The following is a 72,089-nucleotide window of genomic DNA, read 5'->3' as shown; positions in this document are numbered from 1 at the left end:
TGCTACTGCACATGTGCGAGCGCTGGAGACTTAGTCCAGATTTCTTGCTACTGCACATGTGCGAGCGCTGGAGACTAAGTCCAGATTTCTTGCTACTGCACATGTGCGAGCGCTGGAGACTAAGTCCAGATTTCTTGCTACTGCACATGTGCGAGCGCCGGATAATAAGTCCTATCTTGGAGCCATTGCACATGTGCGGGTGACATCATCGCTGACACGAGGTCACATGTCTCTGACACCTTCTATGCCGATTGGTCGCTGGTCATGTGCTTGTGACGCCTTGCTCGGTGATAGGCCAGCATGACGTCACTCCTGTCGTTCTGGCAGCGGATTGGCTCTGGTGTCCTCCATCTTGGATGAGGCACAGAGTCTATAGAAGACCCTGACACACGCCGCATGGTGCTCAGTCCTCTTGGTTCATGCATGAGAGTAGACGCTCTGTGCACGTTCCTCTAGGCATCTCTCTGTCTATGCTAGGTGAGCGCTACCGGCAGGGTAGCGTTCTTATACCTTACAGCTTCGGCTGCTGTCCGTATCCTTACCTCTTAGGGGAGCGGACATAGGCAGGTGCCTGAGGCACATGGTCTGGCTGGGCCTTGTGATTCGACACGTAGGTGGACGTTGCCGATAGGGTAACGTTCCTTATACTGCGTCTGGCAGTTGTTCGTATCCTCGCACACTAGGGGAGCGAACAGAGGTAGGAGCTTTGTGCGGCTTACGCTGCTGTTCGTCTCTTTTGCACCACTAGAAGAGCGGACCTAGGCAGGTGCCATATCTAGTGGTTCGTGTCCTCGCACACTAGTGGAGCGAACGCAGGTAGGAGCTTTGTGCGGCTTACGCTGCTGTTCGTCTCTTTTGCACCACTAGAAGAGCGGACCTAGGTAGGTGCCATTTCGCACACATTGCCTTTGTCTCTGTGATTATTAACAGAGATCATTCCACACACCCTCCAAGTAAGGGGGGAATTGCTTTACTTACTTATTATATCCTTCTGTGAGTTAACAGAGGTATTGCACTCTGCCATAGTCTGCAGCAGAGTCTCTGCACGGTGGACCCTGACTGTCTGATATCCCTTTGGTTTTTATAATCAGACAGCCCCCGTAACAAACTCTGTCCATCTTGACTGACCTGACCTGACCTCCGTTTCCCCGATCTGTCCTTATCTCCATTTCTCCTACCCTCCGTCCCTCTTGCTCGACCTATCCTCCCCACCTCCCTGTCCTCTGGACTCTGGTCCTGTTTCGTGCCCTGCACTCCCCTACGCTTACTTGCTCTCCCGATATCTGACCTTGGCTGTGTTCTTTGACTTTGGCTTGTTTTCCCCTTGGTACAGACGTGACATCCCGGCATTGACCCTCACTGATCCTTATCCCTGCTCTTGTGTTAGTGACCTCTAGTGGGCTTCTGTCTAATGGTACTCAGGAGTTCTTTTCGTACCTGAGTCCCTGCTTACCCTGGTGGTAGGTTGATATTATATTTGTTTTTGTGATACATAGCAGAAGTAAAACATATGAACTTCATAGTTTTAGCAATCATGGAGCACATATTTCAATAAGAAAGTTCACACAACGCACAAAGTGCCCTTTTTCTTTCAAGTCTCCTTGTCCCTTTTGGCTGCAGCATTTATGGGCTCAATGTAAGAAGCAGACTGATTCATTGTGTTTGACGAAGATCCTTGCCCAAAACCAAGTAAAATTTAGACTAATGACTGACAGGACATGTCATGGCTGTATTTTGCTTTGTCTATGATGTAGAAGAAGTGGCTTTGATGATGTCATGAACAAAACATTCAAGTTAGCAAATTACTAAACTAAACATAGAAGAAAATTACCCAAACTAGCTATCAATGGGAATAGTCAATTGTCCTCTAACCAAAACCTTTCCAGGAGTAGGGAAGTTCGAGCATGTTGGACTTCATTATTGTCACGTCGTCTCTCTGCTACATGAGATGAGTGATAGGTTGTGGGTTTGAGTCTCACTTTATCACGTGAGATTCTGCTGATTTGAATGTAGTTTATTTTCTTTCAGAAGTCAAAGGGTTAATGTCTGTGTTCTTTGACAGAAAGCAGTCCCTTACTTTTCCTAAGTGTTTCCGGTTTGGGACTACACTTAGTCTCTTTGCTTCCAGAAGAGGGTGCCGGTTATTCTCATTGCCATTGGGGTGCTGATCTTGGAGCTGGAAGGAGCTGTTTGAAACCCTCTGCTAAAGTTGCTGAGGTGGCTGCAGTTTTGGTGCTGACTGCAGCAGTCTGTTGTTGTTTTCCCCCCTAGCTGTCTTCCTTTCCCGGTGTGTTGCTTCAGAACAGCGGTGGGGCTAGCATCTTTCACCTGCCCACTCCCTAGCCAGGGACTACTGTAGGGACTTTTCAGGACTTCAGGATCCTGCTCGGCGACAGGTGAGGAACCTGTATAAGGACTAGCTAGGAGTGCAGGGTTCAACGGCAGGTAAGTGGAAGAGGTGTCTTTCCTCCCACTAGCACTAGGGCACTCTATTTTTTAAGCATCCTGGTGTACCCCTTGTTTATTGTGGTGATACCCCTGTTGTTCTGTGTTTTTGGCTCACGTCGGACCTCCTCTAGTTTGAGTCGTGACAATCGTGTCCAATCCATTGTTCTATTAGGAAATTGACTAAGCGTACATCATTTTTTATGGGGAGAAGTGAATAGTTTAATGCGTTAAGTGTGTATTGTTGAGTTGATTCACATTGAGATGAAAACACTGGTCCAGTTCCGAAACGTGTAACACTAAAAGATTCTCATTTATGTCACCCATCACATCATTCAGTTGTTATTGTATGCATTCGGATCCTCGATGAGTAATTTTTAATGTTCAGAGGCCTTGACCAATTTGGACAATTGGAAATCTTTATCATAGAAGTTTATTGCAGTGAGAATTGTTCCAGCTCAATCCATTGGGTGAACAGTATTGTAATGCCGGCTATCCTGCTTCTCCCCTGCAGCAGGGACCTGATATACTCACCGCCACAGCTGGCCTGCACACTCACCCAACCCTCCACTCCTGTCCACGTGTGCTTCTGCTGCCTCATGCTCTCGGAGCCTGCGCATGCTGCACAGGTCTTCCTGGGGTGCGCTTATGGATGTGTGCACGTTCCTTCACTGCTGCTAAAGGGCCAGAAAACTTTAACCCGGAAGTACCTTTTAGCCTATAGCTGAGAGGCACTAGATACTCAAGGCATCTTCCAATTAGGGGAGGTGCCTGGTCAACAGTTTCATTTGGTTAATGTTTGTCTTGCTACCTAATTGTCAGGTACCGAGTTATCCAGTTCCTGCTACCCATATCTGTATCTGTGCCTGCCTTCCAACACCTGAAAGTATCTGCCGTGCTCTCCATACGTGTCTGCATCAGTTATCCCGCCTGTACTAGAAATTGTATCTGTCTGTCTCTGAGCCCATCCCTGAGAGTGGCACCTGATGTCTACCGGCAGCCAAGCCTATCTACACCATCTGGACCTCTGGCATATACCTGGTGGGTGCTTAGTTAAGCCCCTTCCATTTCAGGGTAAGCTTGGTTACCCCCTGTGGTCCAGTGGGTCTACTCCTACGCACTGTCTCAACACCGGAGAGCATTATAAGTAATATTTATGTTGGTTTTTGCATCTATTGTTTCCAAAGAGTATCCCTACAGTCCTTCAGATACTCTAGAAAACGCTCTTGACTTTGACTAAGTCAGGAGAGTCATCACTTTGTAAGCTAGACATCCCCTCGAAGGGCAAATCAAGATGGCTTGAAAGGAGCAGCCACTTACAGTCAACGCTGTTGTCAATTCATTTATTTTCCATGTCTGTGATATAACACAAATACAAAAGATGCTATTTTCATAAAACCCACTTGGACAAGATGCATTTGTCTGCAAGGCAATGCAAAGTCGTTTTTTCCCCATACAACTCGCCTACTGCCACCAGCTATTTAAAAGCCATTATGTTTTCTCACTTACTGTTCAGTCTACAGCAGTAATTCCTTGCAAACATCACCCCTCCCGCACCCGCACATACTTTGTACTGCTGATATTAATTACATATTTTCATTACCATCAGGTTTTGTTGTTGATGTGGTTTTTTTCCTACAGGCTGGGGTATTATTACCACAAAATGCAATGAAACAGAAAAGAGGAAAAGAATAGGCTTCTGGGAAATTTTCCAATTTCTAAAATGCAATGTTAATTACAAGGTATTTTTAATATTGTGGACAAACAACCTTTTTAATCATTTAAAGGTTTTTGAAGCAAACTGATAATTCAGCAGCAGATGTGTATGTATATTATGGAAGGCTTCCCAACTATAGTGAGTGCTCGAGACTCCATTCCTGTTGCTGATCTAACAAAACAGATCATGAATATATGATGAAACCAAGTTTAATGTACAAATAATAGTTTTATGCTCATTTAACCCATTATGTTTTGCATTAATTACTGTCGTATGTACCATTGGAAGCAGAACATCATCTGCAAATTGCTAGGAAAAGTGAAAATTATTATCATTTATATCCACAGTGTAGTCCCAATCAGACAAAACTAAAGTGCAATGTATTACCATATGGTCGGAGCAGTGTATTGCGCTATATTAGACACCTACACATGTAATGTACCATATGGATAATTGAACCTGAACAGTAATCTAAGCCGTGTCCCCCAGGTACAAAAAATGAAGTCATGTTTACTCCTGGGACAAGTATGATGAGGTACAGAGAAGTTTTTTTTATTTGATTTTTTTTATGTGGCTCTACTCAAGTACTAAGTATAAAGACAAGTTTACAGCACTCACCAAGTATTAAAAATTCTTGCTTTATTATTTCCAGCAAAACAAGAGTATAAACAGCAGTTTTGATCAGGTGAACCTTGAGAAAGTCTCCATAAGGTCTCCTTCACACATCCATACAAAACACTAACATTTTGCACGGTCCATGGTGTAGGTATATATGTGAGTGTGTGGCGCCCTTGAGGCTTCAGTCGCCACAGGGTACTGCACCTCACTTAAGGTGCGGTACTCATCCTGGGTCCAGAGGAGGTCGGTAAGGGTTCCACAACTCACAAACTTATACATACAGTCAGGTTGCCCTTCCCATCGAGGACAGGGCTAGGGTCGGGTTTTAAGGTAGTCACCAAACATGGGGGGTTGCCACCCACTAGTGACAGGGAACCGGGGGAGGAGCGGCCACCAGGGGTAGTGAGGAGCTAACACAACTGCGAAGAGTTCTCCAGCAGGAGAGGAAAGGTGCAGACAGGTTTATTGGTAGCTCCGGTGGGACAGAGGAGACAATACGGTCACTGCCTGGAGAGCTTAATTGCTCCCTCGAGACCGGCGCAGTGCAGGGTGCAGAGCCCTATGGTGGAATAGACTTTACGTTGTATCACCAGAATCTGCAGAACAGGGGAATTGTATGTCCCTCTGGCCGTCACAGTTCCTGGAGCACAGTGGCACATAGGGTCCGGAGTCGTGATCAAAAGTCAGACCCCACCACGGACCCACGTCACCTGCACACGGAATGGGAGCTAAAATTACAAGAACCGGGGTTCCCAAGTAGCTTCAGGCTGTGGGGATCCATCTTTAAAAGCACAAGAAGGAAGGGCACACGACTAGCGGACTGGTTCTGACCTCCAAAGGATCCGGGATCAGCTGGGGCCCATCACAGCAGACATCACCCACAGCGGCGGCTATTCCCTGGCCGCGTACCACAGGTGGCGTCATGAGACAAACTACCATTCCATCATCACTCCCTTTTATTGTACACCTCGGGTCAAGGCAGGGCCACCCGTGACATCCCCCGACGTCACTGGCCCGGCGACAAGGATATTTAACCCCTTGCCCCGTGGGTGCTACATGTGCATGTGTGTTTTGAGTGTGCTGTCCCTGTGCTATCCGTGTGACATCCGGATAGCACAGGCACAGCATGAGCTGGTATACTTATCTGTCCCCAGCGCTGCTGTCTCTGGCGCTGCTATTACTTCCAGGTCCACGATGAGTGCAGTGAATATGCAATGAGCTTAATTAGTGATCTCAGAAGAAACAGCAGAGGCAGAGACTGCAGCGTTGGAGACAGGTAAGTATAAAAATTTGTGTTTTCTCTGGTACATGTCACACAGATCACATCAGGCTTACATCAACGAGGTTATCAACCTTGATGATAGATATTCTTCGGAAGATGTTCAGGCTCTACTCTATAAATAAACTTTTTTATTATATATCTCCCCTTAAAGGGAACCTGTCAGGTCCAATATGCACCCAGAACCACAAGCAGTTCTGGGTGCATATTGCTATTACCTGCCTAACTATCCCTATATACACTAGCATAGATAAAAAGATCTTTAATAAAAGTGTTTCTAAAGATCTTTTACCGTATGCTAATGAGCGCACATGTCAACCAAAGAATGCACGTTTCTAGACCTTTGAGAATGTTTTTTTTTTCTGCAATCAAAACATTCAATCTGGAACTAAAGGTATGATTATATTCACCATGCTAGCACAAGTATGGAACTCCTTTTTTTTAGTTTATATGGGAAAATGCTGCTGGATGGTTCTCTTTAAGGAGGTCAGTCAAGGGTGGAGCTGTCATGTTGAAGTTCAGGATGAAGCATCGATAGTATTCCACAATGCTGAGGAATGCCCCCACTTGCTTTTTGAGAGTGTTTTTGGCTCATTCTGACTTGCATTTACTTTGTTTATTTCATCCTTGATTTCACCCCTATCCACCACGTAGCCTAGATACTTAACCTCCTCTTTTCCTATGACACACTTCTTTGAGTTTACAGAAACCCTGCTTTTCTTATAGCATCGAGCATGGCCTTGACCTTGCTTAGAGGACTTTCCCAATCTGGGCTAAAGATCCCACTATCATCTAGCTATGCCACTGCGTAGTTTTTGTAGAGAACTAGAATCTGGTCCATGGCCTTCTGCAAGGTGGCCGGAGCTCCTTGCAATCCAAACAGCATCCTTTTGTAATGAAAGTACTGTCTAGTGTGTTGAAGGCCATCTTCTCCTTAGCATGTTTGGACGTGGGGATTTGGCAGTAGCCTTTCATTAGGTCAAGGGTGATAATATAATGTGCCGGTCCTTGACTTTCACTTAGTTTATCAACACAGGGCATGAGCTATGCATTGAGCTTGGAGACCTCATTCAATTTCTTATACTCATTTCAGAACCGCCATTCTCCAAATGGTTTCGGCACTAGGCCAATAGAGCTGGATCAGCCATTCTTAGACTCTTCAATGATTCCCAGGCCGCTTAATCACCTCACGGCAGACTTCAGGTATCCAGTATGGCTTCAAGCTCACCCATACATGGGGTTCCATAAGGATCTCATGTGCTATGATCAGCGTACATTCCTGGCAATTCAGAGAATAATCCCTGTTTCAATTGAGCAATTCTTGCCACTGCTGCTTCTTGACCCATTACAGCTTCTCTGCCACCATCAATGTGATGAGGACTGAAAAGACAAAAGGCGCTAATATAGTACTAACGTTACAGATGTTTGTATATTAAAACCAGATATGCTCACCTGATACAGTTGGGAAAATAGTCACAACTGCTATTGAAAGCGTTTAGGTTACGGCTGTAGCAGGCACTACAAGGAGATAGCATCAAAAATTCAAATAGAAGGTGACTCCCGCTCTGTTGTAAGTAGAGATGAGCGAACCGGTCGCGGTTCGGCTCGAGGTCGGTTCGCCGAACGGAGCTCCCGTTTGAGTTCGGTTCGTCGAACGTTCGACGAACCGAACTCGAACCAATAGGCTATAATGGGAGGCAATCACAAACACATAAAAATGCATTATAAATGTACACATACAGTTAATAAACATTGCCATAACACTTACCGGTCCCCGCGATCTCTCCTGCACTCTGTCTCCTGCCGCTATTCCATCCGATGATCGCTGAATCCTCCCGGTGATCGGCACTGCCAGCAGAGATGCAGGACCTATCGTGACATCAAAATAGCCATGTGACCAGTCACGTGGCTATTATCTCATTGATTACAGACTGGTCATATGACTATGACGCGTCATGTAGGACCTGCGAGTGCATCTCTCTGGTACACGGTGCACATTTGTGTATCGCCGTGTACCGGCGACATGCTCTAGCACACGGTCGACTCCCCGTTCCGTTAGGGACCGGCTGACACAGCCGGTCATTAACGGAGATCATCGTTTCCATAGCAACGCAGTTAGCGGTGATGTCACCGCTAACCGCGGCTCCGGGGGCACCGTTGCTATGGTAACGCGTCTGTCAGCGTTACCGCTGTTACCGCTAGCAGCACTGATCACTCACAGAGTGAATGCTCCACGGGAAGCAGCGTCTTTCCCCATGCAGCAGTGATGTAGCAGAGCTGCATTTGTTGAACGAGAAAGACAGAAGAGCAGGATCGTGGAGGGCTGACAGGGGGTAATAAAGATGGAGTCTCTAATGTGTCTGTGTATTTATTTCTATTAAAGTATTTTTTCTCTGTGTGGTGTCTTTTTTTTAACCCTTTATTGGAGATTCTTAATGGCCGGGTCAACCGTGCCTGACATTAAGAATCTCTGGCTTAATACTGGCTAGTAAAACAAGGCCAGTATTAACTCATGATTACCCAACAAGCCACCCGGCTCCAGGGCTGTTGGAAGAGTTGGATACAGCGCCAGATGATGCCGCTTCTATGAGAGCGCCATTTTCTGGGACGGCTGCGGACTGAAATTCGCAGCAGAGGCGCCCAGAAACCTCGGGCTAACCTGTGCTGCGGATTCCAATCCCCAGCTGCCTAGTTGTACCCGGCTGGACACAAAAATGGGGCGAAGCCCAAGTCATTTGTTTTTTAATTATTTCATGAAATAAGTGAAATAATTAAAAAAAACGGGCTTCCCTATATTTTTGGTTCCCAGCCGGGTACAAATAGGCAACTGGGGGTTGGAGGCAGCCCGTGGCTGCCTGCTGTACCTGGCTAGCATACAAAAATATGGCGAAGCCCACGTCATTTTTTTGGTGGGCAAAAAACTTCTGCATACAGTCCTGGATGGAGTATGCTGAGCCTTGTAGTTCTGCAGCTGCTGTCTGCTCTTCTCCATACAGACAGACAGCAGCTGCAGAACTACAAGGCTCAGCATACTCCATCCAGGACTGTATGCAGAAGTTTTTTGCCCCCTGAAAAAATTATGTGGTCTTCGCCATATTTTTGTATGCTAGCCAGGTACAGCAGGCAGGTACGGCTGCCCCCAACCCCCAGTTGCCTATTTGTACCCGGCTGGGAACCAAAAATAAAGGGAAGCCCTTTTTTTATTATTTCATGAATTTCATGAAATAATTAGAAAACAAATGACGTAGGCTTCGCCCCATTTTTGTGTCCAGCCAGGTACAACTAGGCAGCTGGGGATTGGAATCCGCAGCACAGGTTGGCCTGAGCTTTCTGGGCCCCACTGCTGCGAATTGCAGTCTGGAGCCGCCTCAGAAAATGGCATTTTCATAGAAGCGCCATCTTCTGGCGCTGTATCCAACTCTTCCAGCACCTGCGTGCTATACCTGGCTAGCATACAAAAATATGGTGAAGCTCACGTCCTTTTTTTGTAGTTTTTTGGCAAAAAAAATAAAAAATGCTTCCCTGGATTTTCCATTGCCAGTGAAGGTAACACCAAGCAGTGGGGGTTAGCAGCCAGTAGCTGCTTGGATTACCCTTAGCTAGCAATACAAAAAATGCAGCGGGAGCCCATATATATTTTTTTTAATTATTTATTTAAATAACTAAAAACAAAATGGGCTTCCCTGTATTTTGATTGCTGGACATCACAGTGCTGTAAAAATAAATCTTTAAAAAAATGACGTAGCGCTCCGTGGTATTTTTGATTCTCAGCGCAGATAAAGCAGACAGCTATGGGTTGCCACCCCCATCTGCCTGCCGTTACCTTGGTTGGCAATCAAAATACATGGAAGCCCATTAATTTTTTCTATTTAAAAAATAGTTAAAAAAAAAAATGACGTTGGGTCCCCCCATTTTTGATAGCCAGCTAGGGTAAAGCAGACGGCTGTAGCCTGAAAACCACAGCTGGCAGCTTTACTGTGGTTGGGGATCCAATGTGAAGGTCCCCTCAGGCTCTTTTTTATAATTATTTTATAAATATTAATAATTACACAATAAAAGTAGGGTCCCCCCCAAATTGGATCACCAGCCAAGGTAAAGCGGACAGCTGTCGTCTGGTATTCTCTGGGTGGGAAGGTCCATAGTTATTGGGCCTTCACAGCCTAAAAATAGCAGGCCGCAGGCACCCCAGATGTGGCACATCCACTAGATGCGCCAACCCTGGCGCTTCACCCCAGCTTATCCCGTGCCCTGGTGCAGTGGCAAACAGGGTAATAAATCGGGTTGATACTAGCTGTAAAGTCACCTGAGATCAAGCCCAGCAGTTTGTGATGTCATGGCGTCTATTAGATACCCAACATCATAAACTGTCAGTACTAACAAAAAAAAAAAATCGACAAAAGAAATTTATTTGAAAAAACAGTCCCCAAAACATTTCCTCTTTCACCAATTTATTGTAAGAAAAAAATAAAGGGATCCCACGACGACTCTGGACCGTCTAGAATATGGGGGGAAGACACTCAGGGAACGTATCCCCCATTTTCTAGGAGTGCGGACCCTTCATGTGAGGAGTGTGGGTGCAATGAATCTGCACTCACTCTCCCCGGGTCCACAGCAGCAGAGTCCATGTCGTAATGGTTGCTACCAAAGCTGCAATGCCCTGCTCATGAGGTAAGGGCATGCCTAATCAGGATCAGAACTACTGTAGAGGAAGCTCTGCTCACTGGTATATAGGTGCTCAGAGGTAATAATAGATAAAATTAGTGAGTAACCTCAGCACTCTAAATCTCCCAGACTAAGTCAGTAAGTCACAACGGATAGTAATGCAAATTCACTTTTTATTGGTCCGTATTAAGAAAAAAACTTTTTTCATAAGCATATATGTTTTTGTCCAAAACAAGTTACAAATGACGTTTCGGCCTGAGCCTTCGTCAGATTGGACTTATCTGCATGTAATCAGGAAAAATGACAATAATCAGTATCACATAAGAGTGAGAGAACAATAACATAAACTCGAACAATGTAGAGGTACAATTGGGATGCAGCAAAAGAAATTGCAACACAGCAAGAAATGAAACACATGATACAAATGTCATAATACAGTACAAGGACAATATAGTAATGACAAATATGGGGTCAGAGTAGGCTTAGACAGCTCTGGTACGAAAGAGATGTCAATCATAAAGTAACATGTGCAGTAGGTGTAGAGCTACACTATGCATGGCAGAGCTAATGGGTAGACTGACCATAGAAAAAGAATGGAGAAAAAGTGGAGAAAAAGTGGAGAAAAAGTGGAGAAAAAATGTAGAAAAAATGGAGAAAAAAATGGAGAAAAAAATGGAGAAAAAGTGGAGAAAAGGTGGAGAAAAAGTGGAGAAAAAATGTAGAAAAAGTAGAGAAAAAGTGGAGAAAAAGTGGAGAAAAAGTGGAGAAAAAATGTAGAAAAAGTGGAGAAACAGTGGAGAAAAAGTGGAGAAAAAATGGAGAAAAAGTGGAGAAAAAGTGGAGAAAAAGTGGAGAAAAAGTGGAGAAAAGGTGGAGAAAAGGTGGAGAAAAAGTGGAGAAAAAATGTAGAAAAAGTGGAGAAAAAGTGGAGAAAAAGTGGAGAAAAAATGGAGAAAAAGTGGAGAAAAAGTGGAGAAAAAGTGGAGAAAAAGTGGAGAAAAAATGTAGAAAAAGTGGAGAAAAAGTGGAGAAAAAATGTAGAAAAAGTGGAGAAAAAGTGGAGAAAAAGTGGAGAAAAGGTGGAGAAAAAGTGGAGAAAAAATGTAGAAAAAGTGGAGGAAAAAATGGAGAAAAAGTGGAGAAAAAGTGGAGAAAAAGTGGAGAAAAAGTGGAGAAAAAGTGGAGAAAAAATGGAGAAAAAATGGAGAAAAAGTGGAGAAAAAATGGAGAAAAAGTGGAGAAAAAGTGGAGAAAAAGTGGAGAAAAAAATCGAGAAAAAAATCGAGAAAAAGTGGAGAAAAAGTGGAGAAAAAGTGGAGAAAAAATGTAGAAAAAGTGGAGAAAAAATGTAGAAAAAGTGGAGAAAAAGTGGAGAAAAAAATTGAGAAAAAGTGGAGAAAAAGTGGAGAAAAAGTGGAGAAAAAGTGGAGAAAAAGTGGAGAAAAAGTGGAGAAAAAATGGAGAAAAAGTGGAGAAACAGTGGAGAAAAAATGGAGAAAAAGTGGGGAAAATGTGGAGAAAAAGTGGAGAAGTGGAGAAGTGGAGAAGAAGTGGAGAGGAAGTGTTTATTCATGCCAGATGGGAGATAATTAGTGATGAGCGAGAACTAAAAAGCTCGGGTGCTCGAGGCTCGGGCCGAGCATCCCAAGATACTCGTGTACTCGGCCCGAGCACCGAGCCCAATGTTATCCTATGGGTGACCCGAGTATTTTTATGAAATGACCCCCGGCAGCATGTAGAAACCCTAAAAATGTCACAAAAGTCTCAGAAGAGTGCTGAAATGACATGGCAACAGCATGGGGAAGACCCCTTGAAGCATTTATCACTCAAAAGTCACAGCTGTGAACAATTTTGTTCGCGTTTTACGCCATTTTTACGGACTCACCAGAATACCTTCAAAATGACACCAAAATGAATTTTCATGGTGGAAATGTTAAGGGCACATACCCAATAGTGAGATACAGCTGGTGTATGTTACTTTTTGAGATTAATACATGAAAGATTTTACGTAAAACATTGTGTGGCACTCCGATGTCCCTGAGAAGAGACGTACATGAAGGCCTCTTGAGTCTAATGTGCCCATTTTGAGGAAGTGAGTCTTTGTAGTATTTTCCTTTGCCAGGGCAGTCCAAAATTGTGAGGTTCACCAATGCCCCTGCATACAGACGTGCATGAGGGCCTGTAAACCTGAAGTGCCTATTGTAAGGAAGTGGGTCTATTGTAGTATAGCCCTTTGGCAGGGCAGCCAAAAATTTGGAGACTCCACGTTGTCCCTGGATAGAGATGTGCATGTGGGCCTGTAAACCTGAAGTGCCCATTGTAAGGAAGTGGGTCTATTGTAGTATAGCCCTTTGGCAGGGCAGCCAAAAATTGGGAGGCTCCACGTTGTCCCTGGATAGAGACGTGCATGAGGGCCTGTAAACCTGAAGTGCCCATTGTAAGGAAGTGGGTCTATTGTAGTATAGCCCTTTGGCAGGGCAGCCAAAAATTTGGAGGCTCCACGTTGTCCCTGGATAGAGATGTGCATGTGGGCCTGTAAACCTGAAGTGCCCATTGTAAGGAAGTGGGTCTATTGTAGTATAGCCCTTTGGCAGGGCAGCCAAAAATTGGGAGGCTCCACGTTGTCCCTGGATAGAGACGTGCATGTGGGCCTGTAAACCTGAAGTGCCCATTGTAAGGAAGTGGGTCTATGTAGTATAGCCCTTAGGCAGGGCAGCCAAAAATTGGGAGGCTCCACATTGTCCCTGGATAGAGACGTGCATGAGGGCCTGTAAACCTGAAGTGTCCATTGTCAGGAAGTGGGTCTATTGTAGTATAGCCCTTAGGCAGGGCAGCCAAAAATTGGGAGGCTCCACATTGTCCCTGGATAGAGACGTGCATGAGGGCCTGTAAACCTGAAGTGCCCATTGTCAGGAAGTGGGTCTATTGTAGTATAGCCCTTAGGCAGGGCAGCCAAAAATTGGGAGGCTCCACATTGTCCCTGGATAGAGACGTGCATGATGGCATGTAAACCCATTGTAAGGAAGTGGGTCTATTGTAGTATAGCCCTTTGGCAGGGCAGCCAAATATTGGGAGGCTCCACATTGTCCCTGGATAGAGACCTGTTAGGTTCTTAGTGCGTCCGTGCTTGCATTTAAAAACCACACGTGTGTGCCTGTTGGTGGCAGCGTTCAGGTGCACTTGTGTGCATTTTGCAAAAACTTGGATATAACGCACAAGGAAGTGGACGTGATGGTGGTGCAGGCAGAGACCGAGGTCGTGTGCAAGCTCTAATTTCGCCACAACAAAGGGCCACATCTACTCGCTCGCACGTCCTGTCCCAAATTCTTGGGGACCGCAGCAGTACACCGCTCTTGAACCAAGACCAGTGTCAACAGGTTGTTAGTTGGATAGCAGATAATGCTTCCAGTCAGATTGGCACCACCACAAACACTCTGTCTTCCACACGGTCAAGTGTCAGTAGCCGTGATACTGCACCGCACATTTCAGAACCTGATCCCCCTTCCTACCACCAGGCCGAGTACACGTCCACGGACATTACTGATCCCACACTTGGACACTCGGAAGAGCTGTTCACGTTTCCATTCACACATTCTGGCCTCTCGCCAGCTCCTGTTGAAGTGGGCCATGACGAGATTGTATGTACAGATGCTCAAATATTTGAGCAGCCACGTTCTCTTGAAGTTGGCAACGTGTCTCAACAAGGGATGGACAATGATGAAACACAATTGTCAGGAAATCAGGAGGAGGAGCAGGGTGCGGAAGAGGAAGACGACGTGGTGGATGATCCAGTAACTGACCCAAGCTGGCAGGAGGATATGCAAAGCGAGGACAGCAGTGCACAGGGGGAGGGAGGCGTAGCATCCCAACAGGCAGTAAGAAGCAGGGTGGTGGCCCCAGGCAGACGTCAGGCAACTGTTCCCCGGAACAACAACACAACACAAGGTGCCTGTACAAATGTTAGGTCTTCCCGAGTCTGGCAGTTTTTTAAGTTGGCTCCAGATGATTCTAAAAAGGCCATTTGCAACACCTGCCATGCCAGCATCAGCAGGGCTACCAAAACTAGCAGCCTGACCACCACCAGCATGATCAGGCACATGTCAGCCAAGCATCCGACTTTGTGGGATGTACAACAGAGTCGAGGAGCAGTGCTTGCTGATGTCACTGCTACGTCTTCGCTTGTTGTGCATGCGAGCCAATCCCCTGTCCATGCTGCCCGCGAACAAGCCTCCTCCGGCCCTGCACCTGCAGTTGCCCACCCAGAAATAACACCATCATCAAGCACGTCCTTGTCCCAGCGCAGCGTTCAGTTATCCATTCAGCAAACCTTTGAACGAAGGCACAAATACACTGCCAACGCTCCACATGCCACACTTCTAAATGCTAACATTTCGCGACGGCTTGCGCTGGAAATGTTGCCTTTTAGGCTGGTGGAGACAGAAGCATTCCGCGACCTGATGGTGGCAGCTGTCCCACGTTACTCGGTCCCCAGCCGCCACTATTTCTCCCGGTGTGCCGTCCCCGCATTGCATAACCACGTGTCCCAAAACATCACACGTGCCCTGAACAACGCTGTTTCACCCAAAGTCCACCTAACCACAGACACGTGGACAAGTGCTTGTGGGCAAGGCCGCTACATCTCGTTGACGGCACACTGGGTTAATATTGTGGAAGCTGGGACCCAGTTTGAGCGAGGGACGGAACACGTCCTTCCCACACCAAGTTTTGCAGGCCCTACCTCAGTCAGGGTTTCACCCACACTCTACAGCTCCGGAATGTCATGCTCCTCAGCCTCCTCCTCCTCCTGCGCATCCTCATCCACTTTACCCTCCACACCAGTCCCAAGCTGGAAGTGTCGCGGGCGGAGGAGGGGACGCTGCGCTCTCCCACTCCTCGGGTCCGGCTGCCGCTGCTCTACGGCTGCTGCTGCTCGGTGGCTCGAGCGATGGCCGGATCCCGGGGACTCGAGCGGCGCTCCTCGCCCGTGAGTTAAAAGGGGTGGTTTGGGTTTTGGGGATATTGTCCGTGACGCCAACCACGGTTGTGGTGATTGTGTGGACACCACCGCTGCTCTGGACGGGGATCCCGGGAGCCTGTGACAGGGAGCAGCTTTGTTGTTATTTCTCCCCTCCGTGGGTAGGGGGGTTGGTTGTCCCGGGGCCCGGTGATGGGGTAGAGATGGATGACAGGCGGGTTGCGGGGCCTGATGAGGTGCAGGGTCGCAGGGGCAGCTCTGTGCCGCACGGCACAGAGGTACTCACTCAGCCCAATGATGATGACACAGTTCACGGTAAAACAAGCGGCTGGATGGACGGGTCTCTCGGACGGCTGTGGTTGTTCCTCCCTGCAGGTTAGTGATGACTGTCTCTCCCTGCACCTAAGTTCAGTGTTGGTAGTGGTGGTTTCCCACCGGTAACCCACTCCCCGACCTGGATATGGGCCGGAGGAGCCCCTTTTGCCCACAGGCGCTGGCCCTGGGAGACGGTTGCCCTTGGCGGTGGCGGTGTCTCCCCTTCACGGTTGGACGGTTGCCTTCTATCGGGACTTGGCTGTTTGGAAACCCGGAGGTCCCCTTCACTAACGGATTTGGCAAATTCACGGCGACACCAAGCCTTGCCGGGATCCGAAAGGCCCCTGCCAATGGTGCTGGCTTCTCTTTGTATACCGGTCTGGTACCGCCGGGTCACCACCCGTCCACGGTCCTTACGGCAGACTCCAATCGGCCTCCACTGCAGACGGTCACCACATCCTGCCAACCTTGCTGTCCTGTCCGGCCACACACCCGGACCAACTTCAGGCTCTTTGCTGTCACTTTTCTCCTCTCTACTACTTTCCTCCTTCCACTTCCTTAGCTTAACTCTCACTGCCTGTGTTTTCCCTCCTCCAGGACTGTGAACTCCTTGGTGGGTGGAGACCAACCGCCTGGCTCCACCCCCTGGTGTGAACAACAGCCCCTGGGGAAGGCAACAAGGATTTTGTGTTTTGACTATGATGTGCCTGCAGGGAGTGTGGGGTGTGTAAGTGTTGTGCTCTGTGGCCCCTGGCTTGTCCAGGGCGACACAGAAGCACTGCAGCACTGCCTCGGCGAAGCGGCAACAGGCTGTGCTGAAGCTAATCTGCATAGGTGACAAAACCCACAATGCAGAAGAGGTGTGGACAGCTCTGAAACAGCATGCCGATCACTGGCTCACACCTCTGAACTTAAAGCCAGGAAAGGTTGTGTGTGACAATGGCCGGAACCTGGTGGCGGCTTTGAGGCGAGGCCAGCTGACACATGGTCCATGCGTGGCCCATGTGCTCAACCTCGTGGTTCAGCGGTTTCTAAAGTCATACACAGAGCTGTCTGATCTGCTGGTAAAAGTTCGCCGCCTGTCTGCACATTTTCGAAAGTCACCTACTGCTTCAGCCGGCCTTGCCGGCTTTCAGCGCCATTTGCATCTTCCGGCTCACAGACTGGTGTGTGATGTCCCCACGCGTTGGAATTCAACTCTGCACATGTTGGTCAGGATATGTGAGCAGAAGAGGGCAGTTGTTGAGTACCTGCATCACCTAAGCCGTAGGGAAATGGGTCAAACTCCACACATAACACCTGAGGAGTGGAGATGGATGTCCGACCTATGTACCATCCGCCAAAACTTTGAGGACTCCACCAAGATGGTGAGCGGCGATGACGACATTATTAGCATCACCATACCGCTTCTTTGCATTCTAAAATGGTCTCTGCTCAAAAACAAACATGATGCATTGCAGGCGGAGCGCGATGAGTTGGAGCAAGAAACAGTAGTGGGTGTGGGTGATAACACACAGCCCAGCCTCGTCTCATCACAACGTGCAGTGGAGGACTATGACGAGGAGGAGGATGAAGACATGGAGCAACTCTCCGGCCAAATTGAGGATATGACATGCAGTCATATCCTCGGTTCAGCGTGGCTGGCCAGAGGACAGGGTAGATGATGAGGAGGAGGAGGAGGAGGACAGCATGTTCAGTCATCGTGTTGGTCAGGATACTGAACTGATGGCTGTTAAGAGTCTGGCACACATGGCTGACTTTATGGTAAGCTGCCTGTCTCGTGACTCTCGCGTTAAGAACATCTTGGCCGACAATCATTACTGGTTGGTAACACTGTTAGACCCACGCTAAAAGGAGAACTTTATGTCTCTTATTCCCGAGGCGGAGAGGTCAGGCAAAATGCAGCAGTTCCAGAAGGCCATAGTCACGGAAGTAGGCAAAGCATTCCCCTCACAAAACGCTAGCGGCATAGGTCAGGAATCAGTGGACAACCAAGGCGTACAGCCGAGAGGGGCACAAGTCCAATCCGCCAGAGGTAGGGGAACAGTCTTTAAGATGTGGGACAGTTTTCTCAGCCCCTCACATACCACAGCCCCTGAGGTGCAGGGTAGTGCCACAAGAAATCCTAAGTTTGCCCAGATGCTCAAGGAGTACCTTGCAGATCAAACAACTGTACTCCGACATTCCTCTGTGCCTTACAATTAATGGGTATCCAAGCTGGACACGTGGCATGAATTGGCTCTCTACGCCTTGGAAGTCCTGGCCTGCCCTGCCGCTAGCGTTTTGTCAGAGCGAGTTTTTAGTGCCGCAGGTGGAATCATTACAGATAAACGCACCCGCCTGTCAACTGAAAATGCTGACAGGCTGACTCTGATCAAGATGAACAAGGGTTGGATTGGGAATTTAAAGTTTGTAACGGGAATTTGCCGTGTACCTCCACTCACCCATGGCAACACACTTCTGGACTTTGGCTAATCGCTGGACTGCTCCTCCTTCTCCTCATGCGCCATCATGATGACCGTTACAATAGTTAGGCCGTTGTTTCAGGTATACCCCCAGTGGTAAATTTTTTTGCCCATTCTTTCAGAATGGGCATTACAACGACAGGAGACCCGCTCCTTTGCAATGGGAACAATGTTTTGAGGCGCTCATGCACATCTCTATCCAGGGACAATGTGGAGCCTCCAAATTTTTGGCTGCCCTGCCTAAGGGCTATACTACAATAGACTCACTTCCTTACAGTGGGCACTTCAGGTTTACAGGTCATCATGCACGTCTCTATCCAGGGACAATATGGAGCCTGACGCTGCCACCGACTGCCACACACGTGCGGTTTTTAAATGCAAGCACGGACGCACTAAGAACCTAACATGTTTTTAGGAGCGACAATTACTGAGAAGTCTGACACTATCAGACACTGCTGACTGACGTGTATTATTCACTAGACTTGTGCGTTATATAATAGTTTGTGCAAAACGTGCACCTGTACGCTGCCACCGACAGGCACACACGTGCGGTTTTTAAATGCAAGCACGGACGCACTAAGAACCTAACAGGTTTTTAGGAGCGACAATTACTGAGAAGTCTGACACTATCAGGACTGTTTTAGACTGTGTACACCAGCCCCAGATATGATGAAGGCTGGTATACGGTCACCACTAGGAATGGCTATATACCCTGCCTGCCTGCCTGCCTGCCTGTATACTGCTACAATAGTCCTGACAAGGACTCTTCTGGTCACTAGCCTGTATTCCGACCTGGCTATACCCTGCCTGTATACAGCAACAATAGTCCTGAGAAGGACTCTGCTACTGTACTCCGACCTGGCTATACCCTGCCTGCCTGTATACAACTATAATAGTCCTGAGAAGGACTTCCGGTCACACTGTTTGCAGCCCTGCTACGGAAATAGCTATAAAGGGCCACAAACCTTTCCCTGAAGCAGCAACACTCTCCCTGCACTGAGTGTCTGGATGGCTGTGTGCAGAGCACAGCGCGCCCGCCAGTATAAAGGCTCGGTCACGCTGTGCGGGCCGGCCAATCACTGCAATTCCACAACTAACAGGGCTGTGGCATTGCAGTGGTCTGCCAGCCAATCCCTGCATGAGGGCTGGCTCTCAAAAGAGCGCCAACATGCAGGGATGAAGACCACGAGTACAGCACGAGTATCGCGAGATTACTCGGTCCCCGCCGAGTAGCCCGAGTACAGTGATACTCGTGCGAGTACTGAGTAGTAACAAGCATACTCGCTCATCACTAGAGATAAATAATTTTTTACCGGCGCTGTCATTTACTGTAACGTGATCATCGGTGTACGGTGTATACCTGTGATCACGTGAGCGGGGACCGGAAAAACCGTCCTGAATCATGATCTCCAGGGTCTCAGCTAGCCCTGAAACCCCGGAGATTTTCTGACGCTGGGGGGCGTTATTCACTTACAGTGCCTTCAAGTAGTATTTAACCCCCTGCAGATGTAGCTGGTTTACACATTCGGAATTAACTTGGCATTGTGACATTTGGACTGTAGATCAGCCTGGAAGCGTGAAATGCACTGCAGCAAAAAAGAATGTTATTTCTTTTTTTTTTTTTTTAAATTGTGAAAAGTTTATTCAGAGGGTCATTTATTATTCAACCCCTCAAACCACAAGAATTCTGTTTGGTTCCCCTAAAGTATTAAGAAGTATTTCAGGCACAAAGAACAATGAGCTTCACATGTTTGGATTAATTATCTCTTTTTCCAGCCTTTTCTGACTAATTAAGACCCTCCCCAAACTTGTGAACAGCACTCATACTTGGTCAACATGGGAAAGACAAAGGAGCATTCCAAGGCCATCAGAGACAAGATTGTGGAGTGTCACAAGGCTGGCAAAGGGTACAAAACCCTTTCCAAGGAGTTGGGCCTACCTGTCTCCACTGTTGGGAGCATCATCCGGACGTGGAAGGCTTATGGAACTACTGTTAGCCTTCCACGGCCTGGACAGCCTTTGAAAGTTTCCACCCGTGCCGAGGCCAGGCTTGTCTGAAGAGTCAAGGCTAACCCAAGGACAAGAAGGAAGGAGCTCCGGGAAGATCTCATGGCAGTGGGGACATTGGTTTCAGTCAATACCATAAGTAACGTACTCCACCGCAATGGTCTCCGTTCCAGACGAGCCCGTAAGGTACCTTTACTTTCAAAGCGTCATGTCAAGGCTTGTCTACAGTTTGCTCATGATCACTTGGAGGACTCTGAGACAGACTGGTTCAAAGTTCTCTGGTCTGATGAGACCAAGATTGAGCTCTTTGGTGCCAACCACACACGTGACGTTTGGAGACTGGATGGCACTGCATACGACCCCAAGAATACCATCCCTACAGTCAAGCATGGTGGTGGCAGCATCATGCTGTGGGGCTGTTTCTCAGCCAAGGGGCCTGGCCATCTGGTCCGCATCCATGGGAAGATGGATAGCACGGCCTACCTGGAGATTTTGGCCAAGAACCTGCGCTCCTCCATCAAGGATCTTAAGATGGGTCGTCATTTCATCTTCCAACAAGACAACGACCCAAAGCACACAGCCAAGAAAACCAAGGCCTGGTTCAAGAGTGAAAAAATCAAGGTGTTGCAGTGGCCTAGTCAGTTTCTTGACCTTAATCCAATTGAAAACTTGTGGAAGGAGCTCAAGATTAAAGTCCACATGAGACACCCAAAGAACCTAGATAACTTGGAGAAGATCTGCATGGAGGAGTGGGCCAAGATAACTCCAGAGACCTGTGCCGGCCTGATCAGGTCTTATAAAACACGATTATTAGCTGTAATTGCAAACAAGGGTTATTCCACAAAATATTAAACCTAGGGGTTGAATAATAATTGACCCACACTTTTATGTTGAAAATTTATTAAAATTTAACTGAGCAACATAACTTGTTGGTTTGTAAGATTTATGCATCTGTTAATAAATCCAGCTCTTGTTTGAAGTTTGCAGGCTCTAACTTATTTGCATCATATCAAACCAGCTAAATCTGCAGGGGGTTGAATGCTACGTGTAGGCACTGTATTTCTGCCTGCTGTTTATAAACGGCAGATCAGAATAAGGCTCCATTAACACGACTGATCCATTTTTGCGGTCTGCAAAAAACAGTCTGTTTTTTTTCACGGGTGCATCCGTTTCCGTTCCGTAGACGGTCCGTATGTCATCTGTTTGTCATCCGTGTGCCTTCCGTTTTTTTTGTGTACTGCAAAAAAACTGAAGGAAGGTAAATGCATAAATTTACCCAGGATCCATAGCTTCATCTTACATGAGGCGGTCACATGTTCACTCCAGTGCCATTTTCTACTGCTTTTCACAGCATAGAGCGCTCTGGTGATTTTCTTTTGCTTGTGCACTTCATATCAGTCTTTTATGTCATTATAATGGCAGAAAGACACATAATGTCCCACTCTCCTGCATTTTGTAATTTTGCACCCTTTGGTGCCTTTCATGTGGCACTAGGGGGTGCTTAGCTTTGTATTTAGCCAAAAATATAAAAAAAAAAAAAAGACGTAGGATTCCCCCTATTTTTGTAGCCAGCTAGGGTAAAGCAGACGGCTGCAGCCTGCAGACCACAGCTGGCAACCTCACCTTGGCTGGTAATCCAAAACTGAGGGCACCCCACGCTGTTATTTTAAATTAAATAAATAATTAAAAAAAAAAACGTAGGGGTCCCCCCAAAATTGGATCACCAGCCAAGGTAAAGCAGACAGCTGGGGTCTGATATTCTCAGACTAGGGAGGTCCATGGTTATTGGACTCTCCCCAGCCTAAAAATAGCAGGCCGCAGCCGCCCCAGAAGTGGCGCATCCATTAGATGCGCCAATCCTGGTGCTTCGCCCCAGCTCATCCCGCGCCCTGGTGCGGTGGCAAACGGGGTAATATATGGGGTTAATACCAGATGTGTAATGTCACCTGGCATCAAGCCCTGGGGTTGGTGAGGTCAGGCGTCTATCAGATACCCGACATCACCAACCCAGTCAGTAATAAAAAAAACTAGACGACAAACACATTTTTATTTGAAAAAACACTCCCCAATACATTCCCTCTTTAACCAATTTATTAGAAAGAAAAACAAATCCAGGTCTGGTGTAATCCAAGGGGTTGCCATGACGATCCACACTGTCCCAGTCAATGAAGAGCAGGATGTTCCCCATTGGCTGGGAGAGCAGTGCAGTGACCTGAGCTAACATCAATGGGTCAGCCCAGGTCACTGCAGGGCATGACAAGTGCTGCTGTCAGCGAGGTACATTACCTGCGCTGATCTCCAGCACACTGACAGCCCCTGTCACTGAGTTCAATGACCGCCGCCATCACAGCCAAGTATCGCGAGAGGCCCGTGACGTCACCGCTAGTCAGTCTCGGGTCGGAAGCGAGAGAAGGTGATGTGACAAGCGGCGGCCATGGAGGACAGTGACAGCGCTGAGGTCGGGATGGCGGGTCTTCATCACCGCAGGTAAGCCGAGCGGGGCTATGTGTGCAGAGTGTGTGTGTGTGTGTGTGTACGTGTGTACATGCCGCGGGCAGGAGGGGGCGGAGCGAGCTGAGCGGGGAAGTGTGGGCTTCCTGCACGTAACTAGGATAAACATCGGGTTACTAACCAAAGCGCTTTGCTTGGATACCCGATGTTTATCTTGGTTACCAGCTTCTGGCAGGCTGCCAGCGATGGCTCCTGCACACTGTAGCTATAAAAAGCCCTGCTTTTTGCTGCTAGAACCATTCTCGAACGTATCTAGAACGATCGAATTTTAGCAAAAGAGCTCGAGTTCTAGTTCGATCTAGAACAGCCCCAAAATCACTCGAACCGCGAACTGGAGAACCTCGAACCGCGAACCGCGCTCAACTCTAATTGTAAGATGATCAGCAGTATTGGTTAAACGTGATTTTATTATGCGTTTCTTACGACAGCGCGGGAGTCCACTTCTATTTTTTATACTCTCTGCCACTATGACATCTTCAAGCTGGGCCACCTGGCACGGAGTTTCTCCCTATCTCGCCATGGCTTGATCAGGTTGATTTGGAATACTTGGTAGGGCTTTCTTCTCCCTGGCTGATGTATTTTATAGTTAACCTCATCCAGTTTCTCCACAACTACATATGACCCCCTACCACCTGGCTAGGAATTTACTTTTGACAGTGGGTACTAATATCCTCAGTTCAGTTCTGAGGCAGTTTCTTCCATTTTGCGACCCATTCAAACACCATCAAAAATATCTCAATATTGTTCCCGAGAGTGACTTGGGGGTGTGGTGGTCACTCAGCTATGGACTGCCTCTGCTAGGAGTTCCATCTGCTGCTCAAGTGCCTTCTGGAGCTTCTGCTGCAACTGCAGATGGGCTTGCTGTTGCTTTTGCTGGGCTTGCTGTTGCTGGATGTTAGCCTGGATCAGCTGCTTGATTGGCTCCTCCATTTTGTCTGACCGCACTTCCATACTTATGGCTGCCTTCACCCAGGATATGCAGATTGTGCACCACAATGACATGTGCTAACTGTCAATCTTGCCTGCACTTCTAGCACCAACTTTAAGATTCTGACCTATTAAGGCTGCATGTTGAGCTAGACACAAGAACCATTTACGTTTAAATGTCTAGCTAGTTTATTCGGTACCGCTCAATAGGACAAACTCAAAACAACCTATTGATGGCAAAAGGTGACAATTAGGAAAATAAGTCCATATATAGCTTCGAGGTCCACCCACTCAGGATAATGTCCAACTCTTTAGCAAGAACAACATAACTGGAGGTCTACACACAGACACACAGACACCTGAATGAGACTATAATGGTCTCTCTTTTTCTGCTTTTACCACACCTTAGAGTGGATGATATGTGAGCAGTTATTCCCACATATCTCACTGATTGCTTGTAAACCCGACCCTGGCATGCCCTATTAACTCTCTCAGCATTAACCATGCTGAAGCCCACTTCCAGGCTTAGGGTACCGTCACACTTTAGCGATGCAGCAGCGATCCGAGCAGTGATCTGACCTGGTCAGGATCGCTGCTGCATCGCTACATGGTCATTGGTGAGCTGTCAAACAGGCAAATCTCACCAGCGACAAGTGACCAGCCCCCAGTCACTTGCACGGAGCCGGCGTCTGGAAGCTGCGGACACTGGTAACTAAGGTAAACATCGGGTATGGTTACCCGATGTTTACCTTAGTTACCAGCGCACACTGCTTAGCGTGTGCAGGGAGCAGGAGCCGGCAGCACTGGCAGCGTGAGAGCTGCGGAGGCTGGTAACGAAGGTAAATATCGGGTAATCACCTTGGTTACCCCATGTTTACCTTGGTTACAGCTTACCGCAGGCTGTCAGACGCTGGCTCCTGCTCCCTGCACATTCAGGATTGTTGCTCTCTCGCTGTCACACACAGCGATGTGTGCTTATCAGCGGGAGAGCAACAATAAAAAAACGAACCAGGGCTGTGTGTAACGAGCAGCGATCTCACAGCAGGGGCCAGATCGCTGCTCAGTGTCACACACAGCGAGATCGCTAATGAGGTCACAAAAAACGTGACTCAGCAGCGATCTCAGTAGCGATCTCGCTGTGCGTGAAGTACCCCTTAGATTACCGAGGTTATCAACCTTGATGATACATATCTCCTTTTGAAGACTTTTTTTGGGGACCTTCTCACAATATATTTATACTTACACAATGTGTCAGCACACTGTGATTAATGAAAACATGAATTCCACAATTTCAATAAACTTAAAAAGCAAAGGAATTTAACATTTTTGTTAAATAAAAAAATGGGAAAGTTTTCCAATCACACCAAGATGTGCCTCATATGCGTGGGACTTAACTCTAACAACTCACCTCTCACCTTTCCGTGTTCCTAGCTCAAATGAAATTGTGAAGAAAAAGGAAACCAGGGTGGGAAAAATGGGTGAATAAGTGTGCACTTAAAGTGAACCTGTCAGCAGAAAGAATGGATGAAAGTGGAAGGGTGAGGAATCACAGACAGGGAGGAGAAGACCAAGTGTAGAGTCCAGCCCCTGTGCACCAAAATCTATCTCACAGAAAACTTAAAATGCTGATTAAAGAATCACAAATTTCTTCACTAAAGGTATCAGTAAATCAGTATTACAGCACCATTACAGCCATGACTTTACTATACAGTACAAAGTTGTGCTGAAGGGTTCTCTTTAAATTAACTAAATATCTCTTGTTGTTGGAGGGGATATAACAATAGTAAAATTCATGTATTAATTAATCACAGTGTGCTGATGACCCATAGTATATACAGTACATACATAGACTTTAGGTCATGGCAGATCTTGGAGATGATGTTAAAGTGCCAGACTACTCACATGAAGGAGCTACAGTTAGTGATGTAGAAAAAGGCTGCACCTCAAAGAAATCGATGCACATCTTCCTCCATTACTTATCCGAAATGAGATCCATGCCTGCCAATCAAATTTACCACTCATGGTTATTATAGAAGGAAAAACACTGCATATTGGAATCTAATTCACTTATTAGGAACCAATCAGTCTCTTTACGTTTTGCTTCACATGATAATACATTTTTTTTAATGCTAATAGGCTGCGGCCAAATCCCGCTGGCATCAGCTTATCTCTAATGAACAAAGGATCAACACACGGGAGATTCAAGCTTGCTGGATCTTATTCTCTTAATATTCCCTAAATAGGGAGAGTTATTCCCATTAACATAGTCCTTTGTGGCAGCCAGACCAAAAGCATCATCTCTTCTGCTACGGCATCCTCAGACCAGCATCCTGGACATCTCTGGCATTTACTAGACCTCATGATCTCATAATTCGTTGCATGTCATAATGTCACAGGATATCTAATAACTGTGTCATGGGTGTATCACGTGTGACAGACAGTCATGTGGTTTCTGTCAGTACTCATTGGTATAGGTAGCTTTCCTGCTGGATTCATCTCTCTCCCTTTTGGACCCACTAGGAGCTTGACTTCCACCCAGCTGTTGATTATCAGTATTCCATTGGTATTTAAATACCACTTCCTTTCTTTAAACTGGTGCTGGTGATATTTTCAGTTTCTTCAAGCCGAGGTTGCATGCAGGTGGTTTGTACTCCTCTGTGGTATGGTTGCTGAAAGTTCTGCTGAACGTCTACCTGAGTCATCTGTAGAAAAGTAGTTCATGCTTTTCCCCTGTGTTTCCCCCTTGTGTATTCTATACTTGTTTATTGGCGATGATGAATAGCTCATCCCATCCATTCACAATTTAGGACTCAGTACTTAGGATACCTAGGGTCAGGTATCCTTTCGGCGCATAGATGCGGAACCTATCTAGGTTGGTGAAGGACCCCATGGACCAGCAGTAGGTTCGGTCATCTGCCCTCTCCCTAGACACAGGGCTTCCATTCCTTTTCACCGTGCGATTGGTACTTCACCATACCTGGCGTGACATTAGGCTTCACATGGCATCACAACATTATGTACCTAGTAAATGCCAGAGGGTGTGCAGGATGCTGGGGCGAGGATGATGGCTGCTGAACTAGTCACTGAACCAAGGCAGGGCAAATATTTTTTCTCAACACTAGTAGCTGGCCTTTTGAGATTATTCTATAAAGTTTAAAAGAAAAGTGGGACGTTTTGAATGTTAATGATGTTTGTTCTTTTTATCCCCCAAGTAGACTAATTATTTGGACATATCTTTTTGAAAGTCCTGGGCACACAAGTAGTTAATATAAAAATTGTTTGCACCTGTAGGGAGAATAGACAGACTGTGGAAAGCTATTGTTTACTACTTTTCATCTAAATACATTGTTAAAGGGAAACAATCACAAGGATTTTCGTATATAACCTAAAGCCAGTGCTATACTAGCACTATTAGGCTGATTCTCTACATACCTTTAGTGGTCAGCTCAGATGTTTAGGTTTTGAAACCCAAGAAAGTAAAATGTATAAAATCGGCTTCACTTTTTCCTTTGCAAGACCTGTGTGAGGTCATACCCATGTGAACAGAAGGGGCGGGGCCTCAGCCAAACAGAAAATGTTGCTTTGTGGTATCAGCTTTGTTGGCTGAGGCCCCGCCCCTTCTGGTCACATGGGTATGACCTAACACAGGTCCTGCAAGTGAAAAGTGAATCATTTGTATAATACTTATGCTAATTCTAACAGGGGGAAGGGATAACTATGAATATTCCCCCCCAGATATTATCTGCTCCTCAGCTGCTGTCACTCAAAAAGCTGCCGATTTTATAAACTACTTTCTTGGATTTCAAAACCTAAACATCCGAGCTGACCACTACAGGTATTTATAGAATCAGCCGGATAGTGCCAGTATAGCACTACCTTTAGGTTATTACCTATAAGTTAAGTTTACTTTAATTATATACCCTATGCACATTTTCTTTAGTCATGAACATTTTATAAGAGTAAACAGAACTGGACTGATAAACCATAAGACCCATCGTAGATGTATGGAGCAATCCATAGATGTACCTATATTGAATGCACCTTTTGTAATATTGTTAGTCTGAGAAATTTGATTAAAAAATATAAAAATGGCTACAAATAAATACATGAAGATGTTTAACATCAATAAATGCAAGTTGAGCATCTAATTGGCCACGACTAGTGCCATTTACAGTGAAGTTATATTTTTATTTGGCTGATGTTGGTGTCATATTTTTTCAAATGTCTCATGAGGAATATCTTTATAGACTGAGCTTGAGCTCCGACCTGTCATACATGCACTCTCATTCTGAAATCCAAAATTTTATCTGAATTTGGAAAAGAAAATTTATATGAAAATGAGCTATAGCAATATCTTATTGCAGTCACTTAATTATGGATCATCATGGATTTTTTGGTCGAGTAAACAATGATCTACTGCGGTTGTCTCCAACTCTCAAACTATTATAAACTATACCTTCCAGCATTCCCTGATAGTTCAAGACGTTTATAAGATCTTGGGCATTTGATGATGTCCTAACAACCACAATGGTTAGCATGTCTTTGAATGATCATATGGTTTAAAAGGCCATCATAGCGATCTACAGTCAACCACAAAATAATCAATCTTGCGCTAAACTGTCTTGTCCAAATAAAACACAAGACATTGATAAATATGTCTTACATCTCGGACTTACAAGTCATGTCCCAATGGAGAACCTTTTGAAAGACAATAGTCAAAAGTGTTTTAGGACAAATTTAGGACATAGAAAAAAAAGAGGGAATAAAAATGGAATTGTTCTACCTTGTCTTCTGTTAGACATCCTCAAGATTCTAACAGAATCTTTAGAAATTTGTATTCTGAGAAAAAGATGTTAGGACTTTTGTGTAGTTTTCACATGAAGTGTAATTTGGATAAAACTGGAAACACATTCCTAAAGATTAAAGGATAAGGGAGTCCATGCACATAAGATAAAATTCAGATAAAATGGGCAACTAGCATAAATGAAGATGGCAGCTTCGGAGAAGCAAACAATTATTTGTTTCGACTGAACACCATTCAACGAATACAATTGTTCAAAATCCAATTCGGCCAGTTGGATTTTTTTCAGATCATGATAACTACTGGCTGCATCATGGCCAAAAAGATTACAACGTTTATTAATTCCATCTAATATGTATGGGGGATTAAAATTTACATTAAACCTGTCAGGTACAATATGCACCCAGAATAACGAGCAGTTCTGGGTGCATATTGCTAATCCCTACCTAACTGCCCCTGTATATAGTAGCATGATATGCTAATGAGCGCAGGGACAAGTCACAAGGGTGTTAGTTCCCGTGCTCATTCTGCCCTCTCAGCATGTTAGCACAACCACAGGGACGTGTTAACAGGCTATTGAATGCCCATTACCCAGCTTCATTATCGGCAGTGATGCGCGTACCTGTGTCCGTTGCACCACCTCAGAACGCCGTGCTTATGGTTGGTGCACATGATTAGAAGTCCCCAGACTATCTGTCATGCACACTACACCAGTTTGAAGCCAGGACGCATACACCTGGCTTCAAAGTGTGCATGACCGGAAGTATGGTGACTTCTGATCATGTGCACTGAGACGAAAATGAGCGTTGGCCGCGGTGACAGCAGAGAGGTAAGTGACCATGCTTCTGATGCTGCGCATTCATTAGCATGCTAGTCCACAGGGGCTGGTTACATGCTAAGGGGCCAACTACTCAAGGGAACTAATGCCCTTGCGACTAATCGCTGGCCTCATTAGCATATTATAAAGCATCTTTAGAAATACGTTTTCTAAAGATTTCTTTATGTATGCTACTAGATGCTGGAGCAGTTACGCAGGGATTAGAAATAAGCACCCAGAACTGTTCATGATTTGGGGTGCATACAATACATGACAGGTTCCCTTTAATATTTCTCCTTACCTCTTTTTACCAAGTCTTGATCATGCTAGTCCATGAATTCGTTATCACCTTCCACCTTTTTATTGAAATCCATAGAAGTCATGGACAACTACAAATCAGAGATATAAGAAATGCTTTTGAAGTAGTGATGAAGGTTTGACCATGTCTACTGAAAAATAACCCCTAGACGTGCTCCTTCATGACAAAGACGAGTGTTAGGGTACCGTCTCACTAAACGATGAGCCAGCAATTCCCACCATGATACGACCTGGTCAGGATCGCTGGTGCGTCACTACATGGTCGCTGGTGAGCTGTCAATCAGGCAGATCTCACCAGCGACCAGCCTCCAGCCACTAGCGACTCGTGTAATGATGCTGTGCTTGGTAACAAGGATAAATATTGTGTAACTAAGTGTGGCGTCCTGGACTAGCCAGGTCATCACAGGTACTGCAACAACACACCCCACACCCCGAGATAGGCACACCAGTCACACACAAATCCTTGTTGCCTCCCTCCAGGGGCTGATGTCCACACTAGGTGGGGTGGAGCCAGGCAGTTGGCCCCACCCACTGAGGAGTTCACAGTCCTGGAGGCGGGAAAAGAAGGCAGTTCAGTTCGGGAGAGTGAAAGAGAAGGAGTGGTAAAGGAGCAGACTGACCGTGTCCGGGTACGTGGCCCGGGCACCGAGAGCAAGGTTGGCAGACGGTGGTGGCCGTCTGCAGGAGAGGCTGATTGACGCGGAACCGTAGGACCGGGGACGGGCGGTGGCCCGCCGGTACCGAACCGGGGAGCGAAGAGAAGCCAGCACAACCCATCAGGGCCTGCGGACCCCGACCAGGCTTGGAGTCGCCGTTAAACTGGTCAAATCCGTTAGCGACCGGAACCTCCGGGGTTTCCTAGCAGCAAAGACCCGACTGAAGGCAACCGTCCAAACCGAGAAAGGGAAATACAACTACCGCCACAGTTAGAATTCCCAGAGCCAGAGCCTGCGGGAAAAAGGGGCTCCTCCGGCCCATATCCAAGCTGGGGAGCGGGTTACCGGTGGGAAGCCATCGGGACCGAAGATACACAACAGGTGCAGGGAAAGGCAGCCACCACCAACCTACTGGGAGTAATTACAGCAGCCGGCTGCAGGACCCGTCCATCCAGCCGTTTGTTTTACCGGAGACTCTGTATCCATCATTGGCTGAGTGAGTATCACCGTGCCATCTGGCACCGCGCTGCCCCCGCGACCCTGCACCTCGCCAACCCTGCCTCCCCATCCCACCTCACCGGGCCCCGGGACCACCAACCCCCTACCCACGGAGGGGAGAGAAACATCTCGGCTGCTCCCTGTCATCGCTTCTGGGATCCCCGTCCAGAGCAGCGGTGGTATCCCAGCCTCACCACAAACCGTTGGTGGCATCACGGACCAACTCCCCAAACCCAAATCACCCCTTTCACTGCACGGGCAAGGAGCGCCGCTCGAGTCCCCGGATCCGGTCCACCGCTCGAGCCACCGAGCAGCAGCAGCAGCGCTGGACCCGAGCGCCAGCGAGGGCTCAGCGGCGGCGGCATCCTCCCCGCCTGCGACATAAGCAAAGCGATTTGCTTGGTTACCCGATATTTACCCTGGTTACCAGCGTACACCGCTTAGCACTGGCTCCCTGCACACGTAGCCAGGGTACACATCGGGTTACTAAGCAAAGCGCATTGCTTAGTTACCCGATATTTACCCTGGTTACCAGCATACACCGCTTACACAGAGTCGGTGCTCGTTGGTCTCCTGCCATCAAACACGCCAATGTGTGCTGCACAGCGTGAGACCAACGAGCAAAAAATTAACCAGAACAGTGTGTAACGATCAGCGATTTCACAGCAGGGGCCAGGTCGCTGCTTAGTGTCACACACAGCGAGATCGCTGATAAGGTCACTGGTACATCACAAAACCTGTGACTCAGCAGCGATCTCACTATGTGAGAAGTACCCCTTAGTTTAAAGACTGCTATAAATTTGTTTTCACATATTTGATTGGCATCTCTGTAAAATATATTGACGTAATACATCTTTAAGGCTAGTTTTTGTTTTCTACTTGTCCTCCACGATTGTGAATGCAGACAAAAACTCATTATCCATAAATGTTTTAGTTTGGTTGTAACCAAATAACCTTTATAAAGATGAGAGAACACAGAAAACTATCACCTATAGATTCCCATCTGAAAATATAATATCTATTTTGTCAAGATGATTGGAGCAACAGGGAGAAACTACTTCATTCTCTCAGGGCAATCAGAATTTTCATTGGCGTACTTGCAAGATTTTTGCAGGATGACACTGATGATATTACAATTCTATTTCAAGGATCTGGAGGCTTGTTGCTGCGAAAGCTGGAGAATACAAACCTGTTTTTCATCAGCTAGGCTGGCCTGACAAATTAAGTCTGCAGAGTCATTAGATTAAGATAAGAGCTTATCTCCTAGCTTGACATTTATTCATAGTTTTTACACTGCTCAGCTGGTAATTAGAGCTGTTGAGATTTTAACACTGCTTTGTCCGGTCATTCAACAAGTTCAACTCTGTCTATCTTATTAGTTTTTCTTTAATGAAAACAAATGAAGGGGGATAGAAAATAATTAGCCTGAAGGGATTCTTGGTAATTCCTGGCAAAGCTTTCATTGATTATGAGTTGTCTGTAAATTTCATGGTTTAAATCACGTTCCTCCAAATGACACCCAACTTCCATAGATAACGCTCAATTAAAAGTCTGCCTATCTCGTATAGGCAGTTATCTGAATTGATAAAATTCATTTTCAAAAGAACTATTGGGAAATTCTGAGTCAAAGGAAGCTGTTCCTCTACTCATGACTCTCATCCATCAGCCAGAATGGAGGACGGCTTAAGAAAAAATGGATTTGGTACATCCATGAGCACAAAAAAAATACACACTGAGACGTCTGTAATGTCTAAAGGATCTTTTATATGGGTCACTAATTGATCAAAAGTTTATTTCCGAATCATAGCCTGGTGGCACCATGTCTACCGATCAAAATTAAAACTGAATAAAGTTTATTTCCAATATGTTTTGGCGCTGGATTTTTTTTTATCTTGGGTGACGTCTGGTGCCAACATACGTTGGAGATTAAAAAGAAAACCTTATTCTTAAAAACGAAAGCTCCTTCAATTCCTGCAGAGCAATCCAGTTAATGTGCATACCTCCACTCTGGTCATATTTCCAATAACACCTCTATCAAAATAGAAAAAAAAACACAACCAAACTCGACTTATGGAATCTGTCAGGTGCAATATGCACCCAGAACCATGAGCAGTTCTGGGCGCATACCGTGTTTTTCCAGAAATAATAATCTTACATTGTTATTTTGCCCCTCCAAAAAAGCGCCAGGGCTTATTTTTGGAGTAGGTCTTATTCTTACATGGTTGGGGGTAAGTTTACCCCCCCAAAAAAGCAGAACTTCCCCTTCCCAGGAGACTTATAATTACCAGACCCTGGATGGCTGCGTAGCTCCCAGGTACTCCTGTGATCTCCGTTGGGCGCTCCCAGCAGCTGTGCTGCACACCGTCCTCCCCTGCTTCTGGCCGACACACTCATACACATCATACACACACACATTAGATCACACACACGCCCACACACTCACTCACTCATCACATCCAGCAGTACAGAATCCCTCTGGCCGCAAAGAACAATGGGAGGAAGTCACATGTTGCAGGTCCTGTAAGCTAATATTGCGGCAGGTCCTTGCGCTCCATCGCATAGACTCTCAAGATTCTATTGAAGAAATTGGTGTCGCTGGATGTGGTGAGTGATATATGTGTGTGTGTGTGAGATCTGATGTGTGTGGGTGTATGTGATCACTGCAGGTCATCCAGCTCGGCCTCTGGTGAGAATGATTGCAGGGTGTCCACTGTCAATAATGAAGTGTCTTGCAGTATCTTTAACTTTTTTAGCTGCTTGGACATTTCATTAATGAACTGCAACTAGGGCTTATTTTTGGGGGAGGGCTTATATTTAAGCCTTGCTCCGAAAATGCTGAAAATCCCTGCTAGGGCTTATTTTGGGGGAGGTCACAAGAGATGGACACAAGTACACACGTCACCACTGATGAGTGATAACGCCTCATTGAATAGCATGTTAGCATGCCCCTATGGGCGTGCTAACATGCAAAGAGGGTGGAATGAACGCAGAGACTAATGCCCTTGCGACTAGTCCCTGCGCTCATTAACATATCATAAAGGATCTTTAGAAATAGTTTTTCTAATGATCTCTTTATCTGTGCTACTAGATGCTTGGATAGTTAGGCAGGGATTAGCAATATACACCCAAAACGGCTCGTGGTTCTGGGTGCATATTGCACCTGACATTTTCTCTTTAATACATTCTTGATTGGCACTTATAGGCAGGTTATCTGCCCAATGTAAATAGGACATTATTTGTGGTAATATTGCAAGGCACTCATGTTTCCATGCTAATAAGTCAATGTTGTCAATTTATTTACTATTGATAGTATTTTAGTATTTAAGGTTTGGTACTAGTTAAGCAATTTGATCCTTAATGTATTGTGCAAGATCAAAAAACGTCCCGACACTATTCAAGGTATGAATCAAACTGGTAAGCAAAAACTACATTAACTCAATAGACCAAACTGTTGTGGCAAGCTTGAATCCTATTTGCATGAATGACAACTCTAATTAAGTTTGCATAGCTGTTGGATTATTTACTAAAACTTAGTATCTTACAAAAACTACTGTTGATAAGTGAGCGTGCTTGGCAGTATTCGATACACGATCGATCATCTGGGTTCTCGGGAATGCTCGTCACTCGGCCATGCTCAAGTGCCTGTCCTGCAAAACACACTGGAATGTCCTGCTATACATGGTAATTACGGCACTGATGAGAGTTGTAGTCACTACCCGGCAACTTTACTTCTATTCACAGTCACATTTGTCGATTGAAGACTACGATGGAACTTTGTAGGAACATTTTTGAATATAAATTGGTGAACGAAGGGGAGTCTTTATTTAAATAAACTATTTTTGTGTGTATTTTTTCTTTTCCCTTACTGAGATAGTAATGGGGGAGTCTGATAGAGGTCTCTCCATTACAAACCCCCATGGCTTGATGCCAGTTGACATTACACAGCGGATATTAACCCCCCAAAATTATTACCCTAATTGCCACCGCACTAGGGCAATCAGGAAGAGCCAGGCAAAGCGCCAGGGTTGGCGTATGTAATGTGATGCGCCAATTCTGGGGCAGCTATTTTTAAGCTGAGAGGGACACAATAACCATGGAGCTTCAAAGCCTGGTAACATCAGACCGCAGCTGTTTTCTTTAACTTTGCTGGTTTTAAAAAATGGTGGGGTTCTCATATCATTACATTTATTATTTTTCTAGTTGCCAGCAGTAACCTGGTAGTCAGAGACACATCCAGGCATCTTCCCATACTGTTTCCATTCCATTTGAGCAATGTTTATATCCATTTCAGTAATTTTTCAGCCCCCTCCAGCCCTCCTGGCTGAGTTTCCTGGAAGAACGTTTCCTCATTGACTTTCATAATGTTCGTTACTCAAATCAGGCCAATCAAGAGTCTGACTCGAGCACTCAAGCATTTTAGTGCTCGGTCATCACTAAAAATTACCATTGGCAAGAGGGTTCATTTGAGCTTATACAAACTCATCATATAGTGGCTTAGTTATCAATATCATCACTATGTCAATTAAGGTTCTCCAGAGTGTTGATGTGAAAAATTCTTGGCATCTAAATGAAGTCATCGACTAGCACCCTTATAGTATGGTCTGCATCTTTTATAGAAACTTGGCTTGAAAACACTGTCATGTGTGCAACTTTGGCTTTATGCCAGAAAGAAACTTGAGTAGGGAAGATATGAAGTGGTTTATAATGTTTCTAAATACAGTATATAAAGAGACATGATGAAACAAGTAAAATGAATAAAACATATTTATTAGGTACTGTCCTGGTATTTTGTGTCTGGTGATTCTATATGGTCTTGGTGCCATTCCTTTTTCTATACTTTTTGAACTTACAAGGATAAACAAAGACTTTGTCACATCCTTAATGCTTCACTTATTTGTTCCTGTGCTTATTCATTTATATTTGCTACTTTTATAAATCTAACCAAGTAGAGTTTATAATATCAATTTGGGGTTGATATATTGGCCCCACTGTATCTTGATGTAGGACATTTCTTTGATTTTCCTACATGATATTTAGAATACTTCAGTAACCCAACCTAAATCTACTTGGGAAACAGATGAGACCTCCATACACCTAGAGACCTGCCAACTATCTAACGTGAATGAAGCATCAAGATTACATGTTAACAGATGATGTCAGGGGAGAGAAGTATCCGGCATATTGAATTTCAACGTTAGATCCTTTTGTGTGGCACTGAGATAAGTCGTAGCTAATGGAGTCTGGCAGCAGATCTCGAAGAGAACATGGTGCACTTGGCCAAGCCAACTATTCCTCTGAGTGAAGGAGTTGGGAGAGATAGCTGTTGGCCGAATGATTGTGTATGGCCAGATTTACTGCTTACCTGTGCAAAATAGGAAAGTCTTAGCTTATCCTTTACTGCAGCAAGTTGAATCCTGTGAGCGAACAGACTTCCAAAAGTAGAAAAACTTTCATAACCCCCAAACTACAGACATTTTTTTAAAAAAATAAGGGAGAAACCTTCTAAAAATACTTGTCCAAAGTCCTCGGCCCTTTATTATTCCAGAACAGGGTAATGGGAAGCTAGATGAGAAGCATAATATGGGTAGTTCACAAAATTTACTAACTCTCTTGAGTAGATACATATCTTTCTGCCATGTATGTAAGTTACTACATAGAATAGAAATAGAAAAAAAAATCTTCATAGAGTTACCCTTTTTGGTGAGGTATAGACTCCAGTTCAATAGGGATATGCCTTTGTTTCCTCTGTTGGCAAATCTGCTCATCTTGGGGTGCTGTGTTCAGCATAAATCAACATAGTAGTAGAAAAAGACATGGCCGCACTTCCAAAAATCATAAGTTGATCTAAAGCCACTAGGAAAAATTTATATAACTGAACATGAGGTTTTTGGTTTAACATTCTGATCAGACTGTATGAAGCCCGCTGACATGTCACGGCAAACCTCTGAGAGGGTCCCTAATCTATGCCTGAAAAGTGCGGCACTGTGCACCAACCACTACCGCAGTGACAATGCACCAGCAGGGAAGGTGACCTGGTGCCTCACAACACCCATACTTCAAGGCTGAGTCCCCAAGACTCAAGGTCACCATCCCACCAACACAAAATCACCGCAACAATGGCCACCACACAGCACAAACACCCTGTGAAAGGAGCTGAATAACTCAAATTCCACCAGCTCTCGGTATGTGAACTGAGAGCTAAGAAAAGGCAGAACCATCTTGCAGTCTCCTGCTCATTAGAAACACCTGTGCCAAATGGGAGGAGTGCTGGTCCAAGAAAAGCAAAAAACAGAGGGGATAAACCATGCATTGCAACATAGTAATAGAAAAAGACATGAAGCACACATCCATAAATCATAAGTTGATCTAATGCCACTAGGAAAAATACACTGTGTGCAGAGTTATTAGGCAAATGAGTATTTTGATCACATGACACTTTTTCTACATGTTGTCCTACTCCAAGCTGTATAGGCTTGAGAGCCAACTACCAATTAAGTAAATCAGGTGATGTCCATCTCTGTAATGAGGAGGGGTGTGTGTGATGTAAACACCCTATATAAGGTGTGCTTAATTATTAGGCAACTTCCTTTCCTTTGGCAAAATGAGTCAGAAGAGAGATTTGATAGGCTTTGAAAAGTCCAAAATTGTGGGTTGTCATGCAGAGGGATGAAGCAGTCTTGAAATTGCCAAACATTTGAAGCGTGATCACCGAACAATCAAGCGTTTCATGGAAAATAGCCAACAGGGTCGCAAGAAGCATGTTGAGCAAAAAAGGCACAAAATAACTGCCCATGAATTGAGGAAAATCAAGCGCGAAGCTACCAAGATGCCATTTGCAACCAGTTTGGCCATATTTCAGAGCTGCAACGTTACTGGACTATCAAAAAGCATAAGGTGTGCCATACTCAGGGACATGGCCAAGGTAAGGAAGACTGAAAAACGACCACCTTTGAACAAGAAACATAAAATAAAACGTCAAGACTAGGCCAAGAAATATCTTAAGACTGATTTTTCAAAGGTATTATGGACTCATGAAATGAGAATGACTCCTGATGGGCCAGATGGATGGGCCAGAAGCTGGATCAGTAAAGTGCAGAGAGTTCCTCTCCGACTCAGATGCCAGCAAGGTGGAGGTGGGGTACTGGTATGGGCTGGTATCATCAAAGAGGAACTTGTGGGACCTTTTCGGATTGAGGATGGAGAGAAGCTCAACTCCCAGACCTATTTCCAGTTTCTGGAAGACAACTTCTTCAAGCAGTGGTACAGGAAGAAGTCGGTATCATTCAAGAAAAACATGATTTTCATGCAGGACAATGCTCCATCACATGCATCCAACTACTCCACAGCGTGGCTGGCCAGTAAAGGTCTAAAAGATGAAAAAATAATGACATGACCCCCATGTTCACCTGATCTGAACCCCATAGAGAACCTGTGGCCCCTCATAAAATGTGAGATCTACAGGGAAGGAAAACAGTACACGTCTCGGAACAGTGTCTGGGAGACTGTGGTGGCTGCTGAACGCAATGTTGATCGTAAACAGATCAAGCAACTGACAGAATCTATGGATGCTAGGCTGCTGAGTGTCATCATAAAGAAAGGTGGCTATATTGGTCACTAATTTTTTGGGTTTTGTTTTTGCATGTCAGAAATGTTTATTTCTAAATTTTGTGCAGTTATATTGGTTTACCTGGTGAAAATAAACAAGTGAGATGAGAATATATTTGGTTTTTATTAAGTTGCCTAATAATTCTGAACATTAATAGTTACCTGCACAAACAGATATCATCCTAAGATAGCCAAATCAAAGAAAACCCACTCCAACTTCCAAAAATATTAAGCTTTGATATTTATGAGTCTTTTGGGTTGAGAACATAGTTTTTGATCAATAATAAAAAAAAATCCTCTAAAATACAACTTGCCTTATAATTCTGCACAAGGTGTATTAAATACCTGAACATGAGGTTCTTAGTTTAACATTCTGATCAGACTGTATGAAGCCCACTGCAACGTCACAGCGAACCTCTGAGTGGGTCCCTAATCTATGCCTGAAAAGTGCTTCACTGTGCGCCAACCATTGCCGCAGTGACAAGTCACCAGCAGGTAAGTTTACCTGGTGCCTCACAGCGGCCACACTGCAAGGCTGAGTCCCCAAGACATTTGTAAAGCACACACGCATGTATACACCGAACACATACACATATGTATACACACATATAGCACACAAACATGTATACAGGGCACATACATACACATATACTGGCATAGCTGGAAGTGTTGGCACCATTGAAATTGTTCCAAAAAAGGTTCAATATATTTCTTTTAGAATATGATTGGAGATACACGTTTTGTTATATACAAGTTTATTTCCTTTGTGTCTTTTGGAACAAAAGAAAAAACTGAGAAAAGCAGGAAAATTGGACATAATTTCACACAAAAGTCAAAAAATGTACCAAAGAAAACTGTTGGCACCCTCCACTTAATATTTGGCTGCATGCCCTTTGGAATAAATAGCTGCAATCAATCACTTCCTATAACATCATCAAGCTTCTTACGCCTCTCAAATGAAATTTTGGAGCACTCCTTTTTTGCAAATTGCTCCAGATCTCTTATAGTTGAAGGCGTCTTCTTGCAACAGGAATTTTAAGATCTCTTCACAGGGGTTTAATGGGATTTAGATTTGGTCTCACTTCAGAACTTTCCAGAGCTTTGTTTCCATCTATTTCTGGGTGGAATGTTTGAAGTCATTGTCCTGCTGGAAGTCCCTTGACCTAGGACACAAACGTTCTGACAATGGGCATTACATTGTGACCCAAAATTCTTTAGCAACCTTCATATTTTATTATGCCTTGTACACAGTGAAACCACCCCATGACAGATGCAGCAAAACAAACCCAAAACAGCTTTGATTCTCCACATTATTTGACTGTAGGTTCTGTGTTCTTTTCTTTGTAGGCCTCATTCTAATTTCAGAAAACAGAAAACAGAAAATTGTAATTTGTAATTGTAATTTAGCAAAAACTCAATCTTGGTCTCATCTGTCCACAAGATGCTTTCCCAGAAGTATTTTGGCTAACTGCAGTCTAGCTTTTTTATGTCCCAGTGTCAGCAGTAGGGTCCTCCTGGGTCTCCAGCAATATTGTTTAATTTCAGTCAAATGTCAACTGATCATTCATCGATGAACCCTGAGCCTGCAGGACAGCTTGAAGCTTTTTGGAACCTGATAGGGGCTGTGTCACGATGTGACTGTAGGATAGAGAGGGACAAGGGGCTCCTATCCTGTCCCTTATTCTCGGGGACCCTAGACTATCCCTCTTCTCCAGATTACCCTTAATAGTGGAGATGCCGGAGTCCCATGCCTTACTGTACTCTTGAGTAAAGCTAATCTGTTCCCCTCTCTCCAAGTGGAGGAAGGGGCAGGAGTGTGATATTGATTTCTGAACTCTTCCTGTGGTAAAACATTAGCATTGTTGTTTCTAAATGATTATGAACTTGTTTTTTTTGCATTATTTGAGGTCTGAAAGCAATGCATTGTTTTGTTATTTCGACCATTTCTTATTTTCAGAACATAAATACCAAATGTATTGCTTGGAAATTTGGGGACATATTGTCAGTAGTTTATAGAATAAAAGAACAATTTACATTTTACTCACAAATATACCTATAAAGAGAAAAATCAGAAAAACTGACAATTTTGCAGTGGTCTGTTAATTTTTGCCAGAGCTGTATATATATATATATATATGTATGTATATATATATATATATATATATACATATGTATATGGATACCACTCAGGAGTAAATATGTTTTAGCCTTTGCACTTAGTACATCAGCTTTAGCTATGTAGGAGTCCAACTTCTTCCAAATGTTTTCTGAGTCCCTCTTTTACCTCTTTTCCAGAGTGTATCAGAGTGCCTCCTTCCAATTTTTGTCAGATCTTGCACATAGTGCATTGGATTTACCAATATAGGAGTCCTACTCCTTGACAATTGTAAAAAAAGTTTCTCAAGGCCCTCTTCTATGTCTCTTCCAATGTACATCGGAGTGCCTCCTTCTAATTTTAGATAGCCCTTGCACATGGTGCATTTGTGTTAACAGTCTAAGAGTCCCATTACTTCCAAATGTGGAAAAAATGATTTCAGAGGCCTTCCTATACATCTCTTCCAGGGTGTACTGCAATGCCTACGTTAAATATTTCCTAGGCCTTGCACTAAGTGCAGAGACTTTAGCAGTGTAGGAGATTCAACATTTTTAAACTTCTCTCTCCGGACATGAAAAAAGGGGCACAGATATTGACTTACCACACACTTCCTGGAGGTGTAAGTCCTCTGTCAGGTGCTAGTCTGCTAACGTGCTGCCAGTCACTCTTTTTAACTGATCTGCTCTGACTATCTGTTCTTTATTTGTTACAGTGAATGTAACCATCTGCATTTCAATGTTGTTTTTTATTGTTTATTTAATATTTCATACAGGTAAGATGTTTACTATCCACATATTTTTGCTTTCAATTCATTAAAGTCAAATTCTTGCTTTTTCTTTTCTTACTCTGTTTCTCATGTCTCATACGAGTATCATGTGATGAAAATGAGAGTTCCTCCTGGTCTCATAAATCTCTTCCACAGTCCACAGCATGATGGCTTCTTTCCATGCATTCGTTGACAGCTTCTGTCTGTTTGTAAAATCTTTTTTAAAATTTAAAAGTCCAAATCTTTTTATAATTTGACGCTCACTATATTTTAACATTTGTCAATTTATTGTGAGACCCTCCTCTATGTGTCTTCCAGGGAGTATTGCCTTCCCTCCTTTTAATTTTTGGCAGCTCTTGCACTTAGTGCATAGGTTTAATAAGTAGGCTTTATTACTGTAGATGGAACCGGGGATTCCCAGCCAGTCTCCCATGCTGGTACTTGCCAGGCCTCAAACTAAGTAGCCTCTGCAATCCGACGAGGGCAGGCACAATGAGTTCAGCATGGCCGTTGACTGTATTATTACTGTAGAGCTAGCTTTTGGAGAAGAGATAGTTGACCATTATGCGCATCTAGGCAAGTTTTCTTTTCTTACAGTATGTGCTGCTGCAACCTAAAACCGAAAGACTTTTCCAGGCTACATGTATTAGATTCTATTCCCTATTAATAACATTGTTAGCTGCATAGGTAATTTAATATGCGCAAGACATGCAGTATAGGATGGGGAAGTGGACATTCTGCTGATGGCGCATGTACAGGCCAAGGTTGTGCGCCAGGTGAAACTGTGCCCACATGCGTGAGCGCAACGAACATGCTCATCCATGAGACCTAACATCCTGTCCGAATTCTCAGGGGGCATAAGACACCATTCCTAAAGGCTGAACAGTACAAGCAGGTTGTCGGTTGATTGGCAGATTATACTCAGCCTCAGAGTCACAATCTTTTTAGAATTGAACACCAGTCGCCCCTCTTCGTCTCTTCCAGGGTGTAATAAATATTTTTAAATTCTTGCATTTTTAAAGTAATAAAAAAACTCATATGTGGTTCAATAGGAAGCACTTATAAAAACAACATTTATATAAATATATATTCTTCTACATCTTGATAAAATATAGAGGAACTCACAGCAACTGCAGAAACACGTTAACAGACCATCTGGCATCAACATGTTAATCTTTAATGAATAAATAATGTTATTAATAGAAAAACATGCCTTCAGCTTTGCCCCGGAGCACAGTGACTCTTTCCCTCATTATCCACATTTTAAATAGCCGCACCCTACATACTTAATGTTTAATTATTTCAACCAACAAATGGACATTCCTCAGCAGATGAACAGATAAGATGGAAATTAGTTTGGATTGTGCATACTCCTACTGAAACCCCTGACTGGTACCAAGAACGCTTTCCATGTGTAACCAAAGGCAACAAATTAAATGAAAATCTGTTTGATGTTAAAGCCCTCAATAATTCATTCTTGTAACACACACAACCTAAATGAGGAGGTTTAGATAACTTCTCTAATACAATTGATCTTTTTTAATAGGTTGTTAATGTCTTCTTGGATTTATGAAGTCAATGTTTTCTACCACGGTTCTCGAGATGGACAAATATAAACGACTTGGTTGGTTTTCAACAGTTACGACAACTACATTATAAGTAATCAGTCATCTCCGAGCAAACCCACACACAACACAACATGTAAACTGTGAATGACCTCCAATACTATAAAAAGGGGACTTTATATTTCAGTATAATATACTAAAGGATTGCATGAACTGCCAATCCATTATCTTTGGTCAAGTGGTTTTCCCATCAAAGATCTATTGACCAGAAAGGCCAAGAAAGTCCAAACCATGTGGTTCCAACTGTTAGTTCACCAAAATTCTTAAGAACAGAAACATTGTATCCAACTTTCTGGTAGCTACGTGGCCAAGTATGTGCAGTTATTCTCCAATCTAGAGATATTTAAAAAAAAATAAAACCAAACAAACAACTTTTGCATATCAAATGATATACTAAGAAAGTTTCTGGTGGGAAACTTTTTTTATTAAACACAAAGGTACAAGAGAAAGCGATAGAAAAATCAGTCTGGGATATAACAAACCATAAATACTGATTCTAGTTACTGACTGGAGTAAGGTAGTCAATAGTCTACATCTATCCAGATTAAAGTTGATGGTCCACAAATGCTCCAACATTCGGAAAAGACCTCAGGGCTTTACAGCTCTAATCTTAGCAGTAGGAAAAGTGGTGAAAATAACAATATATTAAGTCATATTTAAAAAAAAAAGAAAAAAATGTAAATCCATAATTGATTATTATCTATGGAAGAAAAGTAATGTGGTAATAAGTTGTGTGTATGTATATATATATATATATATACTGTGTATGTATATATATATATATATATATATATATATATATACACTCCTGATCCATGCCATTTTAAGCTGACAGATATGTAATATGTTGGGGTGAGATTTAAGGCTGCTTTACAGACAGCGACATTGCTAGCGATGTCGCTCGTGAGAGCACCCGCCCCCGTTGTTTGTGTGTCACTGGCAAATTGCTGCCCGTGGCGCACAATATCGCTAGCACCCGTCACACGCACTTACCTGCCTAACGACATCGCTGTGGCCGGCGAACTGCCTCTTTCTAAGGGGGTGGTTTGTGCGGTGTCACACGGCAGGTGTCCAATTGAAGCGGAGGGGTGGAGAGCAGCTGCAGGAAAGTCACGCCCACCTCGTTGCCGGAGGACGAACGTACGGTGTTGTTCGTCGTTCCCGGGGTGTCACACGTAGCGATGTGTGCTGCCTCAGTAACGACGAACAACCTGCGTCCTGCACCAGCAACGATATTTGGGATTTGAACGACGTGTCAAAGATCAGCGATTAGGTGAGTATTTTTGATCGTTAGTGGTCACTCGTAGGTGTCACACGCAACGACGTCGCTAACGAGGCCGGATGTGCGTCACGAATTCCATGACCCCAACGACATCTCGTTAGTGATGTCGTTGTGTGTAAAGCCCCCTTTAGTGTCCCTGGTCTCACCTCACACACAGAACAGTAGGTTAAAATGGTCACACACTTTTAGTACCTGTTCGCAACTCATTCAACTATTCATCCCAACCCAACTAAACACGTTCATACTGACATAAATTTGAGATAGGGAAATATACCTCTGGTTGGGGCATCCAAGGATCGGCATGTTGAGATTGACCAGACCCAATCATTTTCTCACTGAAAGTCAGTAAAACAGCTAATAACAATTTGATGATAGATCAGACTCACTGGACAGGGTCTGACCAACTTGACTTTAATGTGTATAGCCACCAACTTTCCTGTATTGTGTAGGGTCCTATTGTAGCAATGTGCAAATAATAAGGCATTTTATCTAACAGAAGTGGCTGATCTCCTAATGGATAAAATTGTTTATATATGTCTCAAATTTGATTTCAGTACAAAGTAAAATGGAATTATAAGAGAAGAGAATATGGGAGCAATTGCTGTGATTTGTATTTTTTTATATAGAACATTTGGTGTCACGCTTCAAAAACTTGCATTACCAAGAGCTCCACCACTGTGATCCCCATAAGTCACTAAAATGAGCGTCTCAAGTTCTCCATTGCCCTCCTGACTCATTCTACTTCATTGGCACATCAACTATATTCTATTACTGCATACTACAATGCCCATACTGACATCCCTTCACTGTCCTGTCCCTTCCCCTAGCTGAGATGCCGGCACTCTCATCTTCCTGGCCACACTGCTCCATCACCCGACCCTGCTGCTATCCCTCTGGGCCTACACATGCTGCACAGGCCTCCTGGAAGTGTACTAAAGGCCCCGTCACACACAGAGATAAATCTTTGGCAGATCTGTGGTTGCAGTGAAATCATGGACATATTGTTCCATTTGTACACAGCCACAAACCTGGCACTGATTGTCCACAATTTCACTGCAACCACAGATCTGCCGCAGATTTATCTCTGTGTGTGACAGGGCCTTTAGGCTGCATGTGTTCACAATCCCATTTTCTTAAAAGCATTGCTAGCTCTCAGGTCCCTTTGTGCTGCTGCTGCTCTTTAGTGCTGTGTGCTGCATTGATGATACTTTTCTGTGTTTTGGTGCGTGATAACTCCGCTGCTACTGCAGTTATCCATACCTGCTACTGCATCTGCTGATGCAATTTTCTAAACCTATTGATCCTAGTTAACCAACCACTGCTGCTGCAACTACCCATTTTGGCTGCTGCTGCTGCTGCAACTATCTATTTCGTCCGCCGCTGCTGCAACTACCTATCTCAGCCACCGCTACTGCAACTACCCATCTCTGATGAACCTACGATACCTCCTGCTTCTGCTCCTAATGTCAGAGACTATTGGTGTATACAGCTATACTGGGGCACCGTGATCACCAAGGCTGCCCTTGTTGGCTACTTACTAGCGTGTTAGCTTACCTCCACCTCCAGAGGCTTTAGTAAAGACTCAATAGCTGTTTAGGCATGGTCCTCCAGGTCAGAGATCGGTGTCCTTGGTCTTGTGGATCTACTTACCCCTTGCATGCCCTGCAAGCATTACACACTGGAGCTTAAAATGATCAGGCTACAACAGCTTGTATTTGCGATGCATTGCAGTCTACAGTATCTATGAAGGAAAACGCTAAAGGACAATGCTCAGGGACTCTAAAAGTGACCCTTCACTTTTCATAGCATACATGACTACACATTTCTAATAGCCTCTGGCCTGCTGCTTCTCCTTCAAAGTCAAAGATTGGTATCCTGTTCTCCTCCTGGCCAAAATCGCCATGCCATAGGTATAGGGAGCACTTTGGAAAGTCTGAACCATGACTTTTTGCTGTCCTGGATGGACACAGCACCATCGTCATTGGTCCAACATCAATGGAAAAACAGAGGAGACGGCGTTCAGCCGTTGTTTATTTTGGGGTGGTGGGTAGCTTTTAAACTTCCTGCTGTCCTGCATTTTATGCTTAAATGTTCTCGCTCGTTATTACTTATGCAATTCCCTGTGTGCTACATAAAGTCGCTCTACATTGAGTTTGTGTGTGATGTGTGCAAATATCTGTCTACAAAGCTAGCTTTAATTTAGGTGTAGTGGTCCTTTAAAGATTTGCTTCCTCCCACCTTTGTTCTGTGAGCAATTTATTAGTTTCACTCATCTTTACAAACAGATCATGAAATGTCAGTAATAACGTCTCCTATATATTGCGTCTTTGATTTTCATTTTCTAATGACATGCCTTCTCTAACTTAACAGCAGGGTACACAAGCTAAGAAATATGAAACTAATCACCTGTTTTTATATTTCACAGATGGTATCTCATGGGATTGTCATGTAAGGTAGCACAACTAGTTAGTCCAGTATGTAACAATAATATAAAATAGCACAGAAGAAATTCAAAATCCCAGCAATGCTTTTAAGGTAGACTTTCATTATGTCGTGCTATGCTCACACTCTTAGATTTGTCATTGAGACAAAGCCACAATGACAAATGGCTCCAAATAGTTTTAATTGTCGCCGGTGTTACACAGACCTGTGATTTGTCACCGTGAGAGTCCAATGTTCACGTCAAAAACAATAAGATTAAAATAAGAAAGGCAAGTATTTGAATATCTCCTTTCATTTCTACTTCTTTTTTACCATTTTTAAAGTTCTGGATAGACTTTAAGGTAAAAGAAAAGTTAAACAAAACACTAGACCTAGAAATTAATAATTAAAATATAGGTGACCTTGCTGTTTGTGAGTCTGCAGGATTTTCTGCGTGATCCTTGTAGATCTTGTAGAAATCCTGCACAGAACAAAGCGGTACGCTTCTGCTCGTCATCAGTTCTGTCTTTGGCTGGTGTCTGGCAAAAGGGAGCAGAGCTCTATAGGGTGGCCCGGTGACCCGTTAGGTACGGGGAAGTACCAAGCGAATGGCGAAAGGGAAAGGAAACCCTGTGTCTAGGGAAAGGAGAGATTGTGACACATGACCAAGCCTACCGCTGGTCCCTGGGGTTCCTCACCACCCTGGATAAGTTTCGCACCTATGCGCTGAGCCGGATATCTGACCCTAGGTATCCCTAGTGCTGGGCCCTAAATAGGAAACAATAGGATGAGCTCTTCATCAACCCCACTAAGACATGAGCACACACAGGGGGAAAATGCATGAACTACTTATCCACAGATGATTCAGGTAGAAGTTCAGCAATGTTACAGTAACAACACCATGGCAGAATGCAAGCCGCCTGCTTGCATCCAGACCTTGAATGAACTGAATAATATCACCAGCACAAGTCCAGTTAAAATGAGAGTATTTAAACGCAATGGGAAATACAGATGATTAGCAGCTGAAGGGAAGAGGAACTCTGCTTGGCCTTAAAGGGAAAAGGATGAAAACCCAGCAGAGGAGCTACTTAGTGCAATGAATGCTAACAGAAGGAACAATAGAAAGTCAGGAAGCAGTTTGCACAGCCAAACGCTGTGACCTTCTATTGTTGACCACTACAGTACTGTTTGTCACCCGTGACACAACCGTAACACCCAGGGGGGTAGCCGTGGGTGAGGTTTGCCTCTTTTGCACCTCAAAACGCTACATGAAAGATGGGGTCCTGGCTGGCTGTGTATGCTGTTGCTACTAAAGCAGTATGCCTTTTTAGGCCACATGCTGCCTTTAACTTGGCTGGCCAGGTCCAGATGTTAACCCATTCACTGATGGAGACAACCAGTTCATAAAACACAGTCTTTTATGCAACGCAAGTTTGATGGCAACTATGTAGACAAGATAACAGGCACATACGTTATTGGATGTCTCATTATCAATACAATGTGTCTTCAAACAGTCTTTCTCTATCATGGGGTCCCAATCTGTTGTGCGTGCCCATGATTTGTGGCTCGCGAGTGTCTTCTAGCTTGGTGCAATAGCAGTAGGTCTAGCAAACAGCTATGAAGAGCAGGTCTCCAAATGGTGACTTTTTTCAATAGTCGGCACAGAAGAGCAGATCTAAATGAGCGTAAATTAGGAATCTCTGGATCTTGGCTTACTGCTTAGTATGGTTTCTGTGGAAAATCTTTGACTTTCGTTATACCGGTAATGGGAGCTTTGGGTGTCACTGCTGGGTGGTGGCTGGATGTAGTTTGCGACACTCTTTCAGAGCTGAATGTGGCTCTCAAGGTTAGAAAGTTTGGGGTTCTCTGATCAATATGTTCCATCTCTTTCTTTCTTTCCATAGTCCTGTGTCTTTCACCACCACCCAGCTCATCATAAAAGTACAATCCATGACAGTGATCCTCCTTATGGTTCCATGTCTTCTCTCTCTTAGGCCCGTTTCACACGTCAGTGAAAAACACTGACGTTCTTCACTGACGTTCTTCACTGACGTGTAAAATACGCACATGTCCCTCCATGTTCCTTGATTCACGGCACACGTGGGTTGTCCATGTGCAATCCGTGATCTGTGATCCCGTCATTGCATATGGACATTACTCACCTGCCTTCACTGCTGCTGTCCATGGTGCTGAAGTCTCTGGCTCTGCACTGTCCACCCACCGCTCTCAGCACCTACTTCCTGGTCAGCAGTTCCTGCTTTCATGAATATTCATGAGCCAGGCAGGAGCTGCTGACAGCAGAGGCTGCAGAGTGAATCGCAGACAAGGTAAGTTGAAAAATTTTAATATTTAATATGTCCATGATTTTCTTGTACGTGTTTCACTGATCACACACGGATCACACCATAGTGTGGTCCGTGGGTCATCAGTGATGCCAGACAAAAACTGACATGTCTCCATGCAGAATCACGGCCATGGGTGCACGCTGCACGGAGACACGTTCAGTGAAAAATCACTGATGTGTGCGCAGACCCATTGATTATAATGGGTCTGCGTATGTCAGTAATTCTGGTACGTATAAATAAAAGCACAAACGTACCAGAATTACTGACGTGTGAAGGGGGCCTTAGGCTATGTGTGCACGCTGAGTATTTGTTTGCAGAATTTATGCACCAGATTTGCATCTCCTGGCATAAATAATGCGCATTTTTGTTTGCGCTCCATGTGTTTTGTATACATTCTGGAGTAGAAAAAGGCTGCAAAAACGCTGAAAGAATTGACATGCTGCAGATTTATTTCTGCACCAAATCTGGAAGTGAAAAAAAGCAACGTGTGCACTACACTTCAGGATTTTTATTGACTTTACTGGAATAAGGTTTTCTATGCAGTATTCTACCAATTCTGCACTCACAAATGCATAAAAAGCAATTAAAACGCACTGTGTGCACGTACACTTATGACAAAAAAGTGAGACTGTATTTCAATGCTTCATCACATGTTGTATGATATCAGAATGGACATTCCAAAAAGTATTGAATTCAGTGCTTCTAAATAGAAAGCTAATATCATGTTTCCCAAAAAGGAGACACTGTCTTATATTTTTTTTACCCTGGAAAAAAAGCTAGGGCTTATTTTTGGAGCAGGGCATATCCTCGAAGAAACACGGTTGGGGGACAGTTTTCCCCTGAGAAAATACAGACCCCTTCCAGGAGAATCATACTTACAAGTCCCCAGATGTCTGCGTGGCTCCCATGTCCTCCTGCGATCTTCAGCGGGTGCTCGTCAGCAGGTATGCTGCATGCTGCCCTCCCCTGATTCTGGCCGACACACACAAACTCATGCATGTGCTCACACACACACACGCATCAGATCGCACACATACACTCACCACATCCATCCATAGCAATTGCTTCCAGCCCACAGAGAATCCTGGGACGCAGTGCAGTAGAACGTGAGGAGCTGCGGTTGAAACACATCAATGTGTTCCCCTGCTGGATCCTCCATGCATTCCACCCACAAGTCTTTGCACTTCACTGAGCTGTGTCCTAGCTTCTTTTGCTGGCCAGAAGCATACAATATCATTGGATGTGGTGAGTTTGTGAGTGCGATCTGATGTGTGATTGTGTATGTATGTGTGTGTGCAATCTGATGTGTGATTCTGTGTGTGTGCGATCTGATGTGTGATTGTGTGACACCTCTAGACTATTCAGGTCGTCACAGGGTAGTGCACACTCTTTCTCTCCCAGTGCAGGACTCAACCCCCATGGTTCTGGGTCCCCATCTTGCAGTACTGCCTCCACCAGCATCCACAAATCCTAGTGACACTTCGCACCACACCCTGTCAGGCACACCAGTGGGCTGCTAAGCTGGAATAGGCCTGCCACCTAGGGGTCAGGCAGGAAGATGGGAGGTAACAAGTTAGTTCAGTGGTAGCCCTCGAGCTGTGAGGAGCTCAGAGGAAGCTGGGAGTTGGAGCTCCCAGCGGAGAAACAGACTAGGTCGCAGACGGTGGTCTGGACCCTGAGGAGTCGGAGACCCGGTCGCGGGAGATTGGGACTGGGTGCTTAGCTAGTCTTGTAGGATAGCCAGCAGCCGCAGTTCAATAGCCGGGTTGGGACCGAAGGCGCGTCGTGGTATATGGACCCTAGGTCGGGGAGAAGCTTCAAGCAACCTGGCAATTAACCTGCAGAGGACAGGGTCCATGGACTGTTCCCACAAAGCTCAGCGATCAGGGGCACTAGCGCAACGAGGGGGATAGGGCTTTCCAAGCAAAGCAGCCCACTGAAATCCCAAGCATGAGCTCCTGAGAGCAAGCTCCTCTGCTACAATAAGTAAGGAGTGGGGCCCGGAAAGCTCCAAGCTAACGGGCCACCTGAACACTCTAAGGCTGGCTTCAGACGTCCGAGTTTTAGGTACATGTGACATCCGTTTTTAACACGGATGTCACACGTACCCATGTTACCCTATTGTGCCGCATCCGTGCCAGCAGCCGGCTCTGCTTGGATCCGGGCCTGCTGGGGTAGTGGCTCGAGAGTCTCCGGACCCAGGGGTCATGCGGACACGCCGAATAAAATGGGGGACGTAGATGTACGGGCTACGCCGTATTAAGTTCGTGATGCTACCCACGGTGTGTGGTGAGTTGGGACACCACCGCTGCTGTAATGGGGCACCCGGGGGAGATGTAGCGGCAGATGGATGTTAACCCCTCCATGGGTAGGGATGGTTGCCCCGGGGCCCAGTGTCTGGTGCAGGGTATAGCGACGGCAAGGGGGAGGTTTGATTACTCACAGTCAATAAATCACACAAGTGTCTGGTAAACCAAGGTGCTGGTGGCCGGTGCCGCAGCCGGTTGCATTCAGGTCCCCCACCCGGGCTGGTGGTCTCTATCCTTTTCCTCTGCACTGTTTTGTGTAAGGTGGACTTCCTAGTCTGGAACTCAGGAGTCCGCTCCCGGCTGGATGTGGCCTAAGGAGCCATGCCCGCAGATGCGGCCCATGGGATCTATGGGCCCTGGCGGTGACCTCTTATCCCTATCGGTGGGCTGTTGTCTTCTATGAGGGACTTTGGGTGGGACAGAACCTCTAGTCCTGGCCTCAATTGATTAATTAACCAGGCTGCTTGTTTCCGGTCCTGGCTTCAGGGTCCGAGTACCCTCCCTTTGTGCTCCGGGTTCCGGGTCGGTTCCTTGTGTCGGTACCGGCGGGTTATAACCCTGTCTCGGTCCACCTCGGTTCTGCCGAGCCGTCTTCCCATCTCCTGCTGATGGAGTCCACCGTCTGCCTCCTAGTCAAAGGCACCAGGGCTCCTACCCTGGTACCGTTCAACTTGAACTTTCACTGCTGGAGCTACACTTAGCTGCAGCCCACACTCCTCTCCACTTGAACTCCAAACTGAACTCTCTACTGTTTTCCCGCCCCGGGCTGTTGTCGCGGGCGGAGGAGGGGACGCTGCGCTCTCCCACTGCTCGGGTCCGGCTGCTGGTGCTCGGTGGTGGCTCGAGCGGTGGGCCGGATTCCGGGGACTCGAGCGGCGTTCCTCGCCCGTGAGTGAAAGGGGGTGGTTTGGTTTAGGGATATTGTCCGTGACGCCACCCACGGTTGTGGTGAGATTGGTGACACCACCGCTGCTCTGGACGGGATCCCGGGAGCGATGACAGGGAGCAGCCTGGATGTTAGTTCTCCCCTCCGTGGGCAGGGGTTGGTTGTCCCGGGGCCCGGTGATGGGGTAGGGATGGATTGCAGGCGGGTTGTGGGGCCTGGTGAGGTGCAGGGTCACGGGGGCAGCGCTGTGCCGCATGGCACGGTGGTACTCACTCAGCCAATGATGAGGACACAGTTCTCGGTAAAACACACGGCTGGATGGACGGGTCCCACAGACGGCTGCGGTGTTTCTCCTCCCAGCAGGTTGATGGTGACTGCCTCTCCCTGCACCTGTGTAAAGTGTGTACGGTTCCAATGGGTTCCCACCGGTAACCCGCTCCCCCAGCTTGGATATGGGCTGAAGGAGCCCCTTTTGCCCGCAGGCTCTGGCCCTGGGAACTTTAGCCTTGGCGGTGACTGTGTTTCCCTCTAACGGTTGGACGGTTGCCTTCTGTCGGGACTTGGCTGCTGGGAAACCCAGGAGGTTCCCTTCGCTAACGGATTTGGCAAATTCACGGTGACTCCTAGCCTTGCCGGGGTCCGTAAGCCCCTGCTGGATGGTGCTGGCTTCTCTTTGCGTACCGGTCCGGTATTGCCGGTCACCACCGTCTGCCAACCTTGCTGATCCGTCCGGGCCACACACCCGGACCAACTTCAGGCTACTCTTTTACCACTCTTCTCTTCTCACTCCTCAACTGAACTGCCTGGTTTTTCCGCCTCCAGGACTGTGAACTCCTCGGTGGGCGGGACCAACCGCCTGGCCCACCCCCTGGTGTGGACATCAGCCCCTGGAGGAAGGCAACAAGGGTATTTGTCTGACTTTGGTGTGCCTGACCGGGAGTGTGGGGTGTGTTGGTGCAGTTACTTGTGGTCCCTTGGCTTGTCCAGGGCGCCACATTCCCCCTTAGTAAAATGCAGACCGTCCGCGGGCTGCCCGTCCATCACCGGTTTTATTTTCACAACTGGAAAAGATAAACGGTAAACAGATTACAAGCATAATAACATCTTCCCACATCGGGAGGTACTCTTACTTAAAACGTTGCAAACAGTAACGGCTTCCGCTCTCTCCCACCCAAGCAACCTGGCCCTGATGCTGCCCCTAAGCAAATGGTCAGCACCCCTTGACCCCAGTCCAGCACAAGTTGCCCGAGCGGATTCTGTCCTTTTCAGGGGACCCACGTCCATGGGGAGCCCCTGAAACCCCCGGAGGATCGCCACCGGTTGCGGTAGTGGCGGGCCTGGGCCATCTCTTTCCTCCAGGCCCATCCTCCAAATCAGCCTCTCCGGAGGCGGTAACAGTTAGCCTAAAACAACATTTTTATTTACAAACCACAAGTTCGTGGTTGCCCTGCTAGTTCTCGGGCTTGTCCGTAGTAGTTCCTACGCAGAAAAGGGGTCCCAACGGGGACCAGTTGCCGGCAACGACCGGTGCAAATCAGGTTTCAATCAGGTGAATCTTCTTGGTTAATCATTTACTTATCATTTGCTAAACTTCTAAACGGTACTTTTAACACACACACACAGTTCCCCTCTAAAGAGTAGTTTCCCGGTACCTAAGTGGGGTCTACCTAGGTTGGTTAACGCTGAGGCGCCCCCAGAACAATGGTAGGGATGATACGAGGGCCGAGACAGGGCCGGGCCCCCCAGCCGCAGTGGCCAGTCCTGGATGGACATGGGGACGTGGGCTACCCATCGGCTCCGTCACATCTGCTCCCTTCCCATACGTTGGGGAAGTTGCAACCAGCGTTTCCACTTCACTGGTCCACTGCTCCAGCATGAGGTGTATCTGACTTTGCTGGCGTTGGTGGAACTCAATCACTCGGGCCTTCATCCACGCCACGGTCCCGGGTTCGGGGTCTGGCGCAATCACTGCTGGGACTTCTGGCACATTTTCGTTAAGGGGCCGCGGTCCCGGCGGCCCCCACAGAAGCGGTTCAGGGGGGTCCTGAGCGTCTGCAGCCGGCTGGTCCGCCGGGCCGGGTTGGCAGGGTATCGCTACCGGTTGGACAGGTAGCGGGCCTAGTGGCGGGGCGGCAGCGGCTAACACAGGTAGCGGGGGAGGCAGCAGGGTGAGCGGGCGCAGGCCGGGCCCCTCAGCCGCAGTGGCCGATTCCACGGGAACACAGGGGCGTGGGTCTCTTACCCGCTCCTCCAAATCTTCCTCCACCTCACGTCTCCGCATAGCAGCCACCATGTCCGCCATGTTGGTCTCCCACTCCTCCAGGAGGAGCTGCATGTGGGCCTGCAAACGGTTATTCAGCGGGGCGGTCTGGCCTCTCAGCCACATCGCCGTGCCGGGTGCAGGGGCTTCTTCGTTGGTAGTCGGACTGTGCATCCCGGCAATGAGGTTTTCCAGGAACCCAGTATTGCTGCAGAGTCCTGGCATCCCTGCTTTTATAGCCACGCGCTACATGCGGCCAGACGCCATCAGTCCCCCTTAGTATCTTTCCGGCTCCTCCTCTACAGGGGCGGGGTTTGGACCTTCGCGCCTCTACTGCTTGAGGAGACGCTCGAGCGGGAACTTTTCGCGCCCAAGATGGCGGCTTCTGCAAATTTTCAGCCGGACACCTCCGGCGGTAATAAGGCGTACCTCTACCAGACGGCAGAGCGGTAAGATTCTGTTCGTGACGCCAAGTTGTCGTGGGCAGAGGAGGGGACGCTGCGCTCTCCCACTGCTCGGGTCCGGCTGCTGCTGCTGCTGCTCGGTGGCTCGAGCGATGGGCCGGATCCCGGGGACTCGAGCGGCGCTCCTCGCCCGTGAGTGAAAAGGGGAATTGGTGTTTTGGGATAGTTTATTGTCCGTGACGCCACCCATGGTTGTGGTGATTGTGTGGACACCACCGCTGCTCTGTATGGGGATCCCGGGAGCGGTGACAGGGAGCAGCAAAGTTGTCAGTTCTCCCCTCCGTGGCTGGGTGATGCAGGGCTTGGTGGGGTGCAGGGACGCGAGGGCAGCTCTGTGCCTTGCGGCACTGTGGTACTCACTCAGCCTGAGACGATGACACAGATCTCGGTAAAACACACGGCTGGAAAGACGGTTCCCACGGACGGCTGCACTTGCTTTCCCCAGTAGTTGACGGTGACGGTCCCTTTTTCCTGCACCTAAGATGATGATGGTTGCGATGGGTTAGCACCGGTAACCCGCTCCCCGGCTTCGATATGGGCCGGAGGAGCCCTACTTTGCCCGCAGGCGCTGGCCCTGAGAAACTGGTGCCCTGGCGGTGGCAGTGTCTCTCTGTTACGGTTGTACTGTTGCCTTCAATCGGGACTTGGTTGTTGGGAGACAGTCGTCCCCTTCACTGACGGATTTGGCAAATTATGGCGACTCCTAGCCTTGCCGGGATCCGAAAGGCCCCTGCCCTGGTGCTGACTGCTCTTCGTATACCACTCCAAACCGCCGGGCCACCACCCGTCCACGGTCCTTCCAGCAACCTCCAAGCAGTCACCCCTGCGGACTATCACCGCCGTCTGCTGACCTTGCTGTCTCTCAGTCCGGGGCACACACCCGGACCAGCTTCAGGCTTTCTTAACTGTCACTTTTACTCCTTCACTCAAGCTCTGCCTGAGCTCAACTGCCTGGTTCTTCCCACCTCCAGGGCTGTGTACTCCTCGGTGGGCGGAGCCAACCGCCTGGCCCACCCCCTGGTGTGGACATCAGCCCCTAGAGGAAGGCAACAAGGATTTTTGGTTATCCTAGGTGTTCCTAACTGGGGTGTAGGGTGTGGTGGTGTTATGACCTGTGACCCCTGGCTTGCCCAGGGCGTCACATTTGCAAACACGGATGTCACACGTGTGACCATAACCATGCGTGTTACTAGTACCTGATTAAACATGGACGTCTGAAACCAGCCTAAAACACGGTGCCAGGAGGCAGGCCACAGACCACCAGGCAGTGCTGCAGGGGACGGGACCCGGATGAGCTCCCCCAAGAGGGCAGCGGCACCCAGAGACTTGGTTTACCCTGTTGTCAGCGTCTGCTTTTGTGCTGAGTGAGTACCTGATTAACCCTGCAACCAGCGAGCCTGTGCTCCCCCTGCACCCTAAACCACCATCCAGTGTCCCGGGGCCTTTCCCTACCCGTGGAGGGTAATGTCATCTTGCTGCCCCCACTCCATCACCCCGGGTACTCCCAATGGCAGCAGCGGTACCCCCTATTACCACACACCACTGGTGGCGTCACAAACTATATCTCCCCTGTAAATAACCCCCTTTTTACATTTAAGAGTGGCCCCTAGCCCCCGGGTTCAGAGACCCTCGAGCCATGAGTAATCACCCCTGCATTCGAGCGGTTCGACCTCTTCAGGGGCGGCACAATTGTGTGTGTGTGTGCGATCTGATGTGTGATTCTTTGTGTGTGTGCGATCTGATGTGTGTGTGCGATCTGATGTGTGATTCTGTGTGTGTGTGTGTGCAATCTGATGTGTGTGTGTGTGTGTGCGATCTGATATGTGATTCTATGTGTGTGTGTGCGATCTGATGTATGTGTGTGTGTGCGATCTGATGTGTGATTCTGTGGGTGTGTGTCCGATCTGATGTGTGTGTGTGTGTGCGATCTGATGTGTGTGCGATCTGATGTGTGTGTGTGTGATCTGATGTGTGTGTGTGCGATCTGATGTGTGTGTGTGTGTGTGCGATCTGATGTGTGTGTGTGTGATCTGATGTGTGATTCTGTGTGTGTGGGTCTGTGATCTGATTGTGTGTGCAATTCACTGCAGGTCCTCCCGATCGGCGTCTGGTGAGTATGATTGCAGGGTTTCTGTCTCCTTTCTTCTTTCTTTTGGGGGTGTCTGCTTTCTATAATGAAGTGTCCTGCAGTATCTTTAACTTTTTAGCTGCACGGACACTTCAATATTGAACTGCGACTAGGACTTATCTTTGGGGAAACACAATATGTGAAATGGATTCTTATGCAGAAATATGAGGTCACAAAAAAGTATGAGTTATACAGTTCACTTTTACACATCTTATTGTATACATTGGTATATCATACATGTATGAGACTTTAAGGCGGGCTTTGCACATTGCGACATCGCAAGCCGATGCTGCGATGTCGCACGCGATAGTCCCCGCCCCCGCCGCAGGTACGATATCTTGTGATAGCCGGCGTAGCGAAAATTATCGCTACGCCAGCTTCACATGCACTCACCTGCCATGCGACCGTCGCTCTGGCTGGCGACCCGCCTCCTTCGTAAGGGGGCGGGTCGTGTAGCGTCACAGTGACGTCACACGGCAGGCGGCCAATAGAAGCGGAGGGGCGGAGATGAGCAGGATGTAAACATCCCGCCCACCTCCTTCATTCCATAGCCGCCAGAGGCAGGTAAGGAGATGTTCCTCGCTCCTGCAGCTTTACACACAGCGATGTGTGCTGCCGCAGGAATGAGGAACTACATTGTACCTGTCGCGGCAGCGTAATTATGAAAAAGTCGGAGCCTGCAACGATGATACGATAACGACGCTTTTGCGCTCGTTAATCTTATCATCTAGGATTTACACACAACGATGTCGAAAGTGACGCCGGGTGTGCGTCACTTTCGATTTGACCCCACCGACATCGCACGTGCGATGTTGCAACGTGCAAAGCCGCCCTAAGAGTGGCTTCATTTCTGCCTAGCATACACAATATACAGGACATACAGGTTCCATAATGGGCCCTTTTCTCATGCAATCATGCTATGGGAGAGGGGAAATAAAAAAGAATGGTAACAGTCATTGTCACGCACATCATATAATATACTAATCATAATTTTGTATATTACATAGATATGCCTCATTTTTTTGTACCCAAACAAAATATGCAATTTGATATTTCACAATACTTCCTGCCAATGATGTGGTCAAATATTTCAACATCTTATAATCAGATTTAATAACCAAAGATTAAAAGGCAATGTCTCCAGCATTCATGACTCCTCGTTACTAGTTTGCTTTATAGTAACAGAGATGATATTTCTTAGCAGATCGCCCTAATGTTCGTGGAATCTCCTGCAATTACTGTACATGTTGTTGTTGTTGAGAGCATGGCTGTCAAGAAAAACGTAGAATGAAGAGGTTGGACTTTTTTATTTCCACTGACAAACATGGTATTCTTGGTAGTCACTAATTTACATTTCTTCTTAGAAATTAAAAGATTATGTTATAAGACATCTGTCAGCCGGATTTCATCCCCCAAACTATTTCTTTGCATGTAGCTCTTTAAAAGACAAGTCCAGCAACACCTTTTCCCAGTCAGTCCATTTCTCCTTACTGAGCAATCAGCGTTTGAACTGATATGCAAATGGCTATGTTACATCTGAAGCTTCTGTCACTCCAGCTCTATTTCCCAGCACAGCACTGCCTCCTCTTGTTTTACTGACAGTCTCTATGCTGTTTGACTTCAGGTAAAAGAGCCATCAATCAATCATCAGGAGGAGACACAGCTGGGTAGAGAATAGAACTGGAGTGACAAAGTTCTTCAGACTCATTTGCATATCACTTGAAACACTGATTTCTCATTAAGAAAGGAAAAGATTGGCCATGTTAAGGTATTACTGGAATTTTTTTTAAAGAGGTAAATGGGCATATAAGTAGTTTGAGGTGTTAAATTTTGCTGACGGATTCTTATTCAATGGGAAAGAAAAGTTAGTGTAATGTTCACGGAGTAAGTGGGAGGGAGTGGACCCACAGGACCGCAGGGGAACCCTGGGTTACTCTGTTATGGGAGGGGCTTAACTAAGTACCTATTGGATATTAGCCGGAGCCTATGATGTTGAGGATGGCCTTGGTTGATGGCAGACTCCAGGTACCACTCTCAGGGCAGTATTCGGGGATGTGGCAGCTGACTCCCAGGGGCAGAAATGGGCTCAGGCACAGAAAGTTACAGTGCAAGAAAAAATGTTTTCAGCTTGCCTGCCACAGGCGTGCTCCAGGACTCCAGGTGCAAAGTGTCCACCAGACAGGCTAAGTCTAGGAAGATGCAGACAGTAGAACGGGTTGGGCTGGACACAGCACCAACAGTAATAGTAAAAAAATCAAAAATTTATTGAACGCCATTGAAACAAATATTACCAAAAATATTTAAATCTTGTGCATTGGTGCCCCTTACTAGTCACCAAGTTCCTCGAGTCTAGTGGACCAGTCATACTTTCTCCTTTAAATTCCACAGAACACACATATGTGGCCCCTCATTGGATTGGTAGTTTCCACTGCAGGCAGGACCTGCATAGAATGACCACCATTGACCCCAGCCACAATTTATCTGCTCAATGATCAGTGGAAATCAGGCTGATATCTGGCCTGAACTGTGACATTTCCCACTGTGATGTCCTCACCTGAGTCCTATGGCCCCCCTTTGGACTTTGGTCATCAAGCCACTTTTGGGAACACCAGGACAGATAGGGTAAGTTCTATGGCTCCCTCAAGGGACTCTTAACCACCCAGTATTTCTCCATCTGTCCAATGAATTTATCAGTATCCAAGAGATTTCCCTCAGCAACTTCTGTCAGTACTGGCCTCAAAAGAGATTTCACAAACTGGTAAATTACCACCTTATCAACACACTTTAACATTGACTCTTGTTGCTGCCACAGCTCCCGCTGCTGTGGCTGTCTTTCCAGGAGCTTCCACTTGCAGCTCCCCTTTTGCTGCACACTGATCTGCACCAGCTATCTCCACAGCTCCTCCACCTCATCCACCTGTGCTGCCTCCGCCAGAAGATGCATCTCATCTGTCAGTCTAGGGCCCGCTGCTGTCGATGCTGCTGCCCAAGCACTTGCTACTGTTGTAGCTGGTGGATCAGCAGTCTATAAAATTCCTACTGGGCTTGCACCAGGTGTCTAATCAGGTTCTCCATGCTGACTGTATGTGTTGGTTCCCTCACACAGCTCTGCATCACTCCACCAGGATCCAAAGCCTTTCCTAGACTAGCCGTTCCTGGAATGCAGCCTGCAGTCTTGCACCAAATGTGATGGGGTTACTCACTTAGCTTGCTTCTTAAAGTTAACAACAGGAACACTTCAATTTAAAAGTCTAGCAGGTTAATTAACCATCACATAAACCGCTCTCCAGGAACATAACATAAGCTCTCTTCCAGCTTTAAAGGAACATAAACATTACATGGTATCACAGTCCTTTTTCGTTGTGGTACGCCCACACAGGTTTGGATAAAACTTCTCCCCAGAAGTATTCCTGTGGAATTCTCAGCATCCTCCACACACTGCCCCGGTCAGGTTAAGTCAATACACTCTCTCTCTTAGAGGTTCCTTCCAGAGGTATAACAACCTCCACACACTGACACTTTGTTAAACAAACAGACACCATTATAACATATGAGACACCACCTATGGGTGGAGGTATGTGGGAAGCCAGACATGTCCTAATGAGTATTGTAGTTCTACAGGTACCATCTTAAACGTCACATGACTCAAATACGAATTTGATGAAAATTATCTGGACATTTTTTGCCCTGCCCTTTTGGTATAAAGAAGATGAGTTCACGATCATGAGAGTTATTATCAGCTATGGTTTATTTCTACATGTTTGAAAGCCTACACCGGCTTCTTCATCAGGAAAAGGCCACAAGCAAAGTATTTTTCCTGATGAAGAAGCCGGTGTAGGCTTTGAAATGTGTAGTAATAAACCACAGCTGATACTAACTCACAACCGTGGACTCCTCTTCCTTATACCAGAATGGCAGCACAAAATATATCCAGATAATATTCATCACGCTCATCCTTTATGACTTTGGGTCTGCACCAGCCCTACATTATATGTGCGTTCCAATTCTAAACAGGTGAGCACATCTATTATTTCTCCTATCCTCCATACCGCCGGATAAGCGCTCTTTTTTTTTTCCTCAGCATATCTTCTTAAATCAGGATTTGGTGATCTGTTGGGAGTAAATTACAAGTATTGTCTATAAGGCCTCATTCACACGTCAGTGTTTTTGTTTTAGTCTTTATATGCCAAAGCAAGGGGCAGAATTTCCCGATTAAAAATATATTTGAAAGATTGATACCTGTTCTGTGTTTTTGAGACATTCCTGATTTTGCCATACAAAAACTGAAAAATACTGATCAACAATGTGAGTCCCAGGACATCAGAAGACAACGGCCCAATCCATTCGATATCCAAAACGTGCTTTATTCAATCCAAGAAGTGCATTAAAAAGCGGGGAGAGAGCCGGGTGCAGGCCCCAGGGGACGACGACTGTTTTGCCCCTCCTAGTGCTTCCTGAGTGGACCCGTGGAAGCACTAGAAGGTGCAAAATGGCCATCATCCCCTGGGGACCTGCACCCGGCTCTCTCCCCGCTTTTTAATGCACTTCTTGGATTGAATAAAGTATGCTTTGGATATCGAATGGATTGTGCCGTTGTCTTCTGATCTCCTGGGACTCATATCGGAATTCTTTTCCCTCTTTAACGTTCATCCATAACCAGTGTGCTATTAGATAAAGACCCGAGCATTACCTACTCCTTCCCTACACCATTTCAAGGTACAACGCGGTGGTGCAGAACTGCATCTGTTTTTGTATACTGATCAGCAATACTGATGTGTGAATGAGGCTTAAATCTACAGTATGTTTAAGGCGCCCTTCACACACACGTGCCTCTGGTACATGCTAGGTCCGTTCCCGCATGTACCAGAGACATGGGCACACGTTTACCCATTAAAATCAATGGGTTTATGTGCACGCACGTGTTCAGCCATTGGCCCGTGCCTCCGTGTGGGGCAGACGTGAGCCCGTGTGCTCCATACAGCGGCATGTCCGTTTTTTACCAGCAGCACGGGTATCACGCGGCCCGCACCTGTACCACATGGATGTAGTGTGGATGCGGTCGCACATGACACGCGCTGGAGAAACACACGTGTCATTGTAAAAATAAAAAAAACACATACTCACCTCCACCAACCCTGAAGTCTCTGCCACGGCTGTCACCTCTATCCGACCCCTAGTGAATTTGAACAACGCATCTTCATCACTGGGGGCCGGAAGCAGCGTCAGCGGGGCGTGGCTTGTGCCGGAAACTGTGAATCAGCACCGCAGACAGCTCCGGAAGAATCATGTAAGGCGGGACTTTCCGTTCTCCATGTGTTTATTAGGTATCAAACAAGGAGAACACGCACGTGCCACAAACACGGTACACGGGGAACAAACCACCCCTTTAATACGTCCGTGAAAAAATGGTTAGTTTTTTTCATGTGCGTGTGAAGGGGGCCTAAAAGGATTGAAAACCTCTCAGACCAGACAACCCCTAGGGTACAGATTTGTAAAGAATACTCAGGTCATGTGTTACATGACTGTATATATATTTAAATAGTCACCATTTAATGCTACATTTCCTCTACATTGGCCAGTGCTAGAAAAATATTGTCCGACTCTGGCTTCCTTCAAAAACTTGCCTTCTTCGTCGATATCTGTTTAGAAAAAGAAGTTATCTGCCTGGATACAAGTTCTCTATATGAGGTAAATTGAATATATGTAGAGATCTGCTAATCGGTGCCCTTTAATTTTAAATACGAAGTTATATTTCAGTGCTCGAAGATCAGTAGAAAATGTACAAGGTGGGACATGCATTTTTTGGATTAAATAAAAATAAATTACAGAAAAAAGCCAGTATAATCCTGTAGTAATGAAACCACCATTCAGCGTGCTAAGAGCTGTGCATTGTGGGTTCTAAGTATAAGGCTAGTAAGAAAAGTTCATAAATAATGAAGTGTAAGTGTCATCACCAAGGTAATTAAGGTCACATATGAGTAAAGTGGTTGATTCAGTAGAGACGGTGACTAAAATGCATTAATATGAGAAAAAGGATGAGGCAGAAGAATATAGAGAGTTGCAGTTAATAATTTGTGCTAGCTATAGCAGAACAGTTTGTGACTTTCTACAATAGGATGCACAAATTTGTGTATAATGCACAATATGCACCAATACACATCAACATATAGTCCTATAAACTAACAGCAGGACCAGCAAATGTTGTGATTCTAAAATAATGGTCTAAACATGCTTATAATATACAAACACTCCCTAATATTTGGACAAAAACTCAATTAAATGGCACACACATTCCATTCAAAATACAATTCTTAAAGGAAATACGACCCGGTGACCTCAATTTCCTGCTACGCCTTCCTCTCATACTAAACTATTTCAATCCACTGCAGATCCCAATCTAATCAGAGTGTAAAACAATTTGTCAATATTTATGTCTAGTAGCAAAAAAAGATACTTTTGTCACTTGGGGTATGGGTGCGCGGATGTCAAGGATCTGTCATGAGATTTTATTGAAACAATCCCATCTTTAACGCATCAAAACTCACGAGTTCCAGCATTTAGGATCCTTTTTCAATTTTTTATCCTTTTATCCAGTTCAGAATGAATGACACACAATGAATCGGTAGAAATGGCAGCAAAGAATATATCAGTTACATGGGTATAGTATAATAGTCATATTTGAAGCATTGTATTAAATATTTTACGAATACGTTGGGCTAATATTATCCTCCAAATATGGTCTCTGCTATGTGTTTGGCATAAAGAGATTCTGGGGCAATTTCGCCGTTTTATGCCAGTTTTCTAGCTTCAAAAATGTGCAAATTATTTTGTGATTTCTAGCCGTTTTGCATCATCATTGACTCTATATTAAAAATTGACAGGGTTTAAGGGAAAGGAATTCGCTAAACTTTTGGGTAAATTATAGCGGAAATCTACTTCATCTTATTGCTAGCAAAGATTTCACATTGTGGCCCATGTACCGCCAATATTCCTTTAGGCTACACTACAGTTCAAAATTTTAGGGTCACTTAGATATTTCCTTATTTTTTAAAGAAAAGCAAATTTTTTTGCAATGAAGATAATATTAAATTAAACCGAAATACACTCTATACATTCATTGTTAATGTAGTAAATGACTATTCTAGCTTCAAACATCTGTTTTTTAATGCAATATCTACATAGGTGTATAGAGACCCATTTCCAACAAGCACCACTCCAGTTTTCTAATGGTACCTTGTGTTTGCTATCTGTGTTAGAAGGCTAATGGATGTTTAGAAATCCCTTGAAAACCCTTGTGCAAGTATGTTAGCACAGTTAAAAACAGTTTTGTTGGTTAGAGAAGCTATGAAACTGCCCTTCCTTTGAGCAAGTTGACAATCTGGAGCATTACATTTGTTGGTTCCATTAAACTCTCAAGAAAAAGAGCCAGTAAAAGAGAAATTTGATGTGAAACTCGACAGTCTATTCTTTTTCTTAGAAATGAAGGATATTCCATGTGAGAAATTGCCAAGAAACTGAAGATTTCCTACAACGGTGTGTACTACTCCCTTCAGAGGAGAGCACAAACAGGCTCTAACCAGAGTAGAAAGAGAAGTGTGAGGCCGCGCTGCACAACTAAGCAACAAGACAAGTACATTAGAGTCTCTAGTTTGAGAAATCAACGCTTCAGAAGTCCTCAACTGGCAGCTTCTTTAAATAGTACCCGCAAAACACCAGTGTCAACATCTACAGTGAAGAGGCGACTCCGGGATGCTGGCCTTCAGGGCAGAGTGGCAAAGAAAAAGAAATATCTGAGACTGGCTAATAAAAGGCAAAGATTAATATGGGCAAAAGAACACAGACATTGGACAGAGGAAGATTGGAAAAAAGTGTTATGGACAGACGAATCGATGTTTGAGGTATTTGGATCACACAGAAGAACATTTGTGTGACGCAGAATAACTGAAAAGATGCTGGAAGAGTGCCTGACGCTATCTGTCAAGCATGGTGGAGGTAATGTGATGGTCTGGGGTTGCTTTAGTGCTGGTAAAGTGGGAGATTTGTACAAGAAAAAAGGGATTTTGTATAAGGAAGGCTATCACTCCATTTTGCAGCGCCATCCTGTGGACAGATTACGATTGGCGCCAATTTCATCCTACAACAGGACAATGACCCAAAGCACACCTCCAAATTCTGCATGAAATATTTAGAAGAAGCAGGCAGCTGGTATTCTATCTGTAATGGAGTGGCCAGCCCAGTCACCAGATCTCAACCCTATAGAGCAGTTGTGGGAGCAGCTTGATATTATGGTACTCAAAAAGTGCCCATCAAAAGTGCCCATCAAGCCAATCCAACTTGTGGGAGGGTCTTCTGAAATCATGGGGGGAAATATCTCCAGATTACCTCATCAAATTAACAGCTAGAATGCCAAAGGTCTGCAAAGCTGGAATTGCTGCAAAGGGAACATTCTGTGACAAAAGCAAAGTTTGAAGGAGAAAATTATTATTTCAAGTAAAAATCATTATTTCTAACCTCGTCAATGTCTGGACTATATTTTTTATTCATTATCCAACTCATTTGATAATTATAAATATGATTTTTCATGAAAGACACAAAATTATCTGGGTGACTCCAAACTTTTGAACTGTAGTGTATGTGCGCACGTTGCGTTTTTTCATGCGTTTACGCAGCCTTTTAAACTGCATGTGTTCTGCGTCCCCAGCAAAGTCTATGAGAATTTAGCAAATTCCATGTGCATATTGTGTTTTAAAATGCATCATTTTGCATGCCAAATTTTTTACAAAATCGATGCATTCTAAAAAGCAACATGTCACTTTTGTGCGTTTTGGATGCTTTTCCCACTCTGTCTATGGCAGAGCAAGCATCCAGAACGCATGAATTCTGTATCCGTTCTACACTGAAATTACATCCAAAATGCAGCTTTTTGGCTACGTTTTGAAACGCACATGCAGTGACAAAACACTGCAGAATATTTGTCACGGCAGAATGCAACGAGTGCACTTAGCCTAAGAGCCATGTGCCACTAAAAAAGGTAAACTCAAGAGAAACATTTATAGGAGACCAACTTATCTTCAGAATGGATGTACCATGTACCACCATTCCATGCCCTTTGACCACTGGTAAGTGGAGAGGTAACGTCTAGAGAAAAGCCACCACCCTAGTGTTCGAGTTCGGCTCGGTTCGTCATTATTCATGACGGCTCGGCTCGGTTCGTCAAACGGCAGGTGTCTTCGTCGAACACTTTCGAACACCTTCAAACACCATTGAAAACAATGGCAGGCAAACACAAAGACATACAAACATGCACAAACACGAACGCACACACACATATTATGCTCACCTTACCTTCCGTTCCATTGCCGGCCTCCTGGGACTTGCAGTTCGCTGGTACAAGATGTGTATCGGGTAACCATGCGAGCGATGCCCCGGAGCTTCCGCTGCCTTTCAGTAGCGTCTGACAGAGGAAGTTCTTCCCTCGTTGTGATGGTTACTCAATACACGTAGTTCGCCGCTACAGGATGTGTATCGAGTAACCATTGCGACCGCTGCCAGAACTTCCGCCGTCAAAGGCAGGAGCCGCTTGCCTCTGATTGGCCAGCGCGCTGCCTTTGAGTAGCATCTGACAGAGGAAGTTCCTCATTTGTCGCGATGGTTACCCAATACACATCCTGTACCAGAGAACTGCAAGTCCCAGAAGGCCGGCGATAGAACGGAAAGTAAGGTGAGCATAATATGTGTGTGTGCGTGTATGTTTGTGTGCGTTTGTGTGTGTTTGTACGTGTTTGTACGTGTTTGTACGTGTTTGCGTGTGTTTGTGCATGTGTGGAATGGCACAATAGGGGACCAGGATGGGACATTTAACAAGTTGTGGAACGAATTGACTACATTGCAATGATTTCCTATGGGAAATCTTGCTTTGCTGAACGAGTAACTTCGTTAACAAGCAGACTCCCAGAACGGATTGTTAACCAAGGTTCCACTGTATTAACATTGAATGACAGTATTACTGTGAAAAGCCAGTTACGCTTTTGGTGATTGAACCGTTATCGAACATAACCTAGAACTGTCGAACTTGAAGCTAATTGTTGGCGTTCGTCGAACGAATCGAACATCGCCTAAAACAGGTCGAATTTGAGATTGGCAAACAGCTCATTTCTAGTAACATCAACATGCAACCACTCAATCCATTCATTGGCATAGAGTGCAAATACAATACAGCAAATGCTCAGATACCAGATGCACCTAGGGATCAGGGTTGTGAAGATAGGCATGGGTCCCAGAGGTAGAACCTGCATCTACATCTGTGAGACACAGAGTTCTGAGTCATGACATGTCATGAATATTTCCCATCAGAAAACCCCCATAATGAATATTTCACATCTTACTAGTTAGTGGACTTTTCTTCAAGATTAACAACAGAAACACCAGTGTTGATGAATCAGCCCTTTGTTAGGTTGTTATCAGGACAACAATTTTTGTAAATTAAGCTTCCTACCTTTGTGGAGCATCATCTATTGGCATTGAAGATAGCTTAGGAGAACTGTGGTGGAAGACTCCGAGGCTTAGATGTATGCAACCACATAGGCATACAATCAGATATGTCAACTGTAATTAAATTTAATGTATAGAAAATCAGTTTATATAATCAGACTGAGGTTGTTACAGTCATTTCCTTGTTTTTGGAGATTATGACAGCTTCGGGCTGGAGCCTCTCATCTTTATCTGGCTATCCACATTTAAATGTAGTTTTATTTGCTTTAGTACCTAAATGGTTAATGTCAGTTTTGCTGCTAGCAGCTTCTCCAGCAGCTCCCTGATGAGTGCTCCAGCTACAGTAGCTTTGCTGTCATGCTCTTCAGGTTTAAATAGAGATGTTACCCAGATGAGTGCTCCAGCTGCAGTAGCTTTGCTATCACGTCCTTCAGGTTTAAATAGAGATGTTACCCAGCAATCCCTGCTGAAGATACAAACTCATTTGTATACTGGCCCCCTTGGTGGAAGGAGCTGTGTTGGAGTGTTTCAAGAAGCTGACCTATATCCTTTTGTATTGCAGTTTTTCCCCTGTTTGTCTCCCCTACCCTTTTGTCTTATTAGTGCAGCGGTGGGTCTAGTATACCTCACAGGCCTCTAACTAATCAGGGCATCTATATGGTTTCCCAGGGTCTCAGGGTGCTGCTCAGCAACAGTTGCGGAGACTGGCTACTGGCTACTGGCTAGGAGAGTAGGGACAGCTACAGGTGAGGATAGGAGGTATTCCATCTACCCCTCTCATTAGCGCCAGGTCCCACTGTTGTTTTTGTGTCCCCGGTGTTCCCCATTGTTTATGGTATTGTTTTGGTGTTTTTTACATTGTACATCAGGCTCCTTTTAGACTGAATGGTGTCTCTACATACATTTGACACAGTATATTCTGGGAGTTTTTCCAGCATGTACACCAGGCATTGGATTTTGACACAGTATGGAAAGAGTCTTACGTGTTACCCCTCCAAGCATAGTCACATACAGTTAGGTCCTCCAAAATTCCCTCAGATAGCCCATGGACTATCATGCATATAAATGACTTATAGTTTATTAGTACAGTTTGACCACAAAACAGTGGTCCAACACATTATATATCACAAACGTTAACCCAGCCTTCAAGGCTATAATTACTGCAACCGGTAGTTGGCAGGATATTGTTTTAGAGTGTAGCTGTGACTGCTTAAGTCTGTATTCAACTCTTTCTGTATTGTATGACTTCATGGCAATTAGAAGACCACTCATTCATTTACTTTAGATTATAGCTGTGTAGCACATAATACTATTACTGTTCTATGTTCATTACTTACCATGTCCTAAGGGAAAGGGAATGGCTTTTCCATTGTAGCAGAAGGGATGAAGTTCCTTGACCTCTTTAAATTATTATAAAATGCTGTAAAGCAAGACTGGAAATATTGTATTGTGTTATGATATCAATGTGTGTCAGAGTTGTCCAGACAGGGTCTCTGACTTCCATGTGCATCTGCACTCTTGTAAGAGGACTCCAAGTCCTGTGAAACAACAAAGTGTGGCGCCCTGGACTAGGCAGGGGCCACAGGTAACAACACACACACACCCCACCCCCAGCAGTCATCCCCAGTGAGACCTGATTTCTTCCCTCGGGTTCAGACAGACACACCAGGTGGGCGAGGTCAGGCAGATGGGCATGCCCACCGAGGAGTTTAGCTGATCTGAGGCAGGAAGCAAGGCAGTGAAGTCCAGGCAGAGGAAGAGAGAGGAGGTCTGCAGAGAGGCAGACGCAGACTGGGGCCTAGGTTGGAGCCTAGGGCCCTCGTGTAGCCAGTCAGGCAGACGGTAGTGGCCGTCTGCGGGAGCCGGGAAGACAGTCTTGGTGGAACCGTAGGTAGCCGGGGTTGGGCGGTGGCCCACCGGTACTGAACCGGGGAGCCAGCTGGAAACCGGAGCGTAGGAAGAGCGTACACGAAGGTGCAGGAAAGGACTTACACTACCAACCTGGGGTCAGGGGAAAAAAAAACCGCAGCTGCCTGTGGGACCCGTCCATCCAGCCGTTTGTTTCCTCAGAGACTCCGTGTGCGTTACTGGCTGAGTGAGTACCACCGTGCCGTGCGGCACCGTGCTGCCCCCGCGACCCTGCACCTCACCAGGCCTCATAACCCACCTGCCATTCCTCCCTCACCGGGCCCCGGGACAACCAACCCCCCTACCCACGGAGGGGAAAAACAACATCCAAGCTGCTCCCTGTCATCGCTCCCGGGATCCCCGTCCAGAGCAGCGGTGGTGTCACAACCTCACCACAACCGTGGGTGGCGTCACGGACAATAAATCCCCAAAACCACCCCCCTTTTCACTCACGGGCGAGGAGCGCCGCTCGAGTCCCCGGATCTGGCCCACCGCTCGAGCCACCGAGCAACAAGCAAAGCAGCAGCAGCGCCGGACCCGAGCGTGGTTAGTGGCGTCGTTGCGTGTGACACCTACGTGCGACTCCGAGCGATTGCAAAAATAGCGAAAATCGTTGATCGTTGACACGTCATTCATTTTCAAAATATTGTCCGTCGTTTCGAACACAGCAGACATATTGCTACGTTTGACACCTTGCCAACGATGAACAACATCGTTAGTGCGGCAGTCATCAGCGACGCAGGCGTGTCGTTACGAGCAATGCTCCACGCCTCCTCTGCTCTGATTAGTGTCACGCCAGGGTTTATGATTTGGACAATTATACGCCTCTGTCATTGCCCGGAATCATTGGGAGGATTCTGTGTGACGGTGTCCACACAACCGCCTTGGTTAAACAATATATCGCTGAACGATGTAGCGTCGTTTGTGAGATGGGTACGTGTGACCGCTACAAAACGACCTATGAGCGATCTCGGCAAATCGTAGCAATGATCTGGGTGTGTCACATCGCTAAGGAGATCGCTAGCGATATCGTTGTGTGTAAAGCGGCCTTAAGACCCGGTTCACACACGTATGTTCCAAATCATCCATTTTTCGTCCAGATAAAAGTGACACCTTTGTATCCATATTCTGGAACTTATGTCCATTCTTCATATGCACATTGCATCCACATGTCTGTTTCTCTTGCCTATGTACTATCCATATGTCCAGTCCTATTGCCCGTGTGCCATCCGTATGTCTGTTTACTATGTACATGTGCAATCTGTATGTCCATTTCTTTTGTCCATGTGCCATAAATATGTACAGTTTGTATGACTGTTAGCCAGCCAAAAGTCTGTTCTTTATATCTGTGTGCCATCCATATGTCTTTTCTTTATATGTCCGTGTGCCTTCCGTATGTCGATTTCTATTACTCGTGTGCCTTCCGTATGTCCATTTCTATTGCCCGTGTGCCTTCAGTATGTGCATTTTTTTATATCCATGTGCCATCCATATGTCTATTTCGTACATTTGTATTGTATAGTATTTAAATGAATAATTTAAAAATAATGACTGTTAAATATAGATTTCTATCTTAAAAATTGTTATAGATTTTGAGAAAAATGCATGACAAATGGATGGTAATCTGTAATCCATTCCCTGATGCGCCCATTGACTTATAATAGACAAGTCAAATCTGGAATACAGAGCAATGTAGTGCATGCTGCGATTTTTTTACATGCAGATCATCTGTGTGTATGTGTGTGTGTGCGTGTGCGTGTATGTGTGTGTGTGCGTGTGCGCGTGTGTGTGTGTGTGTGTGTGTGTGCGTGCGTGCGTGTGTAAAACTGTTTATTTGAAAGCACCACACTGACTTGAATTAGTCCTTGTGCTGTTCCTAAGGTGCCCATTTTGCATACTCTATTCTGAAAGAGCCCTAAGGTCTATTTGACACATCAGCTTTTTTGTTTTTTTGCATTTGTGCTATTTGTTACTTTTATGGATAGATCACCAACCTTTTACAATTAATGTGACTTTTCACGTGTCCTTTTTTTGCTGATTGATTGTCCGCAACAAAAAGTGGAGACATATACTACTATGATTCATGTTACAAATTCACCTTGGCAATGCATGTCAATGGCCCCATAAAGAAAACAGCCTGACCACCACCAGCATGCTCAGGCACATGTCATAAAAGATCCAAACTAGGTGTACCAAACGCCTGGGTCCACAATGAGTGTCTGCGGGTGATGTCTGCCCAAGGCTCCCCTCTAAGGTGTGGGAGACCTGGTTGCTATGTGTCTGTGCGTACACACCCTATTTCTGGCCTTTGGAATTACCTGGAAGTACTGACCCAGCATGGGTGCAGTACTCAGTGGTGCCTGACCAGGTCAGGGGTGCCACAGTGACACCACTGCCTCTTCCCCTGTGCTATGTGTTTGCCAGTTCCCTGTACATGATAGAGGCATTGATGACTCCTGCCCTGCACCTGCCGTTGCACGTTCAAAAGTACTA

Source organism: Anomaloglossus baeobatrachus, chromosome 8 (assembly GCF_048569485.1).
Source record: "Anomaloglossus baeobatrachus isolate aAnoBae1 chromosome 8, aAnoBae1.hap1, whole genome shotgun sequence".
Lineage (NCBI taxonomy): Eukaryota > Metazoa > Chordata > Amphibia > Anura > Aromobatidae > Anomaloglossus > Anomaloglossus baeobatrachus.
Note: the sequence above shows the minus strand (reverse complement) of the source record.